Source organism: Delphinapterus leucas, chromosome 5 (assembly GCF_059928025.1).
Source record: "Delphinapterus leucas isolate spDelLeu-1000000601 "Yukka" chromosome 5, BTC_Dleu_Yukka2, whole genome shotgun sequence".
Taxonomy (NCBI): Eukaryota; Metazoa; Chordata; class Mammalia; order Artiodactyla; family Monodontidae; genus Delphinapterus; species Delphinapterus leucas.
Window position 1 is genome coordinate 40699831 of NC_143133.1, and position 72089 is coordinate 40771919.

The following is a 72089-nucleotide window of genomic DNA, read 5'->3' on the forward strand; positions in this document are numbered from 1 at the left end:
TTTTTGCTTCATGTGTTTTGGGCTCTATTGTTAGGTTTACTTTACATGCACCCAATATTCATAGCAGCATTATTTATAATAGCCAAGATATGGAAGCAACCTAAGCGCCCATAATAGATGAATGGATAAAGAAGATATGGGGTATATATACAATATTCCATTATATATAATGGAATATTACTCAGTCATAAAAATGGTGAAATTCTGCCATTTGCAACAATGTGATTGGACCTAGAGAGTATTACACTTGGTGAAATAAGTCACACAGAGAAAGACCCTATGTTATTACTTATATGTGGAATCTAAAAGATAAAACAAACAAATGTATATAAAAAAAAAATGGAAACAGACTCACAGATATAGAAAACAAATTAGTAGTTACCAGTGGGGAGAGGGAAGAGGGGAGGAGCAAGATAGAGGTATGAGATTAAGAGACAGAAACTACTATGTATAAAATAAATAAGCAACAAGGATATATTGTACAGCACAGGAAAAATATAGCAAATTATTTTGTAAAATTTTTAAATGGAGTATAATCTATGAAAATATTGAATCACTATGTTGCACACCTGAAACTAATATAATATTGTAAATCAACTATGCATCAATAAAAAATAAATAAATAATTATAAATTTAATTTAATTCTATGTTTATAATTGTTATATCTTCTTGAGAATTTGGCTTTTTTATCTACATATAATACCCTTATTTGTCTCTTGTAACAGTTTTTTTTTTACTTAAAGCCTATTTTATCTAATATTAGTATAGCCAATTTACTCTTTTTGGGTACTATTTGCATGGAGTCACTTTTTCAATCCTTTAACTTTAAACCTATTTGTGCCTTTCAATTTAAGTGTGTCTCTTGTAGACCACATATAGTTGGAGTTTTAAAATTTATTTATTATTTTTTAATATCCTGTCCATCTCTGCCTTTTAATTGGAGATTTTAATACACTTATATTTAATGTAATTCCTGATAAGATAGGATTTATGTCTGATATTTTGCTATTGTTTGCTGTATGCTTTATGTCTTCTTTATTTCTCTATCCTTACATCATTGCATTCTCTTGTGGTAAATAAGTATTTTTTAGCCTTGTATTTTAATTCCTTTGTTTCTTAATTTTTTTTCAATCATTTTCTTAGTGGTTGCCCTGGGAATTACAATATATTTTTAAGTTTAAAACAACTTAGCTCAGATTAATACCAACTTAATTTCAATAGTATACAAAACTTTGCTTCTATATAACACTATTCCTTCACTCCTCCTTTGTGTTTCTATTGCCATACAAATTATGTCTTCATAAAATGTTTGCACATCAACACAGATTTATACTTATTGCTTTATGCAATTGTCTTTTAAATCAGAGAAGAGAAAAAGTAGCTACAAACAAAATTTACATTTATACAGTTTTTATATTTACCTGTATGGTAACCTTTACTGATGTTCTGTATTTCTTATGCAGACTTGACTTACTCTCAGGTGTTTTTTATTTCAGCCTGAAAATTTTATTTAATATTTTTATAAGGCAGATCTGCTACTGAAAATTTTTCTCAGTGTTTATTAATCTGGGAATGTCTTAATTTAACCTTCATTTATGAAAGTTAGTTGTGTGGAATAAAGCAGTATTCTTTGATATTATATTCTTTCGGTACATTGAATGTGCCATCACACTGCCTTCTGGGCTTCATGGTGTCTGATGAGAAATCAGTGGATAATCTTATTGAGAGTCCCTTTTACATGACTGATCACTTCTCTCCTGGTGCTTTTAAGATCCTCTTTTTGTCTTTGACTAAAATATGTAAAAATGTGTATCTCTTCAAGTTTAGCCTATTTGGAGTTTATTAAGCTTCTTAGATGTGTAATTAAAGTTTTTTTTTATTATGTTGGGGAAGTTTTCAGTAATTACTTCTTCAAACATTATTTCTACTCCTCCTTTCTCCCCCACATTACACACTCTTTTCAGACTCCTATTATGTGTATGGTGGTATGCTTGATGATGTATCACAGGTCTCTCAGACTCTGTTCATTTTTCTACTTTTTTTTTTTAACATCTTTACTGGAGTATAATTGCTTTACAATGTTGTGTTAGTTTCTGCTGTATAACAAAGTGAATCAGCTATATGTATACATATATCCCTGCATCCCTTCCCTCTTGTGCCTCCCTCCCACCCTCCCTATCCCACCCCTCTAAATGGTCAAAAAGCACCAAGCTGATCTCCCTGTGCTATGCAGCTACTTCCCACTAGCTATCTATTTTACATTTAGTAGTGATATATGTCAATTCTACTCTCTCACTTCGTCTCAGCATACCATTCCCCCTCCCTGTGTCCTCAAGTCCATTCTCTACATCTGCATCTTTATTCCTGTCCTGCCACTACTAGGTTCATCACAATCTTTTTTTTTTTTTAGATTCCATATATATGTGTTAGCATACGGTACTTGTTTTTCTCTGCCTGACTTACTTCACTCTGTATGACAGACTCTAAGTCCATCCAACTCACTACAAACAACTCAATTTCATTTCCTTTTATGGTTGAGTAATATTCCATTGTATATATGTGCCACATCTTCTTTATCCATTTATCTGTTGATGGACACTTACATTGCTTCCATGTCCTGGCTATTGTAAATAATGCTGTAATGAACATTGTGGTACATGACTCCTTTTGAATTCTGGTTTGCTCAGGGTATATGCCAGGAGTGGTATTGCTCAGTCATAAGGTAGTTCTATTTTTGGTTTTTGAAGGAACCAGCATACTGTTCTCCATAGTGGCTGTATCAATTTATATTCCCACCAAAGTGCAAGAGGGTTCCCTTTTCTCCACACCCTCTCCAGCATTTATTGTTCATAGATTTTTTGATGACAGTCATTCTGACCAGTGTGAGGTGATATCTCAGTGTAGTTTTGATCTGCATTTGTCTAATGATTACTGATGTTGAGCATCCTTTCATGTGTTTGTCAGCAATCTGCATATGTACTTTGGAGAAATGTCTATTTAGGTCTTCTGCCCATTTTTGGATTGGGTGGTTTGTTTTTTTGTTGTTGTTGTTGTTATTGAGCTGCATGAGCTGCTTGTATATTTTGGAGATTAATCCTTTGTCAGTTGCTTCATTTGAAAATATATTCTTCCATTCTGAAGGTTGTTGTTTCTTCTTGGTTATGGTTTCCTTTGCTGTGCAAAGATTTTAAGTTTCATTAGGTCTCATTTGTTTATTTCTGTTTTTATTTCCATTACTCTAGGAGGTGGGTCAAAAGGGATCTTGCTGTGATTTATGTCCTAGAGTGTTCTGCCTATGTTTTCCTCTAAGAGGTTTATACTGTCTGGTCTTACATTTAGGTCTTTAATCCATTTTAAGTTTATTTTTGTGTATGGTGTTAGGGAGTGTTATAATTTCATTCTTTTACATGTAGCTTTTCCCAGCACCACTTATTAAAGAGACTGTCTTTTCTCCATTGTATATTCTTGCCTACTTTATCAAAGATAAGGTGACCATATGTGTGTGGGTTTATCTCCTGGCTTTCTGTCCTGTTCCATTGATCTATATGTCTCTTTTTGTGCCAGTACCATACTGTCTTGATTACTTTCGCTTGTAGTATAGTCTGAAATCAGGGAGCCTGATTCCTCCAGCTCCATTTTTCTTTCACAAGATTGATTTGGCTCTTCAAGGTCTTCTGTGTTTCCATACAAATTGTGAAGTTTTTTTGTTCTAGTTCTGTGAAAATGCCATTGGTTTTTTGCTAGAGATTACATTGAATCTATAGATTGCTTTGTGTAGTATAGTCATTTTCATAATGTTGATTCTTCCAATCCAAGAACATGGTATATCTCTCCAACTGTTTGTATTGTCTTTAATTTCTTTCATCAGTGTTTTACAGTTTTCTGCATACAGGTCTTTTGTCTCCTTAGGTAGGTTTATTCTTATGTATTTTACTCTTTTTATTGCAAAAGTAAATGGGAGTGTTTCCTCAATTTTGCTCTCAGATTATTCATCATTAGTGTATAGGAATGCAAGAGATTTCTGTGTGTTAATTTTGTATCCTGCAACTTTACCAGATTCATTGATCAGCTCTAGTAGTTTTCTGGTGGCATATTTAGGATTCTCTATATATAGTATCTTGTCATCTGTGAACCATGACAGTTTTACTTCCTCTTTACCAATTTGTATTCCTTTTATTTCTCTTTCTTCTCTGATTGCCTTGGCTAGGACTTCCAAAACTATGTTGAACAATAGTGGCAAGAGTGGACATCCTTGTCTTGTTCCTGATCTTAGAGGATACACTTTCAGTTTTTCACCATTGAGAATGATGTTTGCTGTGGGTTTGTTGTAAATGACCTTTATTATGTTGATGTAGGTTTCCTCTATCCCCACTTTCTGGAGAGTTTTTATCATAAATTAGTGTTGAATTTTGTCAAAAGGTTTTTCTGCATCTATTGAGATGATCATTTTTTTTTATTCTTCAGTTTGTTAATATGGTGTAAAACACTGATTGATTTAAGTATATTGAAGAATCCTTGTATCCCTGGAATAAATCCCAATTGATCGTTTTGTATGATCCTTTTAATGTGTTATTGGTTTCTGTTTACTAGTATTTTGTTGAGGATTTTTGTATCTATATTCATTAGTGATATTGATCTGTAATTTTCTTTTTTTGTAGTATGTTTGTCGGGTTTTAGTATCAGGGTGATGGTGGCCTCATAGCATGAGTTTGGGAGTGTTCCTTCCTCTGCAATTTCTTGGAAGAGTTTGAGAAGGATGGGTGTTAGCTCCTCTCTAAATGTTTGAGAGAACTCACCTGTGAAGCCATCTGATCCTGGACTTTTGTTTGTTGGAAGATTTTTAATAACAGTTTCAATTTCAATACTTGTGATTGGTCTGTTCATATTTTCTACTTCTTCCTGATTCTGTCTTGGAAGGTTATAGCTTTCTACGAATCTGTCCATTTCTTCCAGGTTGTCCATTTTATTGGCATAGAGTTGCTTGTAGTAGTCCCTTAGGATGCTTTGTATTTCTGATGTGTCTGTTGTAACTTCTCCTTTTTCATTTCTAATTTTATTGATTTGAGTCCTCTCCTTTTTCTCGATGAGTCTGCCTAATGGTTTATCAATTTTGTTTATCTTCTCAAAGAACGAGGTTTTAGTTTTATTGATCTTTAGTGATCTTTGTTTCTATTTCATTTATTTCTTTTCTGACATTTATGATTTCTTTCCTTCTGCTATCTTTGGGTTTTGTTTCTTCTTTCTCTAGTTCCTCTAGGTGTAAGATTAGATTGTTTATTTGAGATTTTTCTTGTTTCTTGAGGTAGGCTTGTATTGCTATAAACTTCCCTCTTAAAACTGCTTTTTCTGCATGCCTTAGGTTTTGGATCATTGTGTTTTCATTGTCATTTTGTCTCTATGTGTTTTCTGATTTCTTCTTTGATTTCTTCAGTGATCCCTGGGTTATTTACTGATGTACTGTTTAGCCTCCAGGTGTTTTTGTTTTTTACGTTTTTTTCCCCCTGTATTTGATTTCTCATCTCATAGGGTTGTGGTCAGAAAATAAGCTTGATATGATTTCAATTTTCTTAAATTTACTGAGGCTTAATTTGTTACTCAAGATGTGATCTATCCTGGAGAATGTTCAGTGTTCACTTGAGAAGAAAGTGTAATCTGCTATTTTTTTGATGGAATGTCCTATAAATATCAATTAAATCTACCTGTTGTATTATGTCATTTAAAGCTTGTTTTTCCTTACTAATTTTCTGTTTGGATGATCTGTCCATTGGTGTAAGTGAGGTGTTAAAGTCCCCAACTATTATTGTGTTACTGTCGATTTCCTCTTTTATAGCTATTAGCAGTTGCCTTATGTATTGAGGCGCTCCTATGTTGGGTGCATATATATTTATAATTGCTATATCTTCTTCTTGGATTGTTCCCTTGATCATTATGTAGTGTCCTTCCTTGTCACTTGTAACATTCTTTATTTTAAAGTCTATTTTATCTGTTATGAGTATTGTTACTCCAGCTTTCTTTCTTTTTTTTTTTAGGATTTTTATTTATTTTTTTTTTTTTTTCAGTACACAGGCCTCTCACTGTTGTGAAGCACAGGCTCCGGATGCTCAGGCTCAGCGGCCATGGCTCACAGGTCCAGCCGCTCCACGGCATGTGGGATCTTCCCGGACTGGGGCACGAACCCATGTCCCCTGCATTGGTAGGTGGACTCAACCATTGCTCCACCAGGGAAGCCCTCCGCTTTCTTTTGATTTCCATTTGCATGGAATATCCTTTTCTATCCCCTCACTTTCAGTCTGTATGTGTCCCTAGGTCTGAAGTGGGTCTCTTGTAGACAGCATATATATGGGTCTTGTTTTTGTATCTATTCAGCGAGCCTTGTCTTTTGGTTGGAGCATTTAATCCATTCACATTTAAGGTAATTATTGATATGTATACTCCTAGTACCATTTTCTTAATTGTTATGGGTTTGTTTTTGTAAGTCCTTTTCTTCTCTATGTTTCCCACTTACAGAAGTTCCTTTAACATATGTTGTAGAGCTGGTTTGGTGGTGCTGAATTCTCTTCGCTTTTGCTTGTCTGTAAAACTTTTGATTTCTGCATCGCATCTGAATTAGATCCTTGCCAGGTAGAGTAATCTTGGTTGTAGGTTCTTTCCTTACATCACTTTAAATATATGTTGCCCCTCCCTTCTGGCTTGTAGAGTTTCCTCTGAGAAATCAGCTGTTAACCTTATGGGAGTCCCCTTGTATGTTATTTGTCATTTTTCCCTTGTTGATTTCAATAATTTTTCCTGTTCTTTAATTTTTGTCAATTTGATTACTATGTGTCTTGGCATGTTTCTCGTTGGGTTTACCCTGCCTGGGACTCTCTGCACTTCCTGGACTTGGGTGGCTATTTCCTTTCCTATGTTAGGGAAGTTTTTTGACTATAATCACTTCAAATATTTTGTCAATTCCTTTCTCTCTGTCTTCTCCTTATGGGACTCCCATAATGCAAATTTTGTTGCATTTAATGTGGTCTCAGCAGTCTCTTTTGCTATCTTCATTTCTTTTCATTCTTTATTCTTTATTCTGTTCCACAGCAGTGAATTCCACCATTCTGTCTTCCAGGTCACTTATCCATTCTTCTGCCTCAGTTTTTCTGCTATTGATTCCTTCTAGTGTATTTTTCATTTCAGTTATTGTACTGTTCATCTCTTTTGTTTGTTCTTTAATTCTTCTAGGTGTTTGCTCTTTAATTATTCTAGTTCTTTGTTAAACATTTCTTACAACTTCTCGATCTTTGCCTCTATTCCTTTTCTGAGGTCATGGCTCATCTTCACTATCATTATTCTGAATTTTTTTTGGAAGGTTTCATATCTCCACTTCATTTAGTTGTTTTTCTTGCGTTTTATGTTGTTCCTTCATCTGGTACATAGTCCCCTTACTTTTCATCTTGTCTATCTTTCTGTGAATGTGTTTTTTGTTCCACAGGCTGCAGGATTATAGTTCTTCTTTCTTCTGCTGTCTGCCCTCTGGTGGATGAGGCTATCTAAGAGGCTTTTGCAAGTTTCTTGATAGGAGGGACTGGTGGTCGGTAGAGCTGGATGTTGTTCTGGTGGGAAGAGCTCAGTAAAACCTTATCCGCTCGTCTGCTGATGGGTGGGGCTGGGTCCCCTCCCTGTTGGTTGTTTGGCCTGAGGCAATGCAACACTAGAGACTACCCAGCTCTTTGATGGGGCTATTGCTGGATTTTGGGAGGGCTCATGCCAAGGAGTACTTCCCAGAATTTCTTCTACCAGTGTCCTTGTCCTCACAGTGAGCCACAGCCAACCCCTGCATCTGCAGAAAACCCTTCAACACTAACAGGTGGGTCTGGTTCTGTCTACTATGGGGTCACTGTTCCTTCCTCTGGGCTCTGATGTGCACGCTACTTTGTGTGTGCCCTCCAAGAGTGGAGTCTCTGTTTTCCCTAGTCCTGTCGAAGTCCTGCAATCAAATCCCACTAGCCTCCAAAGTCTGATTCTCTAGGACATCCTCCTCCTATTGCCAGACCCCAGGTTGGGAAGCCTGATGTGGGGCTCAGAACCTTCACTCCAGTGGGTGGACTTCTGTGGTATAAGTGTTCTCCAGTTTGTGAGTCACCCAGCCAGAAGTTATGGGATTTGACTTTATTGTGATTGTGCCCCTCCTACCATCTCATTGTAGCTTCTCCTTTGTCTTTGGATGTGGGGTATCCTTTTTGGTGGGTTCCAGTGTCCTCCTGTCAATCATTATTCAGCAATTAGTTGTGATTTCAGTGCTTTCACAAGAGGGAGTCCCTCCAAGAGAGTTCTTTAATAGGTTCTTCCAAGTCTAATGATCCCTTTTTGCACTGACTGATCTGAAGTGCTGAACAAGCCAGGAAAATGCCCTTGGCAGATGTCAGACTGGGGCCCAGGTTCAGCTCCAGAAGCCCACTTTGCTGCAAGTAAGCCTTTTTCCTCTTGGATGGCCTCTGGGGCAATTCACTTCTCCACTGTGCCTCTGAGCAGCGAGAGAAATGAGTCTTCCACCATGGGTGGGGTTTGCTCTGTTGGAAGATTTTTAGTCACGGTTTCAATTTCAGTGCTTGTGGTTGGTCTGTTCATATTTTCTATTTCTTCCTGGTTCAGTCTTGGAAGGTTGTGCTTTTCTAAGAATTTTTCAATTTCTTCCAGGTTGGCCATTTTATTGGCATATAGTTGCTTGTAGTAATCTCTCATGATCCTTTGTATTTCTGCAGTGTCAGTTGTTACTTCTCCTTTTTCATTTCTAATTCTGTTGATTTGAGCCTTCTCCTTATTTTTTTCTTGATGAGCCTGGCTAATGGTTTATCAATTTTGTTTATCTTCTCAAAGAACAACCTTTTAGTTTTATTGATCTTTGCTATTGTTTCCTTCATTTCTTTTTCATTTATTTCTGCTCCGATCTTTATGATTTCTTTCCTTCTGCTAGCTTTGTTTTTTTTGTTGTTGTTGTTGTTCTTCTTTCTCTAACTGCTTTAGGTGTAAGATTAGGTTGTTTATTTGAGATTATTGTTGTTTCTTCACTAGGATTGTATTGCTATAAGCTTCCCCCTTAGAACTTATTTTGCTGCATCCCATAGGTTTTGGGTCATTGTGTTTTCATTGTCATTTGTTTCTAGGTACTTTATGAATTCCTCTTTCATTTTTTCAATGATCTGTTCATTATTTAGTAGTATTTCGTTTAGCCTCCATGTGTTTGTATTTTTTACAGTTTTTTCCTGTAATTGATATCTAGTTTCATAGTGTTGTGTTCAGAAATTATGCTTGATACGATTTCAACTGTCACCCAAGATATGATGTATCCTGGAGAATGTTCCATAAGCACTTGAGAAGAAATTGTATTCTGTTGTTTTGGGATGGAATGTCCTACAAATATCAATTAAGTCAATCTTGTTTAATGTATCATTTAATGCTTGCATTTCCTTATTTATTTTCATTTTGGATGAACTGTCCATTGGTGGAAGTGTGGTGTTAAAGTCCCCTACTATGTTTACGTTACTATCAATTTCCCTTTTAATGGCTGTTAGCATTTGCCTTATGTATTGAGGTGCTCCTATGTTTGGGCATAAATATTTACAATTGTTATATCTTCTTCTTGGATTGATCCCTTGATCATTATGTAGTGTCCTTCTTTGTCTCTTGTAATAGTCTTTATTTTAAAGTCTATTTTGTCTGGTATGAGAATTGTTACTCCAGCTTCCTTTTGATTTCCATTTGCATGGAATATCTTTTTCCATCCCCTCACTTTCAGTCTGTATGTGTCCCTAGGTCTGAAATTGGTCTCTTTTAGACTGTATATATACAGGTATTGGTTTTGTATCCATTCAGCCAGTCTATGACTTTTGATTGAGCATTTAATCCATTTACTTTAGGTAGTTATCAATATGTGTGTTCCTATTACCATTTTCTTAATTGTTTTGGGTTTGTTATTGTTGGTCTTTTCCTTCTCTTGTGTTCCTTGCCTAGAGAAGTTCCTTTAGCATTTGTTGTAAAGCTGGTTTTGTGGTGCTGAATTCGCTTAGATTTGCTTGTCTGTAAAGGTTTTAATTTCTCTGTCAAATCTGAATGAGATCCTTGCTGGGTAGAGTAATCTTGGTTGTAAGTTTTTCCCTTTCATCACTTTAAATATGTCCTGCCACTCCCTTCTGGATTGTAGAGTTTCTGCTGAAAGATCAGCTGTTAACCTTATGGGGATTCCCTTTTATGTTATTTGTTGTGTTTCCCTTGTTCCTTTTAATATTTTTTCTTTGTATTTAATTTTTGATAGTCTGAATAATATGTGTCTTGGCGTGTTTCTCCTTGGATTTATCCTGTATGGGATTCTCTCCACTTTCTGGACTTGACTGAATATTTCCTTCCCCATGTTAGGGAAGTTTTCAACTATAATCTCTTCATATATTTTCTCAGACCCTTTCTTTTTCTCTTCTTCTTCAGGAACCCCTATTATTTGATTGTTGGTGTGTTTAATATTGTCACAGAGATCTCTGAGACTGTCCTCCATTATTTTCATTCTTTTTACTTTATTCTTCTCTGTGGCAGTTATTTCCACTATTTTATCTTCCATGTCACTTATCCGTCTTCTGTCTCAGTTATTGTGCTATTGATTCCTTCTAGAGAATTTTTAATTTCACTTATTGGGTTGTTCATCATTGTTTGTTTGCTCTTTAGTTCTTCTAGGTCCTTATTAAACTTTTCTTATATTTTCTCCATTCTATATCCAAGATTTTGCATCATCTTTACTATCATTACTCTGAATTCTTTTTCAGTTAGACTGCCTATTTCCTCTTCATTTATTTGTTCTGGTAAGTTTTTACCTTGCTCCTTCCTCTGCTCTGTAGTTCTCTGTTTTCTCATTTTGCTTAACTTACTGTGTTTAGGGTCTCCTTTTCACAGGCTGTAGGTTTGTAGTTCCCATTGCTTTTGGTGTCTGACCCCAGTGGGTGAGGTTGGTTTAGTGGCTTGTGTAGGCTTCCTGGTGAAGGGGACTGGTGTCTGTGTTCTAGTGGGTGGGACTGGATCTTGTCTTTCTGGTGAGCAGGGCTGCATCTTGTGGTGTGTTTTGGGGTGTCTGTGAACTTCATACGACTTTAGGTAGTCTCTCTGCTAATGGATGTGGTTGTATTACTGTCTTGCTTGTTGTTTGGCATGGGTTGTCCACAAGTGGAGCTTGCTGGCTGTTGGGTGGAGCTGGGTCTTAGTGTTGAGATGGAGATCCATAGGAGAGTTCTTGCCAATTGATATTACATGGGGCTGGGAGGTCTTTGGTGGTCCAATGTCCTGGACTCAGCTTTCCCATCTCAGAGGCTCAGGTCTGACACCTGGCCAGAACACCAAGACCCTGTCAGCCACATGGCTCAGAAGAAAAGGAAGAAAAAAAAGGAAGAAAAAAAGAAAAGAAAGAATAAAATATTATAAAATAATAAAATAAAATAATAAAAGAGAGCAGGAAAACACTTAAACAAATCTACCAGTGATAACAAACACTAAAAGCTAAACTAAGATAAACATAAAAATCAGAAACAAATCAGATGCAGACAGCAAACCCCAAGTCTACAGTTGCTCCCAAAATCCACCACCTCGGCTTTGGGAACATTTGTTGTCTATTCAAGTATTCCACAGATGCAGGGTTCATCACATTGACTGTGGAGATTTAATCCACTGCTCCTGAGGCTGCACAGAGAAACTTTCCTTTCTCTTCTTTGTTTGTACAGCTCCTGGGGTTCAGCTTTGGTTTTGGTCCCACCTCTGCATACAGGTGGCCCTCAGGCATCTGTTCCCTGCTCATATAGGAGGCGTTTAAAGCAGCAGCTGATTAAGGCTCTCTTGCTGTCTAAGGCTGGGGAGAGGAAGGGGTACGGTAGTCAAAATGGAATGCAGGGCAAGCCTGCGGTGGCAGAGGCTGGAGTGACATTAAAACAGCCTGAGGTGCACTGTGTGTTCTCTTGGGGAAGTTGTCCCTGGATCTCGGGACCCTGGCAGTGACATGATGCACAGGCTCTCAGGGGGGTTGTGGGTAGTGACCTGCGCTTGCACACAGGCTTCTTGGTGCCTGTAGCAGCAGCCTTAGCATTTGATGCCCATCTCTGGGGTCTGAGCTGATAGGTGTGGCTTGTGCCAGTCTCTGGAGCTCACTTAGGCGGTGCTCTGCCTTCTGTTGGCACACAGGGAAGGAATTCCCTCTCCTCGTGCAACCCAAAACAATGGTCTCTTGCCTCTTAGGCAGGCCCAGACATTTTCCTGGACACCCTCCTGGCTAGCTGTGGCTCACTATCCCCCTTTAGGCTGTCTTCACGTAGCCAACCCCAGTCCTCTCCCTGGGACCTGACCTCCAAAGCCCGAGCCTCAGCTCCCAGCCCCCATCCTCCCTGGTGGGTGAGCAGACAAGCATCTTAGGTTGGTGAACACTGGTTGTCACCAATCCTCTGTGCAGGAATCACTCTGCTTTGTTCTCTGTACCCTGTTGCTGAGCTCTCCTCTGTGGTTCTGAAGCTTTCCCCTGCTCACCCCATGCCCTGTCTCCATCAGTGAAGGGGTTTCCTAGTGTGTGGAAATGTTTCCTCCTTCACAGCTCGCTCCCAGAAGTGCAGGTCCCATCCCTATTCTTTTGTGTGTGCTTTTTTCTATTTTCTTTTGCTCTACCCAGGTACATGGGGGTTTTCTTGCCTTTTGGGAAGTCTGAGTTCTTCTGCCAATGTTCAGCAGATGTTCTGTAGGAGTTGTTCCACATGTAGATGTATTTTTGATGTATTTCTGGGGAGGAAGGTGAAATCCAAGTCTTACTTCTCTGCCATCTTGAAGGTTCCCCCTCATTTTTCTTCTTTATTTTCTTTCTGTTCCTCAATTTGGATAATTTCAATTACCTATCTTCAAGTTTGTTGACATTTTTCTCCTTGCCTGCCCAAATCTGATGTTGATACCCTATAGTGAATTCTTCATTTCATTTATTGTACTTTTCAGTGCCAGAATTTCTGTTTGGTTCCTTTTTATAATTTTTATCGCTTTACTGATATTAATTTGGTGAGACACCCTTCTCATGCTCTCTTTTAGTTCTTTAGACATGTTTTCCTCTAGCTCTTTGAATATATTTAAAATAGCTGATTTAAGTCTTTGTCTTTTAAGTCTAACATGTAGTCTTCCTTGGTTTCTAGTGTCTGCCTTTTTTTTTTTTTTCCTGTGTAAGGGCCATGCTTTCCTATTTCTTGGCATATTTCATAAATTTTTGTCAAAACTGAACATTTTAAATAATGTGGCAATTCTGAAAATCAGATTCTTCCCCCTCCCTCCACCCAGAGTTTTCTGTTGTTGCTGTTTCTTGCTGTTGCCATTGTTTGTTTAGTGACTTTACTGAACTAATTCTGTAAAGCCTGTGTTCTTTGGCATGTGTCAGTACTGAAGTCTCTGCTTTGTAAGCTTGGTTATCAGCTAATAATTAGATAGCAATTTTCTTAAATTCCTGGAACCAATAAGTCTCCCAGTCTTTGCCAAAAGATCCTGTGTGCCTGCTGTCCATACCCTCAACACTCAGCTGGGTAGTTAACACCTCCACCTTAACCTTTGGTTCCCCCTGAGAAGAGCTTCAAAATCAACCCTGATGAGATCTTAGAGCCTTCTCAGGTCTTTCCTGAACATTCACATGGGTCAAAAGCATGCACATGGGCTTCTAGATTCTCAGAAATGTAGCAATGCTCTTCAAAGCCCTCTATGGATATGTTATTCTCAAGTTTGTCCTTTAAGCTTTTTTGTTAGCCTTATTGTTATCTACTATCTCAGGCAGCCATGATATTAAGCAATTGTCCTTCATTGTTTTCAACAAGTGCCCCTAAGGAAAAGACTTCTCACACTAAGTGAGCTCTGAATCAATTAAACAAGGACAGCCTTGATAATGGTTTCTTCCAGGACCCCACCAGACAGATCAAATAATGACAATTCTCTGGAAATAGGGCTTTGAAAGAGGTCCAACCCTGTTTTGCTCCCTCTAGTGGATGGCAGGCTGCTAGTTTTTAGTGATATTAGAGGCTGTAGGATTTCAGGTTATGGGTTGCCATGGAGCTAGAAATAAGGGGATGGAAATAGGGGAAATTAAAACTCCACTGTTCATATAAGCTTTTCATACCTAGATTAAACTGTTTTTCTTGAATAAATGCTCCCCAGATTGCTTCAAGACTTTAGTTAATTTCCACAGTTTTGAAAGAGTTGATTCTGACAATTTTTGCCAGTGTTCTCATTGCTTTTATGGAGGAAAGGTTCTTCAGAAGTTCTTATTCCATAATTTTTACTGAAGTCCAACCCAGGTCATTTTATATCAAATTTCTTTGCTCTGATTGACCCATTTAAGTTTCTTGCCACTCTGTTTCTGCTCTTTTCCATCCAGTTTCCTCATTCCCCACTTTCAAGCAAAACATTTTTTTCTATGTCAAATCTTTCTAATATTCCATAACTTCCACTGTCATTGGCCTTACCTAAAGGTTTTATCATCCCTCACTCAGATTACTCCAACATTGTCCAAACTGTTCCCTTGCAGCATGTCTTATTCTCTTCCCATTTATTCACTACCAGTTAGATTGATCATTTTTTTAAAAAATCTGACTGTGTCTTCCTTTGTTTAAGCCCTTCCATAGATCCACATCACCTACAGAATAAAGTCCAGTCATTACCATGGCAGGAAATACAGTACTCTCTTGATTTGTCTCTGAATCTCCACTCTGACCTTGCAGCTCTTACCCTAGGCCATACATAAATATGCAATTCCATATAAATTTTGCACTCTCTCATTAACATTCTTTTCTCTTGTTCTCCTAGTGGCTTAATTAATTCATTCAGTACCTATTTTCTAAATACCTACTATGTGTCAGACCCTATGCAAGGCACAGGGAAAAAGGAAATCAGCAAGACAGGCAAAGTTCCCCTCCATGTGGATGTCACATTGGAGGAAGAAACTGACAATAATCAAGTAAATTAACAAATAAACTGGATAATTACAGAGTTCTTTAACTGCATTGAAGGATGATAGTAACAAGAGGAACATTCATTAGTTGGTTTGGGAAGAAAAGTTCTCTCTAAAAAGAAATATATGAGCTGAGACCTAAAGGATGACACAGAGTCAGTAAGTCATGAGAGGAAAGAGACTCTCAGTACAACAGCCCTGAGACCAAAATGAAACTCAGATAGAAATTAAAATACAGAAAAATTGTCCCAGAAACCTCCACAAATTCTAATGAACACAGACACGTGCACACACTTAGTTAAGTTCCTCAAGTGAGTAACTGCTGAACAGACCAGCTGACAGATGGGAAATCCTTGCATGGATCTACGACAAAGGGAAGTCTGTGGGAAAGGGTGCTTTTATTAAGCTGGCCCACCCCTGCTGAGTAAGTCCAAAGTTTCCCTTGGATTCATTCCCACCTGAACTTCCAGCCTTATGAGCTAAAAAGGCCTTTAACGTTCATGTTTTGTACAAAGAAAGAGATGAGGATTAAGTAGCAGCTGCTTAGGGTTAGGTGTAGAAAACACATATATTCTTGGTTGTAAATGATTATATTTTTGAAAGAAACTTAAAACCTCCCATCCATGCTTCTTAGAGCTGTGATCTAGTTAAGGAGTGTTGGGTAAGCAACACACTTTAAAGGAGATGGCAAGAGGAATGAGAAAGTGTTCCACAAAGAGTGGTGTTGACTGAAGAGGTGATAGACCTGCAACTAACTGAGTATCCAGCCCACAAACACAGAACCTGCTGACATTGAGGACTTCTTGTAGAAGTAGAACCATGGCCTGATGGTCCTAGAAAATTCTTCCTGATGCTGACACTCTCTGAATATATTCATTTTATAAATAACTATTGAGTACCTACAATGTGCCAACCCCTGCTCTAGGTAAAAAGATACATAAGTGAAGAAATAAAAATAGCTTGTAGAATTATATTCTAATGGGGAGAAAGATAGACAGTAAGTAAATAAATAGGTAACATATAGAATGTGTCAGATGTTAGTAAGTGCTATGGAGGAAAACTAAAGGAGGAAAGGGAATTAAGAAGTACTGAGAGGTTCTGCTTCCAGCCAAGATGGAGTAACAGGAGCCAGATTTAGTCTTCCACTTAAAACAACTAGAAAATCTGGGCAAAATATATAAAACAATGGTTTTCAAGTCATTGAATATCAGGTGATGAATGATGTATGAGAGACAAGAAACAAACAAAGTGAGATTACTGAGAGTTTCCAGGCTGCAGTGCAAGGAGTGGGAACACAGGAGGATCCCAGCATACTCCCTGATTGAGAAGATGGAACTGAGAGTCTGAGGAGACAAAGACAGCTAATGTTCTCAGGATCGAGTACTGGAGAGGACAGAGCCGTTCAAAGAGAAAACTCTGTACATCTTCAAACGGTCCACCTCAAGTACTTAGCAGAGTACTGATCAGCACATGCATGTGAGGAAACTACTCAGGGTTGGGAAGAGAACAAGGAACACGTGCCTGGAGTGTTCAAGGTACAGCAAGAACCCTAAAGTGGCTGTGGTGACCGAGGAGAGAATAGTAAGAGAAGAAACCAGAGTTTGGAGTACAGGAGGACAGCTCATGTAGAGATTTGTAAACCACTGGAAAGACTTTGGATTTTGCTCCAATGAGATGGGAGCCATGGGAGAGTCTTGAATAAAGCAGTGGCATAATTTGTCTTCTGTTTTAATTTAAAAGAATCACTCTGGAACTGAATGGAGAATAGATTTTAGGAGCAAGGGCAAAAGCAATGGAACACTTTGGAGGTTATTCTTATAATCCAAGCAAGAGTTCATGGTGGTCATGACCATGGTATATCAGTGGAGGTGGTGAGAAGATGTCAGATTCTGAATGTCTTTTGGAAAAAAAACAACAAGATTTTAATGGGTTTATTCCAGAAAGTAAGACTGTCTTAATATTAGGAAATCTTTCAAAAAGACTTGACTTCTATTTTATTCATTTCTGTCCATTCATCAGATGTCACAAGCAAACTTAGGGCTGTCTCAAAGCAAGACCAGCCACTCTCTCTCTTTGATATGTCTTCTTTTCATGGGTCCAGAGTGTAAAGATCTGAGACTTGGGTTGGGTTTGGGTTTAGTGAAATAGAAATAATAGTTCCTTTTGCATACTTTAGTCTGAACTATAATTAACTTAGGAAAAACTGGTATTGTATGTGGTCCAGCCTTGCCTTCCAGAGTTCTTTAAATTGGAATGTGATCCACTTTGTAATTATTCCTCGTGCATATTTCCCCTTTAGGAACTTGATTAAGAAGGTGACAAGAACTTGAGGTAGGATTCAGGTATTTGTGTTTCCTCTGACCAACGGCTGTAATGTTACTCTAGAGCCACACATTATTTCTAAAAGGATAGTATTAATATCATTCATCACATCATGAATTAATAGAATAAAATTATATATTAATTTTAACAAATTCTTAAATAATGTATACAAAATTCAAAATTTATTATTGTTTATTTTAAATTTTAATAAAAGCAAATAAATACTATTTCTTTAACATGACAAAATATATTGATCTAAAAATTAATTGACAGAATTATTCCTAACTGTAGTATATCAGATGAACTCCTATGAAAGTCAAGGAGAAGACAAGAACAACAGGTACCCCTTACTTTATTTACCAATCTTGTGTAACTAGTGGATACCATAAGATAAAATAGTGAAATGACATAAAAATGTCTATTATGCCTTATAAATGTCTTATAAATAAAAGCTTTATTTATTTGGGGAGTATATAGTTGTATACCTAGAAAACAACAAAAAAATTAAATGAAAAACTTTTGAACTAATAAGATAGTTCAATAACATGACTGCTAACAAATATGTATTTTAAAATAGTTTGTCCTATATGTCTAAAATAATAAGTTATAAGATGTAATAGAAGATCCCTTTTACAATAACAAAAATATTTTAAATTACTATAAGTAGACTTAAAAAGAAATTTGCTGAATTCATATTGAATACTTATATGTTATTTATAGAATTTACACTATTTTGACATAATACAACATGCAAATTTATACCTTAATCATGGGAGAAGCAAAAGGAAAGGAACAGAATTACAGGCTGGCAGGGCAGTTGAAAGGCCATTGGTGTATTCTAAGCCAGAGATGATAAGACTCTGAACTAGGAGAATGACAGTAGTTAGGAGGAGAAAATTTGGCTGATATTTAAGAGCTAGAATCTGACAGAGTTAGAATCATTACAGGAGGTGTTCAACAATGAATGGAGCTTCTAAATAAATTTGTATTGACTCATACTGTAAACAATGGTCTTGAAAGCTAAAGCTTGAGAATGCAGGATCAAAACTTGAAAGAGATAATTTTGTTTTTTTTCCAACAGTTTAACTTGGAATATCAAGAGCCAGGCTCAAAAGGATTCTGTACATAAAAATTAATACCATAAACTGGTGTTTTTCAAACTGCAGGTTGCACTCCATTAGTAGATTGTGAAATCAATGTGTAGGTTACAACATAATGTGTAGACTTGTTAAATGAGAGACTAGAATAAAATAAAATACCAGAGTTTATTACATTTACAAAGGTAATTCTTGTTTCTTGAATTTTTTTGTTTTGTATGCATGCGTGCACAGGTGTGAGTGTGTGTGTGTGTGTGTGTGTGTGTGTTGGGCTTCAATGTAAAATACATTTCTTACTGTGATTCATGTGAAAGACTTGAAAAACACTGCCATTAAATAATACATTTGCAAAGCACTGAGCCGATCTCCCTGTGCTATGCTGCTGCTTCCCACCAGCCAACTATTTTACATTCAGTAGTGTATATATGTTGTTGCTACTCTCACTTCGCCCCGGTGGGATAGAGAGGATGGGAGGGAGGCTCAAGAGGGAGGGGATACGGGGACATGTGTATGTATATGGCTGATTCGCTTTGTTGTACAACAGAAACTAACACAGTATTGTGAAGCAATTATACTCCAATAAAGATCTATTTAAAAATTTTTAATATATGAATTTAAATAAATAAATAAAATAATTAATTTGGGGAAACACTGGGGAAGAGTCTGATTGCCCAGCTTCTCAATAGACTAGATAAACAAGCTCCAACTAGGAAAGTGCATCAGCTCAGAGATGACAAGTCATGAAAGAATTAAAAGATGGTAAGAACTGCAGTGAAAATGCAGCCCAAGGCTGAGTCTTGCAGCCTGAGTTGGACATTCAGGAAAAGGGAGAGCATTCCCAGGGAGAAGAGCAGCAAATGCGAAGATTAGAAGGCGGGACAATGTCATATGCATTCAGAGGATAAAGAAGAGGTCTATCCAGCTGTAGCCAAGTTAGAGTGAGTGATGGAGAGCTGAGGAGATCAAATGAGAAGTTTATCTAGTAGGAAGGTTGTTTCTGATGGTCAATGGGGTGTCATGAAATATTTTTGCTCTGGTAAATGATATGAAGATAACAGGATAGCCTGGAGGAAAAAGGAACTGAGGGCATGAAGAATTCTTACAAGTCTAGGCCCAAGGGAATAGGCAAGATTTGTGTCACAGGCCATAAAAATAACAAATTGCATGTATTCTAGGGTGAAAGACTTAAAAGAATGGGTTATAAGGATAGAACAAGAGTTCTAAGTTAAAAGCCTCCAACTCTTGGGATTTGCAAATAAGTCTACTTGTTAGCATTTCTGGAATAATTAGTACTATTATTATCATAAACAAGTATTTTACACCTCCATTACACTTCTTTACCTCAAAGTGTTTTCACATCCATTAATCATTGTTTTTTTGTAATTACTTTAAGAGGCAATGAGGTGCTATATCACTATCTCTATTTTAAAGATGGGGAAACTGTATTCCAAAGAGCTTATCTGAATTTCCAAAGATCACACAGTTAGTGACAGGACTGAACTCAGCAGATCTTCTCATTGTTAACCAGGATTCTCTCACTAAACCACAGGCCCCACCTCAAGTACTTCCATTCTCTAGTAATGACCCATTAATTTGTTGATTAAAATTATTCCAAGAATTGAATGGGCTCAATATTTCAGGGAGAAAGCCCATTAGAAAGGTCACTGTGGCTTGGTGTAAGTTTATTTAATAAATATTTTTCTTATTTGGAGGTTTTAATTTTAAGTATGTGGTCTACTCTTTTTGTATGATTATTTGCTCAAAAAAATTTTTAGTCAGCAGCACACCTCATAAAAATTTAACATGTTTCAGAGCTCTCTTTACTGTTTAAAAAATCACAAATCAGGCATTCTTGCATTTTGAATGTGGCACTCCTATAACTGGGCTCTCTCTGAGTAAGGCACTTCCCAACTTGGTAATGAAATTTCTCTTTTTAAAAGAAAATTACAGTCAAATGGAGGGTAATCTCAGATGGTTCCTTCACTCACTAAGAGTGTGAACATCAACCACTCAGATGTATCATGGATTTCCTCATCACCTGCGCACTTTTTTCTTTAATCTTGAGAAGGCTCTGCTCTCTGATGTGTCTTTGGCTTTCAGGGCAGTAGAGCAGGATGCTGATGACTCAGCTGTCCAATAGCCCAGGATTTGAGTTGCAGTTCTGGCCCTCCTTGGACACATAGCCTTGAACAAGTTAACTCACCTCTCTGAGCATCATTTTCTCATCTGTCCCATAAAGTGGTTATCACACCTCAGAGTTATCACTTGGATGTAAGACAGCAAACTTGAGAACACTGAGACTGAAGTGATTCCTCATCGAATATTTGTTACCTAATAGCCTCTGAAAGACAAAGTTTGCCAAGAGAGTGATCACTGGGCTCATAGCTTCACTTACTTGGAGAATTAGTACCCAGATTTCTTGGCCATTCTCTTTTATCAGGCCCAGAGATTTGTACCCATGGGCCCTTATCCAGTCATATTCTATAATCAACTGTTTTGAGCAATAAGTTTGTAAAATTTATTCATAGTTAGAGAAAAATAATGCTGACTTCTTCAATTCCTTTGTCAACTGAAAATAATGGACAACCTAAAAGCTGAGAATTATGTTTTATTCGGCAGAATTTCTGAGGACTTAAGCTTGGAAGATAGCCTCTCATATACCTCTGAGGGACTGCTCCAAAGAGGTAAAGGAGGAACCAGTATACAGAGGAGTTTGCAACAAAAATCAGGTAGTTGGAACATAAGAAGATTAATGTTAATTAAAGAAAACTAGACATCTCAAGTTAATGAATTTAACTCTTTTCTATGTATGGGAAGATGCAAGAGTCTGAGCTCATTGAAATCATTCCTTTGATATGCACCTCAGCTATCTGGGTCCAGTGTCCTGTTCTTTCCCATCCTGGGTGCATAGTCGGGATGATTGCAGTGACTGATGGTCTGATGGCCACAACATCCTTTGCTTACTGATATGACAAGCAACATTCTTCATCCATAGCTTCAATCAAAAAATATTTATTAAGCATTTTCTATGTGCCAGCCATTGTTCTGGGCACTGAGGATAAAGAAAGAGCATGGACAAGATTCTTGTTTTACTGGAGCTTATCTTCTATTAAAGGATACAGACAGGGACATAGAGAACAGACTGGTGTTTGACAAGGGAGAGGGGTTTGCGGGAGGGATGGAGTGGGAGGTTGGGATTAGCAGATGTAAGCTTTTATATATGGAATGGGTAAATAATAAGGTCCTACTGAGTAGCACAGAGAACTATATTCAATATCCTATGATAAACCATAATGAGAAAGAATATTTTAAAAAGTATGTATATATATATATATATGTATAACTGAATCACTTTGCTGTACAGCAGTAATTAACACAACGTTGTAAATCAACTATACTTCAATAAAAAAAGGATACAGACAATAGGTAGGCAAACAAATAAACAAGAAACTATATTAGCGATAAAATAGATAACTAATAAGGACCTACTGTATAGCACAGGGAACCTAACTCAGCACTCTGTAATGACCTATAGGGGAAAATAATCTAAAAAACAGTGGATACATGTATATGTATAAAAGATTCACTTGGCTGTACACCTGAAACTAACACAACATTGTAAATCAACTATACTTCAATAAATTGTTTTTAGAAAAATAAACAATATTAGTGAGAGATTGGTACAATACAGAACACGAAAGTACAGGGTTGTGACAGAATGTGGGAGGTTACATTAGGCTGGTCAAAGAAGGTCTTTCTGAGGAAGTGACATTTAATCTGAGAGTCAACTGATTAGAAGGGCCTGCCATGTGAGAATTAAAAGAAAGAGCAAAGGCTCTAAAATGGAAATCAGCATGGGGTTCTCATGCAATAGAGAGCACCAGGATGGCTGGCACAAGAGCGTGACGGGAGTCTTGGGGTGAGGATGGGTTGCTTAGAGATAAGTGTGACGAAGGAAGAAACTAGGTCACACAGTGCTTCATAGACCAGGGGAAAGAGTCAGGATTTTCTTCTAAGAGGGATTGAGCTCATTAGAGGATACTAAACAAGTAAGTTTTTTCAAAGTTCACTCACTCTGCCCTTTGTAGGTCAAGGATGGGAGCAGGACATCTCTTTGAAGGTATTATGGAGACCCAGAGAAGAGAAAGGGATGATTAGACTAGGAAGTTCATGGTGGAGTTGGAGAGAACTGAACACATTCAGAATACATTTTGGAAGTTAAATTGACATAGTCTGGGGGCTGACTGCGGTAGAAAGAGAAACCAAGACTAACCCTAGGATGTCGGTTTGGTCAAGTGGGTGAATTGTGGTGCTGTTCATTGAGAAGAGGAAGATAGGGAAAGAATGGATGAAGGGACGGAGAGAGGAAGAAATGGCATTATTAAGAGACTGGAGCTCAGGACAGGAGTCAGGGCAAGATCTCTATATGCAGGAGCCTTCATCTTTCTACCCCTAAGTCTGAGCACCATACTATACACAGCCCTGGTACCTCAGTAACTTGAGTTCATGTGATGGGGAGAAAACAGCACCGCCTTAAAATTCCAGGTCTGTTGCTTTATTCATGAACCTCTTAATTTCTCTGAACTTCAATTTCCTGTCCTATAAAATTGGAATAAGAAGACTTATTTTTCCTATTCCATGGAATGTTATTTCAAAATTAGATACGTACACAAAAGTATGTTGAAACTGTAAGCCACTGGGCAAACATAAGTTTTATGGAAAGGATTAGGACCCCATGTTAGAAGGTAAACTTTATGATGATAAGGACTCAGTCTCTATTCATTATCTGCAGCACCTAAACTGGAGGTTCTCAATAAATATATGCTAAATGAATGAAAGAATAATAACAGCTTCTTATAGAATGGAGAACTAGAGGTTGTGAACACTAAATGTCCCCATAATATTATGATATAACTACTTTGATACACATCCACCTGCTCCATAGCCCAAGAACTTGTTTTACTCATCTTTGTAAGCCCAATAAAGTCCAGCACACAGTAGATGTGCAATGAAAGTCTAGTGAATCAAATTCTCTGCAAACCAGACTGCAGCTAACTCACAAAAGCTGTGCCTCACCAGATGACCACATCAGTCAACACCTTTGCACATCTCCGGCTTCCTGGGACCTGCAACCTTACCATTTCCTCTCCTCAAACTCAGGTGCAAGTGTGCCAAAGAGAAAAGGAGACACAAAAAGCCCTGGGATCAACATGGCACCTCCTACAGAGAGCTAACTTCACTAGGAAAGTGGAGTGGGGAACATGAGGATAAAAATAGCCCACCTCTTAGGTCTGACTTGTTCATTAACCTGTATCCAGTGCTTGGGCATAGCTTATTCTCAAAAGAGAGTTGTTGCATGATTGAACAAATGCATTCGTGACTACATAGTAAGACACACTAGGAGAGATGATAAAGCAGAATTCATATTTTTAAAAAGATAAATGGGGTTCTTAAGAATTTCAAGTTTGAAGTAGACCATATCCAGCCACTGGCTCTGGATTCCACTGGGTCCAGAGGACCTACATATTCTCAGCACTTTGAATGGAGTATATGAAAGGAGATGAAAAATGTAAAGCCCCAAATACAGGTGCTACCTGGAGGCTGCAGTCAGCTCTTGGTCTCTCCAAACATCATCTCTAGCCCTTCTTACCTTGGCAGTTAGATGGGGAATTTACCCTCCAACATTTAAGCTCTTTAACTCAGCATTTAGTATGGTGAGAAAAAAGTGGGTCATCCTCCAGGACCCCAAGGATAGTCTGCTTGTCTGGAGCTTGATAAATTCTGAATATGGTTCCTATCTTAATATAGGAAACTTTCTCTTATGGGTCACAATGGTATTATAATAATACTGGAAAATTCCTTATGTCATAGAGGTGCATACTGGAACACTTAGGGGTGAAATGCCATGATGTCTATACCTTAAAATAATTAAGCAGAAAAAAAAGAAAAGAAAAGTATAAAATTGACGACTGCTAATCTAGATGAGGGAAGTATTGAAATGTATCATATTTTTTCTAGTTTTCTACCTATTTGAAAATTTTCCTGATAAAAGTAGGAATAAACCACAGCACCATAAACGAGGAATATCTAACTGGGAAGATTATTTGAGATACTTAAAACAGACACATAATAGATGTTCAGGAACCATTAACCCCTCTAACTCATGAGTTCACACATAGGCACACACTCTTAGCATCTTCTCCTTTTAAAACATATTGAAACATTCACCTTGGGGCAACCTGATAAATCCTATAACTTAATCCTGTTTCACAGCCTTATATGGGAGTTTTGTATCCAAGATCTCTTGGGCACAAAGACTATGACATTTGCAATGATGGGCCACCTGAGAGTTTTCTATTGACCGTTTCTTTCTAAAAATAAGGATGAGGCAGAGATAAAAGCTGCACCTTTGAAGTTAGAGAGATGTGGGTGCATCTCCAGTCCCACGTGTAATAAAAGCTTGAACTTGGCAGCTGATTGACTTGGTGGAGCCTCAGTTTTCGAGGCTGCATTACAGGATCATTGTGCTGCCCACGGCAATGTTCTGAAGGTGAAATAAGAGCTCGTGCACAAAGGGACTAAGACGTCCAGCACAAGGTAGGTGGAGTGATGGTAACTGCTTCCCGCCCACCCGACCTCAAAAAGACACAAAGACTAAGCAAAGGTCCTAATTGGGGTTTGGATTTAGGCAGTGGGTGATTATTGTACACACTGTTTTTTATTGGTTTTCTTTTCATTGACATGCTTTAAGGAGAAATGACAAAAAAAAGCTTATTCCAACAAACAAGCCACATTTAGAACATGTCCTGGAAGCAAGACTCATTCAAGCCAAAAGTGACATCTAGCCCAGGTGGCAAGATAGGCCTTGGGGTCCTCCTTTTACAATCAAGGAAACTGAGTCATCAACTGGCCAGAAAGTGGGAGAGTCAAGGCCAAGTCCTGGGCAGTGAGGGTGGATCTGAACATGGTGGCTGTTCTTGTCTGAACCAAATGTGCTCGTGGCAGAGATGGGAAAAGCAGACAGGACAAAAGAAGAGTGTATCTCCTTTTTACTCCTCCAGCCTGAGCCTGGAAGTTGCAAAACCACGGCAAGGAGAACATTCCAACAGTGCCCATGTGAGCAGGACGATGTGTCAAATGCACAGAGCATCTGGGACAGGGGTTCACTGGGACAGGGGTTCAAGTATCAACAGTCCTCCAAAGTCCCAGAGCAGAGTGGCAAAGCCTCCCTGGTATTTGTGAACGCTCTGAAGCAGACCAACAATAAATAAGACCCAGGGCGAAGGGGCTAGAGCGCTGAGATGCTGCCTCCCAGAGAGGATGGCAGAGCGGACTTTCTATTGTTGGCCTGTGGGTAGGAGATGCCCATATATGGCCCCAAGGACAGGGGCATGGGGATGATGTCCTCCTGGGACACTCAATTCATATTACAGGTCTGCTTCCTGTAGAGGAAGGACGCTTCCAACCGGTATGGGTTCCTGCAGGCCTGCTGCATGTGTGGAGAGCAGGGAGGGGCCAGGCCCCAGAGGCGGGGCTTCCGCTAGAACTGTCAAGAAGTATCTACACGGACCCAGAGAGACGTTCTTGTCCCAGAACCTAGAGGTGAGCCCAGGTAAGTGAGCACCTAACCTCTAGCCCACACATCTGACCCTCCCAGAGGAACGCACTCATCATTCACTCACTCATCCTCACCACAAACATCCACGGAGCATCACTCCGCTCCAGATTCTAGGCTACGCCCCAGGTGACTTGAACATTGCAGCTGATCTCCAAGCAATCTTTCATTCGTTCACTCATTCATTCATTCATTGGACATTCCTGAGCATTGCTCTACATAGTAAGCTCTGGAATTACAGCAGTGAGCAAGACAGACCTCCTCCCTGACCTTGCTGGGAGTCTAATGGTTAGAGAGCATTTGGGGAGTCAGGTGACCTCAGCTTAAAGCTCCCGGACAGGTGGGTATGTTGAGCATCAGTTTCTTCACCCATAAAATGGGCATTATCCTACTTTTCCCCCAGGGTTGGTATGAGGTTCAGAAGTAAAAGATGGGAAAACTCCACCCAGTCCTCATAGGTTGGTGAATATTCTTGGGGAGAGAGGAGGTTTTGTCAATTCCCCCTGAGCTATTTACCAACAGAGAAGGCACCAAAAAGCTGTATCAAGTTACTTACTCATAAATGGGGGAGTGGGGAATTTCATAAAGAGACCACTGTGAATGCAGTGACTTATTGAGTGTAGAAGCTTGTTGGGGCAGGGCAGAAATCATTTCCACTTACATTTGAAGAGCATTTTGTGGTTTACAAAGGTGCCTTTGTAATACATAGAGCACCTCAGCAAGAGTTAGCCTGGCTCAGGTGGGATTCAGGCAGGGGGCACAAGCTGCTCACCTGGTTTGTTCACTCTGCAGGCAAGAAATTGAATTCCAATATTTGGTTAAGATCTTTATACCTGATATAGTTCAAGAATATATTGAGAATAACTGAATCCAAACCACAAGGAAAAGAACTATATGCAGATCCTTGCATACGTGATGTACACCGATGCACACACTACAAACCTTGTCTGTGAGTTCTCGAACTTTCTCAGAGAAACAAAATGCATGCCCATCAGTAATCTCTCTTTTGCCTGTAGTAATTCTCAGCTGGTTGAGATAAGGGGAAAAGGGGGTAGTGAGGGGATGTCACGAGGGAAAGTTCATTGAAATCTTCCAGAGAAGCAGAAGTTATTTAACAAAATCTTCTTGATGTTTTCCCCCACTTCCCCAAGGTGAGAATCACCTCAGGACAGAGGACAGTTGACAGTAGCCCTGCTCTCTGATTGGATCCTGTTCAGTGGCTGTACCGTATGTGCCGTTCTGATACCACATCAGTCTCCAGTCCTCCCATTGTCCCACGAGAATCTGAGTTTAACCCAACCCACATTGGAACAGACATTTCTTCACTCTGGGACTGAATTTTCTAATTGATAAGAATTCTCAGTCTCTTTGTCTGCAGTTGCTTTGTTTTTTGGAGCTGAGTTTTCATGGTCCTCACTGTTGCTTTCCTGATAGCCATGTTGAAACCTGGGGACACCTGTTACCTTCCTCTAGACACCTTGCAAAGGTGCCTGCTGCAGACGTCTGTAACTGAGAGTGACTTCTGTCTGCTCATCTCTGTGGTGTAGCGGTGGGAAGCTAATACAGGTCACCTGATTATCAGTACTAGCAAGAAAGTCTTCCCCATTCTGGGTATGTCAACAACTCTGTGTTATTTCCTGTATTCCAAAAACCAAACCAAAAAAAAAAGCATGCTCTTTATCTGAGGGAGCCTGTGGCTTCCTTGGTGACGGTTTTCCACTCACTCATGTGTGGACCAACCCTCCACAGCCAATACTGCATTTGAGCCTCAAGATAACACTGGGTTATGGCCAGAACACATAGAGCCATATCAGTTTAATTTTTTTTTCAAAGGAGCAGGATAGGGTTGTCTTGTCCTTTGTCTCATCTAGCTCCAAGCTGACTGAGAGCCTCCAGTCAATCACTTGGCCTCTCTGACCCTCAGTCTCTTTGTCTATAACCTGGATGTTTGCTGTCTCTTCATCCACATAGGCTGTTTCTTCTTCAGCTTTGGCTACAACTCCATGTAGAAATCAGCTCTGTGCCAGATTTTACAAGAAATCCAGTCACCGCAAGAAGTTCATGACTTTTTAGTGATGGTATCTGAAGATGGGTGGGGTCATGGGGAAAAGGTTGGCTCATGCAATGCACAGCAGCAGTCTACTAAGGAGCCCATGTTCTCCAATGTTCCATCAAGGGTTCTCTCTCTCATGGTTTCCCTTCCCCTATGCAACCCCACTGGCCTCTCCCCACGCTCAAGCCCCTTCTTCAACACCTTCCCCCAATAGGAGATGGAGATCTTCTTCTCCTTTCTTCCTGAAAGCATCTCTGGTCCAGACATCTTTCCCAGGCTTCATTAAAAGTTTCTCCAGAAGAAGACAGTCCCTTCCAGAAGGAAGAGTTGAGGATACAAGCCTCTTCTCTACAAGAAAAATGTAAAGGGTAATATAATAACACTTCCCTCCTCCACCCCAGGTTCTGATGAGGACCTAATGAAGGTGAGTGGGTACAAACATTCTTTGTAAAATGTAAAGTATTAATCAAATGTAAGGGGTGATGGTGGTGGTAGTAGCAGTCACGTGACATTAGAGATGAGAGGACTAACTTGTCCAGTGTTTTTCACACATTTTCAGCAATAATAAACAATAAGAAATACACATATTTGACATCTAGACCCAGCACATACACACACAACTCCACATACATGCCCACAACTGAAACAAAGATTTCACAAAGCAATATCTACATTACTGTGTGTCATCTAAGTGTTTACTCTCTTCCCTTCTGTTGCATTTTAAAATGCTAGTTGTGGCCCACAAAATTTCTTCCAAAACCCTCCAATAAGTCACCAGCCTGACTTAGAAGAATCCTGATATAGCCTCAATCTCATTCTTTAAAGATGAAGAAAACAAGGACCACTGATTTTTTTTAAACAAATGTCTACTGCCCACTTAACTGCTCACACAGTGTGCTGAACTTGGGGAATGACAAGTCTATGTTCTCCTTGAGGATGTCACAGACCAGCAAAGGCCAGGTGAAGAGGCAAGTCTGGGCGATGACGCGTCCAAGTTCACATCATTCCAGGACAAGGACTGGAATTAATACTACCCATAGTTTTCTTTTTTTCTTCTTTTTAATTGCTTGCCTCATTTAGTTTTGAAAAATAGCAACACTTATTTTAATTGTATTTTTAAATATTTCCATTTGCAACCTCAGTTAATGAAAAATAAAACTTTCCTATAAGTGTTCATGACTTTTGCTGTGTGTATATAAATCTGCTAGAGGCTGAGGTCAAAGCAAAGCAGCATCAGAGGGAATAGTAGGCCTTTAGGAGCCAAATAATACAGATTCCTAGGTTTTTGTAGCATTTTATTGCTTAAAATACCCTTCCATATAACATTGTGTGTTTTATTTGAATATTCACAATAATCCCATTGTTTTATGATTCACATTTTATGGATAGAAAGCTAAAGCACAAACAGTGACTCATCCAAAGTCACTCAGTCAGCAAGTAGCAAGAATAATAAATCTCCAATGGGTTGTAAGGGAAATAAGAAGGCAGATTAAGTGACATCCAGATTGGAGGAAGCCTGGGTTTCTCTTAAGGCAACAGTTATGAAATGCCACTATCCCTCAAAAATTCAATAAACTTCGAGTCATTTTAAAAATCATCGATATATTTCAATATATCATAAGTGCTCTGCGTAAACTTTGCTTTATCATCTCTTTCCTGGCATGGACTTCCATTCCAGGGGTAGATGTCAGAAAACAGAGCTCCAAGGCCACTCCCAGCTTTAAGTCTCAGTAAAAAAAAGAGCCCCAAGACATAAGCCAAAAGTTCATTGTCTCCACCCCTCCTCCCAACGTGGCACTGACTCACATTCTCCACTCCCAGAGTGGGTTTCCTTCTCCAAACTGTTTATTTATTTCTAGAAATTCTCACAAGGCTAATGACAAAAAACTGACATTTGTCTAAAAGAGCTTAGACTGCAAGAAAATGCAAAACCCCTGAAGGGACGGTTGTGTGAACTTGAGCAAGGAGATTTTAAACCCCACTTGCAAATCAGAGCCAGAAGTCATTGTGAGAATGAGACAGGAGACAAGTTCAAGTGCAGTTGATCTTTGCAAGGCCTAGATCCTTGCAGAAAAAATAAATAAATAAATAGAACATGTACTTCCATTTGTTGGGCTTACAGAAGAATTCTCTCTTTTTTAAATTTCCTTTGTCTGTCATTAACACACACACACACACACACACACACACACATTCACACAGAAGCAGCAGTACAAACAGAATTTGAGATGCACTTCATCAAGAATAGTTAACAAGTTTATAAAGTAAGTTATAAAGGTCATCTCAAGCCCATTAACCTGTAAATTGTTTTCCATGTAGAGGTAGGTCCAAAAGTTACTATTAAATGCAAGCTTTTATTTATTTTTTTAAATGTCAAATTTTCAGCATAGAATGGAAGAAATGGCTGAAAAGCCAGGCAAAAGCCAAATCAAAAACTATTTTATGTGGCACACTAAGGAAATTATCCTGTAGGAACTAAGTAGACATTGAAGAATTGCAAGCAATGGTAGGCTGCTCTCTGTTCTGGACCAGCTTTTCAAGGACTTTTGCATGTCCAACAGCCTTGGAAGTGATAGTGTCTCCCTCCAGAACAAAGGGAAGGTTTGCTTACAACCAGAGGAAGAGCAGATAGTGTGCCCCCACTCCTCCCAGAGCAAAGAGCAGGTGTGCTTACTGCCCATTATAAAGGATGTGGGTTCCCCCAGCTCAGTGTTCCTCTCCTGCCATGTATCACTGTGTGTGCAGGAGTCTTTTGGCACTCACTATGTTATCCTGGGGGGACTGGGGTTCAGGGAAAGGGCACAATATTTCTCATACTCTGGCTACTGCTATTCCTATGAGCAATACATTGTCCTTTGTCTCTGACCAATGAGACTTATGTCTTCTATCAGCATCAATTAAACCATGGTGGGCTTAAATGTTCACTTACAGTTAGGGAAAAACGTCAGGTCCCTCACAGTTTTTGACACTGGGATATACTCGTTACAGCAGAAATGGAGAGAAGGGAATGGATGTGAAATAAATTTAATTGGTTTTGGCAATAAGAGAAGAAAAGTATTAAATTTGAAATAAATTTATTCTCCCTCTTCAATACCCTCTCTTCTTTCCAAGGATATGTCTGTGAATCTACCCAACTCTTAGTCTTTTGTGGTGCTGAAAGAGGTATGAATTAGGAGAAAAATCTGAGAGGTACTGACAATTATGGGATTTATTTATATCGGAAAATATCCAGAGTAGATCATGAAACAAAAAAAAGAGAAGGGAGGAAAGAAAGAGTCTTGGGTTTGGAAGTAGCAGGGTTTGAAGAGTTTTAGAGCTTTTTAGAAAAAAAACAAGAAAGGAGTTGCTCAGGGATAGATGACAGATGATAGATAGATAATAGATAGATAGATAGATAGATGATAGATAGATAAATAGATAGATAGATGATAGGGTGAGCTATAGCTCAGAGAGAAAGAAAGAGACAAAAATGCAGAAAGCAGATTTCAGCGTTTGCTGTGTAATATGAATGGGACCTCTCTTTAGTTTTAGTTTTGTACAGAATTCAGTAAAGGTTAGAATTATTTTAAACTTTCATTTTTGGTTGCCAAACTGCTGAATTTTTTTTCCTATGAATCCAATCCAAGGTTAACTTCAAGGCAAGAGCCAACAGATCAAGATATATGTAGGTTACAGGTGTAAGACTTATGAAACAACGATGTATTAGATGTGCCAGTTAAAAAAAAAAACAAAAACCCAGAGGAATCTGTGATAGCACTCAGGTTTCTGGTTTAAATATCTGGTTTTATGGAGTGTCATTTAGCACACTAGGTAATACAGGTGGAGGAGCAGGTTTGGGTGAAAGTTATAGGGTTTGATCTTGAATGTCTTGAGTTGGGAGCACCAAATGGGCATGCAAGTTGGGGGCGACTGGGCTGACGTCTGTGGCAATGACAAGGCACCTGTGACAACGGAACTGAATGAGAAACTGTTGCCAAGGGTGAATCCTTGGAGCACTGCACAAAGAGAGTGGGATGAGCCTGGGAGGTAAGAGAAGGGGTGTCACGAAAGCCACAGGAAAATCACATGTCAAGAAAGCAGATCATGTGCTGATATCCAGGAAGAAAAAGACGGGGATTGTTCCATCACTTTCCAGTCAAAGTAAAAAACAACAAATAAAAAGAGCAATGAGATATAATATAAAAGATTTTTTTTAAGCATAATCCTATTTCAAAACAAGGTCTATAACACTGCAGGCCACACAGGGAAGAGAAACACAGCAATAAGTGGGAAGGGAAGCAAGACACGCAGGCTCTGGGCCAAAAGCCAGTAGAGGCAGCCAGAGGTTCACAACTGAGATGGCAAGAGGCCCGTGTCACGTGATGGGAGCCAGTGTTGGGCTCACTGCGCGAAAGCTGGAGCCGAGCGAGAATCTTCCACCCATGATAGGAAGCTGAGAAAGCTGTGATGATTGTCCAGGGCTGTAGCAGATATCAGACTGTCACGAGGCCAGCTGGGTCCATGCACATCAGCAGAACCCTCTGTGCAGCTCTCCCTTCTGCAACACAAACTCTGCCCACCTTGACCTCCCAGTTCTCCCAGCTCTGTCATCTTGACTCAGGAAGACTGCCAGACTCTGCCTGGCTCCCCCATCCCTGTGCTGCATCCTGGAAACTCTCCAGGCAGTAACCTGGGAAATCTTAGCCCGCTTCATATGTTTGCCCACTCTTAGACCGCTTCCCTACACTGCCAAATGTTTCATGTATGAAAACTCATTTCTGATATTCCATCCAGTGTTTTTTGTTCTATAGAATGTGAGGGTAAACCTGGTTCCTGTTACTCCATCTTGGCCAGAAGTGGAAATTGTTCCTATGACTCTAAATGCCCTCTGTCTATGAGCTGTTGACCCCCAAGTTCATACTTCCAGCCCTTGCCTTTTCCCACACTCCAGCTGCCTGTCTGACATCTTCACTCAGATGTCTAACAGGTACTTAGACATACAATACCTACAAGTGTCTTTACAGATTTATTGCCCCAAACATGCACCTGTTCCTCCCCTCCCTTGCCTCGATTCTCCTTCCCTCAATCTGCAGTATCCACATCTTCTCACCTATGCAAAGAAATCCCTGATCCTTCCCATTCCCTCACCAATCACTCCCCACTCATACACACAGACACCCTCACATCCAAATAATCAACAGCTTCCATCCATCGTTCACCAAAATACTAATTGTATTTGTTCTCCTCAGTCTCCAGTGTCTACCCCCAGGTCCAGATGATCAGCATCTCTTGCCTCTAATGCTGCAATGGCTTCCACACTGGTCTTCTCTGTCCAATCTGTACATAGCAGACAAAATAACAATGTAAAATATTAGCCATATCAGTCCTCTGCGTAACGTCAATGTCTTTTCGTTACACTTTGAGCAAAATTTGAGGTCCTCCCACTGTGCAGTCTGGCCCATGCTCCCATCTCCCACCTTTCCCAGTACACACAATGTACTGGTTTCCATTCTATTTGAACATTCCAAGCCCACTCCTGCCCCAGGGTCTTCACACGTGCACTTCCCTCCACATGGAATTCATTTGCCAACCCCGCAGCTCAACATTCCTGTCTCTCTAATTGTAACCTCTTCAAGGAGGCCTTCATTATCCAGTCCATGGATTGAACATCTAATGCAGGCCTTGCCCTTGCCCATTTGACATCTCAGACCTTGTTTGTTTCTTTTAAGTGCTCAGAGTTTATCAATTCTTTCTATTTCTACTGGTTCACACTGTCTTATCTCTCTTTCTCATCCAAATGTCAGCAGCAGGAGGACAGGAACACTGGCTGTCTTGCTTATCATTCTAATCACAACACCTAGCACAGTGCCTGGCTCTTTGCATGTTGAAGCAATCAACAATCAATCAATCAAAAACTCAACCACATGACGAATGAACAAGAAAGTGTAACTTCATCCAGAAGGTAGTGAGCAACCATTTAAAAATTTTAAGCAAAAAAGTAACAATCAGATTCATAGTTTGGAATCACTGTTCTGGCTATGGTGTGGACAGTGATGGGAGGAGGCAAGTCTGGCAGCAGTGGGGCCAGGATGAGGAGGAGGCTAGGGAGGCACCTAGTGCAAAACATTTAAGGAGGCACTCACTCTCATGGCCATGAAGCTTGGAGTCAATTCCTAAGAGTGAGTGCCTCCTTAAATGTTAAGTCCTAAGTGCCCCTCTCTCCTCCCCCTGGTACCATGCCTGGGCATCAGGGAAGCTCTTTGGAAGATTATTGAGACAGTATAGACAAGAGTTGACAGCAGTCATGGTAATGGACAGAGTGGGTCAATCTGAGAAACATCGAGGAGACCTAGACCCAGTGGTGCCCACTCTCCAGCTCACTCTGTAGAAACCTCCTCATTCAATCTGCCTGAAAGCGTACTGAGGTGCCTTCTCTTTTTCTTAACCTGTTTATTTATAATGTTTTTCAAGCCTCCAGAGTTAGTTATCTTATCCATCTGTCACCTTATCAGCCACAAGTGGCATTTCTGGTGAACAGGAAGCTCCAAAAGGACATTAGGAAAGGTCTCAGGTTCACAGACTCAGAATTTGAGGGCATTATAACAGAAGAGAAATAGGAAACCATTAATTTAGTCTAGCTATTCTTGAACCATGCACCCACAGAGTGCTGGTGTCTTGGGGCTGCACAAGGTTTTTTGTTTTCAGTAAAAAAAAAAAAAAAAATCCAGAAATCATAAAATCTTCCTATTGTGTAGGTAGTATGACTTGGTGAAGGAAAATTAAATAAATATATAGAAAATCATTTAAGTTTTTCTAAAAAAAATGTTTTCTTATCTATTTAGTACACTTGCTTCTTGTATTTATCTCATTGTAGATGGTATGAGACTTAACAGAGCATAATAAAAAGTTATTTTTTTTGTAACACATCAGTATTTCCTGGCTCCTGCTAGGAGAACCGTGATGTCCACCAGCTCTGTCTCCTGAACATGACTGAGATATATGCTTCTACCACCCTTGTATTCCAATATAATAAATTGAGATACCCAAGTTTACCATGTACGTTGACAGCAGAATCCAAATTTGGAGACTCCTCCTCCAGTCAGTACTATTCCTATTACAATTGGCTCTTTTCCTTGTTAATGCTTTTGCCATCAGGTTTGCTCCCCTTATCAGTCAGGATGGGCTCAGTTATGCTGCAGTAACAAACAACCTCCAAATCACAGAGGTTTTAAACACACAAACACAAATATTTTACCCTTGTACATCTCCAGTGCGGGTACATATGGCAGGACAGGCTTGGGGAGGGCTCTGATATCCTAGTCACTCAGCAGTCCAGAATGATGAACACTTCAACTGGATACATGTTTCCAGAAGTGAGGAGGCAAGTGTGGATAATCGTGCACAGATTTTTTAGTGTTTGCCCAGAAGGGACATGTGTTACTTCTGTTCATTAGTCAAAGCCAGTCACATGGCCATCACTGATTTCAAAAAGGGCAGGGAAGCACAAATTTACCATGTGTAGAAGGATTTGGTGAACAGCCCTAATGACTGTCACAATTTCTTATATAGTTTACAAGAAGAGGGGCGGGGCAGGAGGAGAAGGAGAAGAAAAACCACAAGAAGAGGAGGAAGAAAGATTAAAAACTGCTTGTGCAAAGGGTTTAGAAGGCTTAAATTTTTTTAACAAGATGTGTGATCTTGGGTAATTTACTAAATCCTATGAAGTCTCCATTTCCTTGCCTATAAAATAGGACTAATGGTATCTGCCTCATATAGTGGTTGTGGAGATTCAACTAAATAATCTCTGTAAATTCTTCCCCCATGCCTGGCATTAAGTTGAATGCTCAGTAAATAGCAATTGTCTGTCTCATATATTACAGTTCTCAAAGCACTTGCAGGTCCATCAGCAGGTCTGATCCTCCTGACAAGCCTGTAAGGTCAGTAAGAGGGATGATTATTATTCACATTTTACAGATGTGGAAACGGAGGTTGAAGATTCTTTGAAACAGAGCTGCCCACTGCTATGTGGATGGGGCCAGGTGGGGAGGGGATGGGGCGTGGCAGGGAGCCTGGTCCATGGGACTTCAGACTCTATGCCAGGGCCCTTTCCTGCACGTCCTCCTCTCCTTCTCCCTCTCTTGTCTGGGGTATTTTTTTTTTAACTCACTTATTGTGGGTGAATATGTAGGCATATATCAAAGTGAATGACTGAAAAATAAGAATGTAAACTTGTGAAATTTGGCCCAGGGCATAAGACATAACACCTGTGTTAGCAGAAGCCGGTGGAAAGCCTCTGGACATATTTCTGGAACATTTTTCACACATGTGAATGAAACACTCACTCGGGCTGCACACAAAAGACAGACATGCCCAAGGACTTCAGCAGTCCCCGGGTGAGATCATACCCTCCAAGAAAGGAGGCCCAGGAGACAGGGAAACATGCCGTTGTGGTTTCCATTCAGGGCTGCATGCAATGTTGCATTTGATAAACATTAAACTATCGGTTGTGTAAAAAGATGAGCTATGCTCAAAGGCAGCTGGAAACAGATGCAACACAAATGCCTTTGCCCCTCTGTCTGAGTCTGATTTCTGGTCCTGAAAGTAAATTTAGAGCAAGATCTTTCTTCTAACAAAGCGAACAGTTCAAGAGAGAACCCAGACTCTCCAGAAAGACAAATGAAAGCTTTGTTGCCACGTCCCACCAGCCCTAGCCAACTGCTTAGGTCTTTTGGTCAGGGCCAATGAAGAATTATGGCCCTTACCCACCAGTCAGGATCTAGCAGATGCAGAGAGAGAAGTGGATGGGTTGGTTGCTATCCCAGCAACCTGCACATAGTGAGAAGCAAATTCCACCTCCTTTCCCAGAGCTTTGGAACTTTCCAGAAACCCATCTCTAGACCCCTTGCTTCCAGCACTCCTGCCCTAATAGCTCCCACACACCCTCATCTTTCCCTTCTGCCTCACAGTAACCTCACAACTGATCATTGATGTATCTCTGATTGTTTTGGGTGTAACAGAATGTAGAAAAATGCGTGCCTCTCAATTTCAGGAGATCTGGGGAAGGCTAGGCGGCAGTTGAGGCTGGGCCTCAAAGGAAGGGACCTTGAATTTTGTGTGTGGGAGCCTGCGCAGTGGGGTATAGACATGTCCGGGGTGGAGGATTTGGAAGACAGCAAAACCGACGGTGGGAAGCCTTCCAGGTGGGGAGAAACTGGGTGCTGGGAAATAGAACTCTCGTCCTTTACTCCCAAACCTTTATTAATGTTACTAAAATCACAACATTTACACATAGGTGTAGATTTTTTTGGATAAATAAAATGGCCAAAGGGCCACAGTCTGTTCCCCAAGTGGCCCAGAGCCAATCCAAGATGGTACACAGAGTTGCAGTAGTGGAAAGAGAGGAGGCCATGAGGAAGGAGAGCAAGAATTTGTGGAAACGGCAAGGACAACTCTGGATTCTCACCACCAAAACACTGGGGATTCAAATTAAGTCTACCTGAAGTCTTAAGGGACAGCTGAGTGACTCTCATGTCTTTCTGTTAGTTCAGTCTTCCCAACTGGAGTATAGTGGAAATCAAATCTTTGCTGTCATGGTGTCGCTACCACCCAAATGTCTTTGCACACAGCTGGTGCTTAATGACTGCTGATGCATTACACTGTTTTCACATTCCCCTCTACACCCAGCACAGTGCACATGAAGACTAGATCACAGACTGAAGGGCGTGGAATAGCAACCAGGGTCTGAACTAGGAGTCTAGAGGGTGTGGGTCTTAATCGTTGCCTGGCTGTTTGCCAGATGTGCCACCAGGACAAGGCACTTAGCCCATCTATGCCTCAGATTCCACATAAGTAAAATGGGCGTTAAAATCTAACTGAAGGACCATAACGTTAGCTACTCGACTGAGTGAAATGATGGTGAAAATAACTATAGAAGAGACTCATAAATTATAAATTGTTATACAAATGACTTTTTAAAACTTCTTTTAGTCTTACTGACACTTTGGGAATGTAACTATGAAAGAAATGAGTTTCAGGACAGGCCATGCATGTCTGAGTAAGCACCACCACTTGGACATGATAAACATAGTCCTCTGATGTGCCTGCCGGGAACATTCCCTGCTCACCGCCCTTCCACCTTCTGCCTCTCTTGCTGGCCACCATCTCTGCCTGGGTCTCTTGGAGTCTCTGTATCACCTCTGTGTCTCTGCACCTCTGTCTTTAATTCTTCCATCCAGTACTCTCAGTTGCTGTATCTCTCTCTGTGCCTGTATCTCTCTCTCTCTATTCCTATCTTTTGCCCAGCATCTCTTGTCACTCTGCCTCTTTTTGGTCTCTCTCTCTCTCTCTCTCTCTGTCTCTCTCTCTCTCCCCCCTCGTATTTCCTTCCTCTGTTAATCTCTGTCTCTCATTGTCTTTCTTGTCTCTCCATCTTTCTGTCTCATCCTCTCCTTGTTTCTCTCCTTTGTCTGTTCTGCTCTGTATCCTTGCCTTGTCTCTATGTCTTCCATGTCCCTGACTCTGTCTCTCTCTGTTTGTCTGCCCATCTCTCTGTTGGGGTCCATCTCTCTCCTCTTCCATGCTTTATCCCGTGATGCTCATGGAGACTGAGATTCTGCCCACAGTGTGACCTCTCATGTCAGCCTCTCCCTCAGCTCCCCACACTCACAATAACCATTTCTCATCAGAGTCCCCAGGTCAGTATAAATCGCCCTTGCTTCCTTTAGGCAGGAGCTGGGGGGTGTAGTCCAGATCCCAGGGGGAGGAAAGGCGCATGCCTGGACTCACCCTGCCCTTGGGGAGGTGCTCCGGCTCCCCTTCCCTATGGGGAAATCTGTTCAGGGTAGGTCCCCAAAACAAGGCCACTCACTGGCTCCATGAGATGGAGCAATTGTCTGTGGTCATGGAGTGCCCACCTGCTATGGGCTAAACATGTGTGTCCCTCCAAAATTCATATGTTGAAACCTCAGTCCCCTATACAATAGTGTTTGGAGGTGAGGATTTTGGAAGGTAATTAAGTTTTGATGAGATAATGAGAGTGGGTCCCTCAAGATGGGATTAGTGCTCCATGAGAAGAGGAAGAGACTAGGGTTCTCTCTCTCTCTATCTCTATCTCTCTCTCTCTCTCTCTCTCTCTCTCTCTCTCTCCCTTTCTCTCTCTCTCCTATGTGAGGATAAAGCAAGAAGGCACCTATCTGAAAGAGGGTTCTCATCAGAACCCACCCATGTCAGCACTCTGATCATAGACTTCCAGCCTCCACAACTGTGAGAAATAAATGTCTGGTGTTTAAACCCCCACTTGAAGATATTCTGTTATAGCAGCTGGAACTGACTAGGATGCCAAGTAAGTGATTTTGAGATGGTATTATCTCATGATTGCCAAACCAACCCTTGCAAGATGGACTTTAAAAGCTTCCGGCAGAGGAAATACAATTGAAATAGTATTACAAGTGCAAGCAAACAGTAGGAAAACAACAGTGTGGTCACATCTCTTACTCTCAGTACAAAATCTTCCTGAGCCACATTATAGAGGAAAAATCAATTACAATTCAAGGAGATCTGACAAGGAGTGAGCCAAAACTTTTTGAAGATACCAAGAGGACTATTATGTGTTGAATTGTGTCCCCCCCAAAACCGTATGTTGAAGTCTTAACCCCCCAGTACCTCAGACTGTGACTGTATTTGAATATAGAGTCTTTTCAGAGGTAATCAAGGTAAAATGAGGTCATCAGGATGGGCCCTAAACCAATGTGACTGATATCCATATAAAACAAGGAAATTTGAATACACACTGAGGGACGACCACATGTGCCAACACCACCAACACCTTGATCTTGGATGTCTAGCTTCCAGAACTGTGAGAAAACAAATTTCTGTGGTTTAAGACACCCAGTCTGTGGCATTTTGAATAGCAGTCTTAGCAAAGTAATACATGTAGCTTATCAATTTGAATATATATAATTATATGTTAAATTACGTATATATATATATATGTATAGGCTCAAATATTTTTCTGAATAGAGCTGTTCAATCAGAACATCTTGCTTGTTTGGCTAAATTTCTATTCCCATGAAAGTCTGTCCTCTGTACGTTTCTCAGAATAAATCTCACATCACCAGAGTAGTCTGAATGGGTCTCTGTCCCCTGCAACTATTAAAACCTGGTTAAGACTCTCATTCATCCCAGGTCCTTTATCCCAGAGAGACACGGTGGTCAAGTCCAGGACTTAAGCTGTACTTCTCCATCCTCCAAAGGGTGATTCAGTTTAGTGTCTTTTTTAAGAACAAGCACATCGAGGATGAGGGGGAGATGGTGGAAGAGTAAGATGCGGAGATCACCTTCCTCCCCACAAATACACCAGAAATACATCTACACGTGGAACAACTCCTACAGAACACGTACTGAATGCTGGCAGAAGTCCTCAAACCTCCCAAAAGGCAAGAAACTCCCCACGTACCTGGGTAAGGCAAAAGAAAAAAGAATAAACAGAGACAAAAGGATAGGGACGGGACCTGCACCAGTGGGAGGGAGCTGTGAAGGAGGAAAGGTTTCCACACACTAGGAAACCCCTTCGCGGGTGGAGACTGCGGGTGGCGGAGGGGGAAAGCTTCAGAGCCATGGAGGAGAGCACAGCAACAGGGGTGCGGAGGGCAAAGCGGAGAGATTCCCTCACAGAGGATCGGTGCTGACCAGCACTCACCACCCCGAGAGGCTTGTCTGGTCACCCGCCGAGGCGGGTGGGGCTGGGAGCTGAGGCTCGGGCTTCGGCCGGAGCGCTGGGAGAGGACTGGGGTTGGCGGCGTGATCACAGCCTGCAGGGCGTTAGTGCTCCACGGCTAGCCGGGAGGGAGTCCGAGGAAAAGCCTGGACCTGCCGAAGAGGCAAGACACTTTTTCTTGCCTCTTTGTTTCCTGGTGCGCAAGGAGAGGGGATTAAGAGCGCTGCTTAAAGGAGCTCCAGAGACGGGTGTGAGCCACGGCTAAAAGCGCAGACCCCAGAGACAGGCATGAGACGCTAAGGCTGCTGCTGCTGTTACCAAGAAACCTGTGTGCGAGCACAGGTCACTATCCACACCCCACTTCTGGGGAGCCTGTGCAGCCCGCCACTGCCAGGGTCCCGGTATCCAGGGACAACTTCCCCGGGAGAACGTACAGCGCGCCTCAGGATGGTGCAAGTCACGCCGGCCTCTGTCACCGCAGGCTCGCCCAGCACTCCATAACCCTCCCTCCCCGCAGCCTGAATGAGCCAGAGCCCCCGAATCAGCTGCTCCTTTAGCCCCGTCCTGTCTGAGGGAAGAACAGGCCCCCTCCAGGGACCTACACGCAGAGGCGGGGCCCAATCCAAAGCTGAGCCCCGGGAGCTGTGAGAACAAAAAAGAGACAGGGAAATCTCTCCCAGCAGCCTCAGAAGAAGCAGATTAAATCTCCACAATCAACTTTTTGTACCCTGCATCTGTGGAATACCTGAATAGACAACGAATCATCCCAAACTGAGGAGGTGGACTTTGAGAGCAAGATTTATGATTTTTTCCCCTTTTCCTTTTTGTGAGTGTGTATGTGTATGCTTCTGTGTGAGATTTTGTCTGTATAGCTTTGCTTCCACCATTTGTCCTAGGGTTCTATCCATCCGTTTTTTTGTTTTTGTTGTTGTTTGTTTGCTTGCTTTTTCTTTCTTTTTTTTTAAATTCTTAATAATTATTTTTTATTTTAATTATTTTATTTTATCTTACTTTATTTTATTTTACCTTCTTTCTTTCTTTCTTTCTTTCTTTATTTATTTCTACTTTTTTCCCTTTTATTCTGAGCTGTGTGGATGAAAGGCTCTTGGTGCTGCAGCTGGGAGTCAGTGCTGTGCTGCTGAGGTGGGAGAGCCAACATCAGGGGACTGCTCCACAAGAGACCTCCCAGCTCCACATAATATCAAATGGTGAAAGTCGCCCAGAGATCTCCATCTCAACACCAGCACCCAGCTTCACTCAACGACCAGGAAGCTACAGTGCTGGACACCCTATGTCAAACAACTAGCAAGACAGGAGCACAACCCCACCCGTTAGCAGAGAGGCTGCCTAAAATCATAATAAGTCCACAGACACCCCAAAACACACCACCAGACGTAGACCTGCCCACCAGAAAGACAGGATACAGCCTCATCCACCAGAACACAGGCACTAGTCCCCTCCACCAAGAAGCCAACACAACCCACTGAACCAACTTTAGCCACTGGGGGCAGACACCAAAAACAACGGGAACTACAAACCTGCAGCCTGCAAAAAGGAGACCCCAAACACAGTAAGATAAGAAAAATGAGAAGACAGAAAAACACACAGCAGATGAAGGAACAAGATAAAAAACCACCAGACCTAACAAATGAAGAGGAAATAGGCAGTCTACCTGAAAAAGATTTCAGAATAATGATAGTAAAGATATCCAAAATCTTGGAAATAGAATAGACAAAATGCAAGAAACATTTAACAAGGACCTAGAAGAACTAAAGATGAAACAAGGAATGATGAACTACACAATAAATGAAATTAAAAATACTCTAGATGGGATCAATAGCAGAATAACTGAGGCAGAAGGATGGATAAGTGACCTGGAAGATAAAATAGTGGAAATAATTACTGCAGAGCAGAATAAAGTAAAAATAATGAAAAGAACTGAGGACAGTCTAAGAGACTTCTGAGACAACATTACATGCACCAACATTGGAATTATAGGGGTTCCGGAAGAAGAAGAGAAACAGAAAGGGACTGAGAAAATATTTGAAAAGATTATAGTTGAAAACTTCCCTAATATGGGAAAAGAAATAGTTAATCAAGTCCAGGAAGCACAGAGAGTCCCATACACGATAAATCCAAGGAGAAATACACCAAGACACATACTAATCAAACTGTCAAAAATTAAATACAAAGAAAACATATTAAAAGCAGCAAGGGAAAAACAACAAATAACACACAAGGGAATCCCCATAAGGTTAACAGCTGATCTTTCAGCAGAGACTCTACAATCCAGAAGGGAGTGGCAGGACATATTTAAAGTGATGAAGGAGAAAAACCTGCAACCAAGATTACTCTACCCAGCAAGGATCTCATTCAGACTTGATGGAGAAATTAAAACCTTTACAGACAAGCAAAAGCTGAGAGAGTTCAGCACCACCAAACCAGCTTTACAACAAATGCTAAAGGAACTTCTCTAGGCAAGAAACACAAGAGAAGGAAAAGACCTACAATAACAAACCCAAAACAATTAAGAAAATGGAAAGAGGAACATACATATTGATAATTACCTTAAATGAAAATGGACTAAATGCTCCCACCAAAAGACACAGATTGGCTGAATGGATACAAAAACAAGACCCATATATATGCTGTCTACAAGAGACCCACTTCAGACCTAGAGACACATACAGACTGAAAGTAAGGGGATGGAAAAAGATATTCCAGGCAAATGGAAACCAAAAGAAAGCTGGAGTAGCAATTCTCATATCAGACAAAATATACTTTAAAATAAAGACTATTCAAAGAAGGACACTACATAATGATCAAGGGATCGATCCAAGAAGAAGATATAACAATTGTAAATATTTATGCACCCAACATAGGAGCACCTCAATACATAAGGCAAATACTAACAGCCATAAAAGGGGAAATCGACAGTAACGCATTCAGAGTAGGGGACTTTAACACCCCACTTTCACCAATGGACAGATCATCCAAAATGAAAATAAATAAGGAAGCACAAGTTTTAAATGATACATTGAACAAGATGGACTTAATTGATATTTATAGGACATTCCATCCAAAAACAACAGAATGCACATTTTTCTCAAGTGCTTATGGAACATTCTCCAGAATAGATCATATCTTGGGTCACAAATCAAGTCTTGGTAAATTTAAGAAAATTGAAATTGTATCAAGAATCTTTTCCGACCACAATGCTATGAGACTAGATATCAATCACAGGAAAAGATCTGTAAAACTACAAACACATGGAGGCTAAACAATACACTACTTAATAATGAAGTGATCACTGAAGAAATCAAAGAGGAAATAAAAAAATACCTAGAAACAAATGACAATGGAGACATGACAACCCAAAACCTATGGGATGCAGCAAAAGCATTTCTCAGAGGGAAGTTTATAGCAATACAATCCTACCTTAAGAAACAGGAAACATCTCGAATAAACAACCTAACCTTGCACCTAAAGCAATTAGAGAAAGAAGAACAAAAAAAAAAATCCCAAACAGAGCAGAAGGAATGAAATCATAAAAATCAGATCAGAAATAAATGAAAAGGAAATGAAGGAAATGATAGCAAAGATCAATAAAACTAAATGCTGGTTCTTTGAGAAGATAAACAAAATTGACAAACCATTAGCCAGACTCATTAAGAAAAAAAGGGAGAAGACTCAAATCAATAGAATTAGAAATGAAAAAGGAGAAGTAACAACTGACACTACAGAAATACAAAAGACCATGAGAGATTACTACAAACAACTCTATGCCAAAAAAATGGACAACCTGGAAGAAATGGACAAATTCTTAGAAATGCACAACCTGCCAAGACTGAATCAGTAAGAAATAGAAAATATGCACAGACCAATCACAAGCACTGAAATTGAAACTGTGACTAAAAATCTTCCAACAAACAAAAGCCAAGGACCAGATGGCTTCACAGGCGAATTCTGTGAAACATTTAGAGAAGAGCTAACATCTATCCTTCTCAAACTCCTCCAAAATATAGCAGAGGGAGGAACACTCCCAAACTCATTCTACAAGGCCACCATCACCCTGATACCAAAACCAGACAAGGGTGTCTCAAAGAAAGAAAACTACAGGCCAATATCACTGATGAACATAGATGCAAAAATCCTCAAAAAAATACTAGCAAACAGAATCCAACAGCACATTTAAAGGATCATACACCATGATCAAGTGGGGTTTATTCCAGGAATGCAAGGATTCTTCAATATATGCAAATCTATCAATGTGATAAACCATATTAACAAATTGAAGGAGAAAAACCATATGATCACCTCAATAGATGCAGAGAAAGCTTTTGACAAAATTCAACACCGATTTATGATAAAAACCCTGCAGAAAGTAGGCGCAGAGGGAACTCTCCTCAACATAATAAAGGCCATATATGACAAACCCACAGCCAACATTGTCCTCAATGGTGAAAAACTGAAAGCGTTTCCACTAAGATCAGGAACATGACAAGGTTGCCCACTCTCACCACTCTTATTCAACAGAGTTTTGAAAGTTTTAGCCAGAGCAATCAGAGAAGAAAAAGAAATAAAAGGAATCCAAATCGGAGAAGAAGTAAAGCTGTCACTGTTTGCAGATGACATGATACTATACATAGAGAATCCTAAAGATGCTACCAGAAAACTACTAGAGCTAATCCATGAATTTGGTAAAGTAGCAGGATACAAAATTAATGCACAGAAATCTTTGGCATTCTTATACACTAATGATGAAAACTCTGAAAGTGAAATTAAGAAAACACTCCCATTTACCATTACAACAAAAAGAATAAAATATCTAGGAATAAACCTACCCAAGGAGACAAAAGACCTGTATGCAGAAAATTATAAGACACTGATGAAAGAAACTAAAGATGATGCAAATAGATGGAGAGATATACCATGTTCTTGGACTGGAAGAATCAACATTGTGAAAATGATTCTACTACCCAAAGCAATCTACAGATTCAATGCAATCCCTATCAAACTACCACTGGCATTTTTCACAGAACTACAACAAAAAATTTCACAATTTGTGTGGAAACACAAAAGACCCCGAATAGCCAAAGCAATCTTGAGAATGAAAAATGGAGCTGGAGGAATCAGGCTCCCTGTCTTCAGACTATGCTACAAAGCTACAGTAATCAAGACAGTATGGTACTGGCACAAAAACAGAAAGATAGATCAATGGAACAGGATAGAAAGCCCAGAGATAAACCCACACACATATGCTCACCTTATCTTTGATAAGGGAGGCAGGAATGTACAGTGGAGAAAGGACAGCCTCTTCAATAAATGGTGCTGCGAAAACTGGACAGGTACATTTAAAAGTATGAGATTAGATCACTCCCTAACACCATACACAAAAATAAGCTCAAAATGGATTAAAGACCTAAATGTAAGTCCAGAAACTATCAAACTCTTAGAGGAAAACATAGACAGAACACTCTATGACATACATCACAGTAAGATCCTTTTTGACCCACCTCCTAGAGAAATGGACATAAAAACAAAAATAAACAAATGGGACCTAATGAAACTTCAAAGCTTTTGCACAGCATAGGAAACCATAAACAAGACCAAAAGACAACCCTCAGAAAGGGAGAAAATATTTACAAATGAAGCAACTGACAAAGGACTAATCTCCAAAAGTTATAAGCAGCTCATGCAGCTCAATAACAAAAAAAAACAAACAACCCAATCCAAAAATGGGCAGAAGGTCTAGATAGACATTTCTCCAAAGAAGATATACAGATTGCCAACAAACACATAAAAGAATGCTCAGCATCATTAATCATTAGAGAAATGCAAATAAAAACTACAATAAGATATCGTCTCACACCAGTCAGAATGGCCATCATCAAAAAATCTAGAAACAATAAATGCTGGAGAGGGTGTGGAGAAAAGGGAACACTCTTGCACTGCTGGTGGGAATGTGAATTGGTACAGCCACTATGGAGAACAGTATGGAGGTTCCTTAAAAAACTATAAATGGAACTACCATATGACCCAGCGATCCCAGTACTGGGCATATACCCTGAGAAAACCATAATTCAAAAAGAGTCATGTACCAAACTGTTCATTGCAGCTCTACTTACAATAGCCCGGAGATGGAAACAACCTAAGTGCCCATCAGTGGATGAATGGATATAAAAGATGTGGCATATATATACAATGGAATATTACTCAGCCATAAAAAGAAACAAAATTGAGCTATTTGTAATGAGGTGGATGGACCTAGAGTCTGTCATACAGAGTGAAGTAAGTCAGAAAGAGAAAGACAAATACCATATGTTAACACATATATATGGAATTTAAGAAAAAAAATGTCATGCAGAACCTAGAGGTAAGACAGGAATAAAGGCACAGACCTACTAGAGAATGGACTTGAGGATATGGGGAGGGGAAAGGGTAAGTTGTGACAAAGCGAAAGAATGGCATGGACATATATACACTACCAAATGTAAAATAGATAGCTTGTGGGAAGCAGCCTCATAGCACAGGGAGATCAGCTCGGTGCTTTGTGACCACCTAGAGGGGTGGAATAGGGAGGGTGGGAGGGAGGGAGATGCAAGAGGGAAGAGATATGGAAACATATGTATATGTATAACTGATTCACTTTGTTATAAAGCAGAAACTAACACACCATTGTGAAACAATTATACTCCAATAAAGATGTAAAAAAAAGAAAAAAAGAACAAGCACATCTCATTCAATACATAAACTAATGTTCCCACCTCAGCTGGTCTATTTGACAGGAACTGGCCAATGTGTGGGAATGATCCATCTGACTTTCAATTTTAAATTAAACAAATGATGTGTTTCACCAGTTGTCCAGTTTTGTTTTCCCCTTTTTCCTCTATAATGCATGGCTTTCATCATATTCTGTAAAATTTTTAAAAGGCCTTGTAATATCAACCTAGTCTAGTGTGAAGGTATTGATAAATTTCAGATGATGATTCTTCCAAATGAATTAGTGAAAATGGGGAAAATAATTTTTAACAGATATGATAAATTATTGTTTTTATTACGGTAGCTACTACGCATTAAGTCCTTCCTGTCTGTCGGGCACTGTGTTGAATGTTTTACTTTAACACAATTTCAGATATTCCTGATTCCAACCCTATAAAGCAAGTAATGCTATCAACCCCAATTTTCCGGTGAGGAAACTGAGGTCCAAGGTCACATGACTGCTACATGGAAGAGGCATAGTTGTAACAAGGCCCTAAGTCTAAAGCTGTGCTCTTAAATGCTTTGCCATATATTGATATTTTGACAGCTCTTACAATACAGCCACAAAATCCATGTTGACAAGTAAGTTTTACACACTTCACACAAGACCTCAGGGTCAAATTCAGTGGTTCTCAAACTTGTTCAGGTGTTGTTGGAGCACCTAAAAGTCAGGCAAGAGACCAAGAAGTGGTTATACAGTTAATTACACTTTTAGAATAGGAGAAGTTTTAGGAGCAGAAAAATATATGTGTTTATGACATTAAATTTCATGGAGAACAAGGACCTGTGGAGGGAGCAGCTGTCACAATGTACCTGGAAGAAAGGACTTGCATCCTTTATTAATTCATCCTTCCTACTTCTCACTGGTTTTGTTACCTGTAAGGACTTGCAAGCAGACATTCAGGGAAGCTGAGAGAGTTTTAGGGATTATTATAGGAGAAAGACTTCACACTGAGAAATGTTCATCCAGCAAAATCCCGGGACTAGAATGAGACATCCTGGACTCCAGTCCTTATTTTACTACTTCATCCCTTACCCCATAGCTCAGTTTCCTCATCTGTGAAATGGGAACAATATCCGTAAGTACCTCCTATGGTTGTTGTAAGGATTATATTACACATGTAATGCCCTATAACAGATAAAGAGTAGCTACCATCCCCATCATTATAAAGTTGCTTTTCCCACAAAATTGGAAAGGCCTGCCATTTTTCAGTTTGCATCTGAACATCCGTTTTCTGCAGGAAAGTACCTAGGAATATTGTTCCAGTTTAATGTGGATTAGCTACCACCAAGGTTTGCACTGATTTGACACTGATGATCTCAGGACTGTGGGACTATGGGAAGGGGTCAGAAATCTTTCTTTCAAAACCCCTATACTTTGGTGAATTGAAACCGCATCTATCACAGTTATAAATTTTTCAATCTAAAAAAGTAAAAATCGAGCTACCAAGACTTCAAACGTCAAAAAGTACAATCTTAATTTCTTTTTCCACTATATCCCATATTCAATAAATTCAGGGTTTGGATCCATGGAGATGGGAGAGATAATAATCACAAGAATGATGGTGAAAGCCCAGGGCACCGTGCAAAAAAGCATAATAGAAATGAGCTCATTTAGAGTTCAGAGACAGATTAAACATTTCAGGATATAGAAACTGCATTGCTATTTTTGCAAAAATAGTCAAAAAAATAAGACATTCCAGCCTTTCCAACACAGGGCTCTTGTTCCTGCATTTTCCTTCTGATCGGCAGGCTGTGCCTTCCAGCATCCCCCGCCCCCCTCCCCTTTTGACACCATCCTCCTTCCCTTACAAACAAGCCGGTGAGGGAGGGAAGGAGCACACAGCACATGGGAGGCGGAGGACAGAGTTCACCCTGTGAAAAATCATTAATCATCTGGAGGTCACCAGCCCTGAACACGCTTCCTTCTCAAGCCTGTCCTGTGAGCGATCTGTCTCCTAACAGGTTTTGTAATGCTGAGTTGTAAAGCGTTCCTGATGAATTATTGTTGGCACTCAGTCCAAAGGCTTGAAGGCTTGAGTCCACGAGAAGAAAAAGCAGACCCTTTCTCTTGTGCCTGTTGTGGAGCCAGCACAGGTCTTGCATCGTGTGTGCAGGCGGATGGCCTGGGGTCCCCTCGTCCCTGCAGCCCCGACTCCAGGAAAGGTGTGAGACAGACTGAGGTTTATCACTGCTCTTGGAAGCAGGGGTGTTTGAGGGCCAGTCGCACCCTAAGCCTCACCCCTGTTGTAGCTCAGCTTTGGGTAAGGGCAGGATTTATGCTCTCTTTAGACAGATAAGGAAACTGAGGCCAGGGCTATGATGATGTGGCATGTCCAAGGTAACACAGCTACCTTGTGGCAGAACCAGGATTAGAACTTGGGTAACCAAACTGCCACCTCTTTCCTTTCCTCCACCCTGCTCGCACTGGTCTGTGTGATCCTGCCCCATGGGACATCATCCCACCCCACCTCTGCTTCATCTAAATCCTCTGTCCAACCCTCCATCTACCTGGAGTTTTCTGCTCCAAGGTCCCCCTGCCCACTTTCTTCTGGTCATCCAGGGACAGTGTAAGGTCACCTGCTCAGAGAGACTGCCATGGCACCCAGTCTAAAACAGCCCCCGTCACTCTTGATGGTAACACCGTACTTTACCTCTTCATAGCACTTATCACCTTCCAATGTTGTCTTGTTTATTCATTTGTTTATTTGTTCTCTGTGCATCTCTCTGTTTTCCTTCCAGCTCCAGCTCATCCAGAGTGTAAGCTGCAGAAAGGCAGCCACCAAGGAAGTCGGGTTCTCCACAGTGTACTGAGAACGGTAACTGGTCCCTGGCAGATGCTCAGTAAACACTTAGTGACTTGATTAATCAAGACACACTGATCATTAATAATGCCTTACCTTCATATAAAGCCTTTCCAAATATAAATGTGTGTATGGATATATATAAGGATATGTAGATAGACATTCATAAGCTTTCCAAAGCATTTATACAAGTAATATTTTACTGTCACTTGTCCCATGTGAGGTAGGAAGAACAGGCTTTCCTATAAACATTTTATAGACAGGGAAACTGAGAGATTGAGTGACTTTTCCTCCTGACCCTAAAATTAGGAGGCCAGGGTTCCCCTGCAAGTCACTTGCTATATAACGTTAGGAAAGTCATTTTTCCCTCTTTGAGCTTCAGTCTCCCTGCAATGGAAAGTGGTAAAGTCAAAGATCTCTCAGGCTTCTTCCAGGAATAATATTCTAGGATGGTTGTCCCCAAAATGCATGTTTGGAACCCTAGTATCTGAGGAGGTGTTCTGTGGAACCGTTTGGGAAACACAGTTCTAGTGTTGGCTTTAAGTTTACTTCAAGGCAGGCACTATATCCCAGCACAGGTAAGATGCAGCAAGGCCTGGTGCAGAGCAAGAAGTGGAAAGGAATGAAATCCATCAGCCCCAGCCAGGCATGCACTGAGCTCTTCCCGTGCATCACCTCATTTGATCTTCAAAACCCCTAGGAAGTAGATATTCTTCTTATTTCCACTTTACTGCTTGGAAATTAAAAATACTTGGAAAGATGATGTATGTGGCAGAGGATGGTTGCTAAATCAAATGACCTCAAAGAGTTTGTTCATAAAACTTAAAAGACTGTAGAAAGCTTAGTTGTTATTTGATTTGCTATCAACAATGGGGATTTGTTGCTTCACTTTCACATTCCAAACATCAAGCAATGGCATCTACTAGGTGAACCTAAATGGGATCTAGAACTCTAGCTGCAATGGAGTCTGGGAAATGTAGTTCCCTTAGCTTTATGATGTCCTCTGTAGTATAGGGCCGCACACAGAAGGAGAGTGGCAATGATGCTGAGGGCCAACGACCACGTTCATCATCTACCTTATGGTGAACTCAGTTATCAAGGTCTCTTCTTGGACTCTGGGGGGTCTGAGATGTGAGCTGGGGATTAGGGAGGGGAGAGGGAATTAATGCAGGGATGGATTGGGGGTGGGGGGGGGTTGGCAATCAGGGTCCAGGATAAAGACACAAAGCTCCTGGGGAGTTCCCTGGTGGCCTAGTGGTTAGGATTCTGGGCTTTCACTGCTGTGGCCCAGGTTCAGTCCCTGGTTGGGGAACTGAGATCCCACAAGCCATACAGCACGGCCAGAAAGAAAAAAAGAAAAAAAAAAAAAAAAAAGACACAAATCTCCCGCCTGGAATTGCAGCAAAAGCAAAAGAAATGGAAAGAAAGAAAAGGAATGCAGCTGCAATGAGTGAAGGGTTCATTTTCTCAGCTTGAAGCCGCCTTGAGGGGTTGTACTCTTGGCTTCTCCCATCCTCACCATGCAGTCTTAGACACATCCTCTCCCTCTGAAAAACACTTCTCATCAGTTTTCTTTTCCCTCTAGTTTGAGAAGCAAGTGGGTCCTCAAACCCTCATATGATGAACATGGGGTGCAGACATGAGAGAGACCGTGATCACCTCCCAACCAGCAAATCCAAGTGGCTTCACCTACTTGCCTTTTCAGCTATGCTCATTCAACCTGAAAAGTTCTGTAAGTGGCAGAGTCAACTTTCAATAAAATTTCAATTCAGCGGAGCAGGATTTCATATGATTTTTATTTTATAGTGATTTCATTTCCAAGAATGAGTATGTATTACTTTTACAATCAAGAAAAAATAAGTTAAAAATACCACGTCTTGGGAGGGGCAAGTGGGAGGGATGAAGAGGCAGAGCACAGAGGATTTTTAAGGCAGTGAAAATATTCTGTACGATTCCATAATGGTGGATACATATCATTATACATTTGTCCAAACCCATTCAACGTATCTCACTAAGAGTGAACTATAATGTAATCTATGGATTTGTGGTGGACTTTTCAAACATGGGTCAAGTTCATCAATTTCAACAATTGTATCATTCTGGTGGGGGATGTTGATAATGGAAAGGACTCTGCATGTGTAGGGGTGGGGGGTAAATGGGAAAACTCTTCCCTTCAATTTTGCTGTGAACCCTAAACTGTCATAATTTCTTAAAAATATTTACAATGTCTTGATCAAAATAAAATAAAATGCCAAATTGTAAAATTTCTTATATATACACAGACATATTTTTTGTAGTCAACAACTGTGACTTAGAATTTACAGTTCTATCTGTGTCATCATAGAATGTTTGAGCCCAACAGGACCTGAGAAATCATCTAGTCAAGTGGTATCAAGCCATGTTCTGAGGACCCTCAGTATCCACAGAGATATCTCAAGGGCTCCAAGAACAGAGGAGATGGTAGTGACTAAGGCCTCTCCTCCTGCCTGAAGCCAAAGGGCTTGTCTTTCATCTATGTTATACTTTGGATTTACCAGCAAGATTCCATTTTAATACTCTGTAATGGCCTCTATGGGAAGAGAATCTAAAAAAGAGTGGATATATGTATATGTATAATTGATTCACTTTGCTGTACACCTGAAACTAACACAACACTGTAAATCAACTATACTCCAATAAAAAATTTTTTAAAAAAAGAAATTTTACTGCAACACACACACATATGAAAACCAGGGGATGAGCTCAAAGCTACGTCATTTCTGCCATTTTTCAGATGGGGAAGCTGAGGCCAAGAGAGCTGAAAAGCCCATCTATAGTCCCACAGAAGCAGAAACACAGGATTTGAAACTGGAAATCTGATACCTAATCTGTTTTCCCTCCACACCCCACCACAAGACTCCCAGGCTGAGTGGTCCAGATAGACGTGGCTCAGATCCAAGGGTCAGATCATTGTTGGTGCTGTTTGTTTGCACAACGTACAACATTGTTTAAGACCTGAAGCTCAGAGACACCCCCTGGCAAGACTCTCTGAGTTGGAGCCCAGAGGGGAGCGTTTCAAGAGCTTGTGGTCTGGGACCAAGCAAGCCACGGAGAAGGCCATGTGGCTCTTCCAGGGGGAGGTGTGCTCTGCTGTTCCACGTCACATCCATTCGTGGTATTGTAAACACAAGTCCACTGTATGTTTTTAAAATGTGAGAAGAAGCAGGATCCTGCCTGCGTGTTTTGACATAAACTGCAGGGAGGGAGAATGGGACAAGCAGATCTCGCCTGTGCAGAATGTAATTGTTTCCCACACCTGATGGTCAATCTCATACCAGCCAGGCTGTTGGGCAGTCCCTATGCCCAGCTGCCCACATCCACCCGCAGCACAGAGCAAAAACCTGGGACTCACACTCAGCTTTGTCTCTTCTGTGCTCTGGGCCTTTCGTCGTTGGTTTCCTCACCTGAAAAAATGAGATGTTTGGCCTAGATCATGGTTTTCAAGCTGTGGAAGAGACTCGGTTTGGATCCATTTTACAAAATGGGTGTCCTGCTAAGATTTAGGTTGATGTTTCTGCTACTAAAAGGAAGTTGGAAATCCACTGGACTCGATGTTCTTAATACCTTCTTCAGCGCTGAGATATTGCAATTCTCAATTTTACTTCTTTTAAAAGCACTGGAAGAAGTTTCACTTCCACCCAGGAAAGATCAAGAAAGGCATCCTGTTCAGTCCTTGGAAAGAATCTCAGGGTTTGGGGAGCTCAACCTTGTCACCATGCTCTCATCCCCTCTCATCCCCACAGAGTGATTTGCTCCCTACTCTGCCCCATATCAGCACTTCATGTCTTGTACTAACCACACTGCCACACAATTACTGCACTGCTTCTGTCGGCCTCTCCTACCCCTTCTTCCCCCTCCCTTCCATCCCCTCTGAGCTACCTGAGGCCCATAACTGTGTCTTATTCCTGGCTGAAATCCCAGTACCTGGCACAATACCTGGTATATTGTAGATGCTCTATAAATGAACATTGATAAAAACAGAGTTACCCTATGGTTCTGCAACCCCACTCCTGGGCATATATCCAGACAAAACCACAATTAAAAAAGATACATGCACCCCTATATTTGCAGCAGCACTATTCACAATAGCCAAGACATGGAAACAATCTAAATGTCCATCGGCAGATGAATGGATAAAGAAGATGTGGTATATACATATATATACCACACACACAATGGAATATTAGTCAGCCATAAAAAAGAATGAAATAATGCCATTTGAGCAACATGGATGGACCTAGAGATTATCCTACTAAGTGAAGTAAGTCAGACGAGAAAGTCAAATACCATATGCTATCACTTATAAGTGGAATCTAAACTATGACAGAAATGAACTTATCTATGAAACAGAAACAGACTCACAGACATAGAGAACAGACTTGTGGTTGCCAAGGGAGAGTGGAGTAGAAGAGGGATGGATTGAGAGTTTGGGAGTAGCAGATGCAAACTGTATATAGAAAGGATAAACAACAAGGTCCTACCATATGGCACAGGGAACTATATTCAATATTCTGTGATAAACCATAAAGGAAGAATATGCAAAAGAATGAGTGTAGGCAATTTCAAGAAAAATATCCTGGCTTGGTGTAGAGACAGTATCTATTCAATCAGTGAGCTAATGCTGAGCATCAGCTATAAGCCAAGCACAACTCTAGGGCCTGCAGATACAATGGAGAAGAAAACCAACTCCATTTCTCTGGAAAGGTACTAGAATTGCATGATAGAGCTGAACATAGAGTGAGGGCTGGGAGGTCCTCTGTTCTCAGAGAATGACTCTGTACTGTCCTGAGTCACGTGTGAAACCTGGGGCTTAAAATGTGAAGTGGGAAGAGGAAGTCATCGGTGTCAGTTTCTTTCCTGAGACAAGAGCCTTGCAGAAAGGAGCACCAAAATACCAAATGGAGCACGGGCACACAGAGAAGACACAAAATGAGAGGGAAAGGCTGTGTGCATTCCTTCCCACATTTCCTGACCCAAAGACTGTAGTGTGTGAAAAAAGTCCAGGATGAGACTGGACTTTGCAGTGCTGGGTTTGAATATGGTCACTGTTCCTTGCTTGTTATGTGATGAGAGGCAGGTTGCCCTAACCTTTCTGAGACTGTCTTGGGAGAAAGACCATGACTTTGGAAGGTGATGTGTTGAGCTGGAAGTGGCTTTGTGATTGCCAGTGGAGGGATCCATGAGGTACATCGACAACCAGGTCTGGAGTTCTGGGGAGGGGTTTGTGCAAGAGAGAGGAATTTTGGAGTTAATTTGTATGTGTGTGTTCTTTGAAGCCCCTGATTTATATGACAACTCCCAGGGAGAAGACGCAGAAGAATGGAGGGGTGGTGAGAAAGGAACCACCGGGAATGCTCAGATTAGAGTGACCCAGAAGCTAACACCTCTGGGAGATGGGTTTTCTTCTCCGTGCTCTTCTAGGACCTTGCTTAGGCAGCCATTTTAGCTCCCAACAAACTGCCTAAGGAATCTTTGCTGTTTCCCACCCAATATTGTGAACTATTTGAGGACAGGGCCAACATTTAAATCATCTTTACATCCCTCCCATCTGGTCCAGTGTTTACTGAATGAGTAAATGAACAAATGAAGTCCAGAAACCATGTCCTTTGAGAAACAATGGAAGAATCTGTCACTGTTGTCTCGGAACCCAAAGCAGGGTGACCTATGGAAAAAGGCAGAGTACCATCGTGTCAGTGTAGGAGGAAAATTATTTCAGTTGAACACTAGAGCTGTCCAGTGATGGAGTGGGCCATCTTTTGAAGTGGTGAGGTCTACTTGTAAGGAGAATTGGAGGACAATCTCCCAGGACTAGGGCAGTGGGTGGGAGCCTAATCACAGCCTCTAAGGCAAGCAGCTCTGAGAATCTGTGATCCCAACACGGTGCCCCTCACCTGTGCTGATTAACTTCAGAAGGACGAATGGAGCCCATTTTGAGCAAAGACAAAATCTCTGCAGGTGTGGGCCTCACTCTATGGAATTTCTGGAAGGCTGGTTGACCCAAACTTTCCGTCATCACCTGGAGCCTCCGTATCTGGTCCTTGCAGCCATATCTACTCCTCATCAGTTCCACTACCAGCCCTGACCTCCCTTTGATGGGAAACCCTTTGAAGGTAGGGTCTAGGCCTCATTTATTCATGAGGCAGCTGTATTGCAGTGGTTAAGAGCATGAGTACCATAGTCAGACCACCTTCATTCCCTAGTCTGTAAATTTGAGACACTCATAAGGGTATTTTGAGGATTAAAGGGTTAATATACCTAGAACAGTTTTAGCATGGAGTAGGTTCTCAAAAGAATTTAGCTACTTTTATCACATTAGTTTCTCCTCTACCCAGCATGGTACTTGTCAGTAAATGTTTGTTGATTTAAAACAACAACAAATAAATTAACAATAAATATTGATGTTGCAATCACCAACTAATCAACAAACATTCATTAATTTCAAATAAACACCCAATACTGTGCTGGGTACTGAAAAAGACAGAAGTGGAAAAAATACATGGTTCTTCTTTCCAAGGATTTTGCAATCTGATGATAAAAACAAATATCATTATTTATTAAGTTAATCAGTTTAAAACAAAATCAATAGCTTTATAAGGTAACACATAGGTCAAGCCCTCCTAGTTTTCATAGGTTATCTTATTTGATCAAATTCTAAATCGTGAGGGCCCTCCAGTGAATGATTTAGAAGAGAAAGGGAAAATCAGGTGGGCTACCTCAATGGGAATTTTATTGGAGTATAGTTGATTTACAATGTTGTGTTAGTTTCAGGTATACAGCAAAGTGATTCAGTTACACATATACATATATTCTTTTTTTTTTTAGAATCTTTTCTCATATAGGTTATCCATGGGAAAGATTTTGACTTTCTTAAAAAGCGCCCTTAATTTTCTTAATATCCTACAAGTTGCCTTGAAATATTCAAATAAGGAGAGATGGGGAGGTGAGGGAAGGAGAAATAAGCCCTCGATGTGAAGCCCACTGAGTTTCTACCCTTCATCAATGTTAGTTCATTTAATACCAACCTTAAAGCTATTAGGCAGGTGTGGGTTTTCCCTGGGCCAATCCTGGAGTCGGTCTTCTCTCTCCTCTCCAGTAAGTGGATCCACAGAGTTGCTTCCCTGGCATAGGAAGGAACTCTTAGGCGTCCTGCTGTCTGACCTACCAAGGACCAAGGAGCAAAGTGGACTTTGGACAGTCACACAGAATGGTCATGAGACTGTGCACAAATTCACAATCAATGTCCTCCCAAAAGAAAATATAAGCACCATTGATTACCTCTTAATAACTATTTTATTGGACGTTTTATATTTATGAAAGGGCACTGCGAGACGCTTGTTATTATTGCTCTAACGCAAAGCAGATGGGCTTGACAGAGGTAAATAGGACTTTCTGGGTGTGGCCCCGAAAGTTTGTGTTTTCCCAGAAGGTTTTGAGCCGGGGCCAAACCAGACCCAGAAGTTCCCATCCACCCCTGTCTCAACACATGACTTTCATTAACAAAATTGCATTGCTCTTTTCTGCAGAAAGTGGTACCATTACTCTAATAAAAACATGTCCATTATGGATCAGTTGCCACCTACGCGGTGGTGAGGAGGACTCAGAAGTAAGAGGGCAGGAACTGGTGAGAACAAAGAAAGGCTGGTCTTGCAGAGGGAGGCCCCAGCCACTAGGCCTCCTTCCCAGGCTTGAGGCTGGGTAGGAATCAAACTTGTATCTCTAGCATGATCACCCTGGGCTAATCCCCTATAGACAGGATTTGGCTCTCAGAGAGCTTCTGTTCCAGTCAAACCAGCCCAGCCCGCTGCACATGCCTTGTCAATGGAGGTCATTACCACCTTTCCTCCTTCCAGGCCCACTCTCTGGGCTCATCGTAGGCCTTCTCACTTTGCTCCTGACTTTGTGTCTTGCCTCCATACCAATAACTGCTCCTCCAATTTCCAGCCCCATGTTTACTTTTTAAATTAAACTTGGATTTCTTGACTTGGCCATGGTCATGTACATTCTACCCACTGGCTCCACCCACTCCTGGTACACTCATGTTGACCCCTGCCTCACCAATGTCCACCAATAGCCTCTCAGATTCTGAGATACCTTACATTTTTGATACCCTAAGGTGTGTCCATCTTGGTGTTGGGGTTTTTCCCTATACCTATGATGCTAAATCTTTTAGGTACATAAGAATTAGTTGAGGAGAGGTAGAAAAATGAATTTCTGAGTCTTATCTTCAGAATTTCTGATTCTATAAGTCTATAATGGGTCAAGAACCTGCATTTCTTATGGTGGATGATTCAAATGGAGGGAGAATCTGGGATGTACTTTGAAAAGCACAGCCTGAAACTGCCGTCAAGTGCCTTTGCTGGAAAGTGACCATTTGAAAAAGTAACAACATTTTGCATCCATATGATGCACAGAACTTTTCAAGCAATTTCCTGGCCATTTGTCCTTTCTATTCTCTCTGATTCTCTCTCCATGAATAAATTAAAGAACAACCCAGGCCTTGAGCAGCATCTTCTCTCCCTCCCCCTGTCTCTCTGCCACTTTAACAAGGGCAGTAGCCTTTCCACTGCCCCCTACGTCAAAGCAGATGCTCAGAAAGGGATCCGCTCTGAGCACTTGACTGTGGGCCCTCTGGGGACAGAGACCATGGGTCAGAGACCTCTGCATCCTCCCCTGCAAAAGAGATGAAAACCAGTGCTCATTACATGCCTGATAACTCTATGTTGAAGTGTTGAGTGGGATTTGGGGAGAGTTATTTGAACTAAAATCTGGTTTCTTGCCCTAAATGAAAACCTACTCTCTGTTGGAAGAATTTCTAGTGGCAGAGAGCAGGTGGGAGCTGGCCCTATGGTTATGTGAAAGGCAGTGCTTGTTGGGCCTCACAATGACCTCACAAACATAAGGAGTAGTGTGGCCCCAAGAAAACAGGCTTTGGAGCCAGACAGGGTGTATATCCTGGTTCTACCCACTTGCCCTCTGGTCACATTTACAGGCAACTTCTAAACCTCAGTTTTCTTGTCTGTAAACAAGAATAAACCACCCCTTCCTCACAGGTTAGTTGTGAGCATTAGGAAGTAAATTTTTGTTTGGACCTTGCACCTACAAGGAACTTAATTAATGTTAGTTTTATCAAATGCTTGTCTCTGAATTTTAAAATAAAATCTCATTAGAAAGAGAAGACTCACACACAAGAAAAATATGAGTCAGGGCTTGAGACTAAACAATGTGGTACGCACCAGAAGAGCTGCAGGGGTTTGGAGAAGAGTAACAATCTGGAAGAGCTCTTAGAGGATGTGGCACCTCCCTGAGCCTCAAAGGATGAGAATTTGGAAAGCCAAAAAATGGGAGGGGCACTGGCCGGAGCTGCAGCAGGACAGCATATTGATTCAGAGGACCATTTGGGGAAGTGAGCTCTTTTTAAAAAATTATGCCTGCTTCAATATAGAAAGGATGTGAAAAAAGTCAGGACCAAGAAGATTATAATTTTTTCAACTAGATGTCAAGACCAAGAACGGGAAATGGAATCAAAATATTTAGGTCATGAAGGGCTACATCTCAGCTATCTGGGGACCATAGATTTTCACCCCAAGTATCCTGGCAACCAAAGGGGAAAGGCAACCAGAGACAGTTCTGTAATTCCTTCTGTCAGAGAGAAGGAAAAGATAACATATTGTTCTTCAGAAGATGGAAGACTTTTTCCTGTTGTTAGACTGTGAAGAAATTTCTCATTGGAGTTATTTCAAACAATGCTTTATAACCTTAAGCCAGATTCATTTTATATAATGAGGCCTACAAGGCTATCTCTCAGAGAGTGCCACTATAAAAGATGAAAGTATCACTCAAAATCCAGGAGGATGGAAAGGACAGGATGACACAGCCTCTGTACAACTTACTGATGCTTGGGTTTGAGTCAGCCTGGAGCAGGGCTGCCTGGACCTTCTCCTCATCCCTGAGCACTCACTGTCCACTGGTGCTGAGCTTTTCAGTGGCTTCCCACTACTTTTCCAAGAAAGCCCAACCTTCTCACCAGAGCCTGCAGAGACCAGCACCATCTGGCTCCTGTCTACACCCCAGACCCCTCCCTCCCACCCACTCTGCATGATGACACTCTAGCCACACTGGCCTTCGGGAAAGGTGCCAATCTTTCTCCCACTTCCAACCCTTTGTGCTTGCTCACTCTGCCCAGATGACTCGACCAGCAGCTTCTCACGTGGTAGCTGCTCCCTTACATTTCAGGTCTCAACCTACAGTTTCTTCCTCCTGTGGGTCTGCCCTGTCTGCCCCTGTAAACCAGGCCTCTCCTGTAATTCTCCACTTCATCCCTGGTGTCTCTCCTCCACGGCACTGATCACAAGCTATACATGATTTATTCTTGACTTTATTGGGGTATTAATGTCTCCCTACTAGAATGAAAGAACAATATGTATCTTTTCCTCCATGGCATCCCTAGGGCCCAAGATAGCATCTGACAAGTGGTTGGTGCTCAACACGTATCTGTTGAACAAATGAAAAAAAAAAAAGAAATGTTCTTTGGTGAGAGCCTGGTGGGTAGGCTTTTCTGCACTAAATCCTGGCTTAAAAGATCCAACCATTCAAGAAGATATCCTTCCACAGAAATCAAGGAACCCCAAACAACATTCACTCCAAGAAGAGATAGTCAACTTCAGTGCTCAGATAGCGCACACCTCTTCAGACAAGGTCAGATTTCTCTTAGGAACTTGTTTTGGGGAAACCAGGTTTGTTCTTTGCTGCAGTCTTTAACAAAAGTGAGGTGGGAGCAGAAGGATAATGGGATTCTTTTCTTCTATCCCTCTCAATCCAATCTCCAAAGAAAAGTTTCCCCAGTGGGATGAGAACAGACCTCCAATCTAAAGGTACAAAAGAGTACTACATGGTGTAACAAAATAAAAAAGAGACACTGTCTGGTCATGAATGAAAAAAAATCTCTTACTTGGCCCTTTGCTCATACCAGGGTCCACTGGCATTAGTGTGCAGCTAAGGGCAGCAGCCTCTCTTGAAGTGAAGCTTCCACACCACCCCCCACAGAGAGGAGCAGTAATCAGGGCAAGGCCACACACCGCCGTTGTCCACAGGCCAGACAGAACTGAAGGCTTATTATCACACTCCAGCCCTCTCTGTTCCCTTTGGTTTCCTCCTTCTTTCCCACACTCTTCTATGGCTCCAAACAGGCTACCTGGTGCCCACACCCAAATTCCTACTCTCCAGTCTGTCCTTCTCTACCACTACATGGAGTTAAAGATGCAATTTCTCTAGCTGGAGTCCAAGGTGGTCAGAGAGTTCATTCCTGCTCAGCCACTCTCAAGCTGTGGGACCTTGAGCAAAACTCTTCCTTGCCTTGGTTTAATAATCTGTAAAGTAAGCAAACTGTTCGCCTTCATGCACTACCTTCATGATCTTTACCATGTCTTCATCTTAGCTATTCTATTATTTGAAATATGATTATCTCATGTTTGCCTTTATACTTGCTCACTTGTTAAACAATGATGTCATGAGCAGTCCATGTATATTTTTCTAATGTACATTCAAAATATATAACTATTAAAAAATTCATCCAACTACCACTAAAAGCCATCAGTCCAAAATAAGCACACTTTTAGAAATATTGGATTAATTAACTGATCTCTGAGATAAGTTCCTACAATGTATGATTCTAAGAATAATTCTAGAACATAGAACTACTTTTGATTCCTGAGAGTACAAACATTCAAACATTGTGGCTTGCATTTCATCACATCCATGGTGATGAATCCTCTGCTTGGTATTCATGGAATCTCAAATCCACTGTTGTTGGCAATAAGCCCCAAGAGTGAAGGTCGTACTCTTAGCATAACTAGATTTTTCAAGCGTTTAAGCCCCTATTATGTGTCATGCCTGATGCTAGATACTTGTAGAACAAAAACAATAGAAGACATAGACATAGATCTGTCTTCATTAGGTCTAGCAGGAGACAGCCATGTAAACTAAAATTTCCATTGCAGTGTGGTAAGAAGACCAGGCTGCAAACTCCTTGAGAGAGAAGACTGAATATTATTGTCCTGTGAGTACTGGCACCTGGCACTGTACCCAGCACACGGTGGAGACTTTATTGGCTTACATGTTGATGTTCTAGAATGGAGGTATTTACAAAGTACTCCAGGGGAATAGTGAAGACAGAGATTTATTCTACATTGGGAGGATCCCTAAAGGCTCTGCTAAGCAGGCTTTTGAAAGAGGAGGTATTCTCTGCTGAGGAAATCCCTCCGGGCAGACAAAATAGCCTCAACAAAGACCCGGAGGAGAAACACAGAAGGAAGTGTAGCAACCTATGAGTCATTAAAACTAGCAGGACAGTGGTTCTATGCAGGGGAGTGATAAGGGCTGAAGATATCCAGGTAAGCTGGCCACATGGGAGGCAAGTAAGTGAGCTAAGGGGATTGAAGTTCAACTGTGAGCTGGTAATTAGGAATATTAAGATGGAGAGAAGAAGGCAGATTGACTAGAGACCTCAGGCCCCAAAGGACAACATGGCAGTGAAGTCCCTGGGTTTTCAGGTATTCCAGACAGTGCAGAGAAGGCAGGAAGCCCAAACTCCAAGAAGTGCAGACAAAAAACTAACCAAAGGACCAAATGAGAGGCAGCCTAACAAGACAGGAAACTTTTAGATGCTAACTGTGCTACTCCAGCCAAACAGAAAAACCTGCATGCCTCTCCTACCACCACCACCAAGGCCAAGTGGGGAGCCTACATTTCCACCCTCACAAGACATCCACCTCCTCCCCCAGGATGGTATCAGAGAAGGCAAATTAAAGAAAAGGGATGTTCATCTCTCCTGGGTAGTAATGAGCTCTAGGAGCCTGAAGTTCCACCCCTACCTGGCAGTAGAGAGGCGACCCACCCCAGCCCTGCTGCTCAGAGCCAGATGAGACCTAGTAGAGAACCAGGACTTTCACAATTGCCCAGCAATAACAATACCACTCTGCAGTGTCGGTGGAGGCCCCCTGATGAGCAGAAAACCTCAAACACCCCTGCATCTCTCAGCCAGGATGGTATCAGCTGAGGCTGAATGGAGGATCTAGACTTCCACCTCCACCTGGGAGCCATAGGGCAGTGCTCTCCTCTCCCACCAGAGTAGTGTCAGAGGAGGCTGATGGAACAGAAGACTGAAATAAGATCCAGATGCTCATAACATAATTCCCAAGTAGTCTAGGTTTCAATCAAAAAAAAAATCTCTCTTTCTCCCAGGAGAAAGGAACCTGGAAAATCTCAACTTAAATGAGAAAGACAGTCAACAGATGCCCACACCAGGATGATACAGATGATAGAATTATGTGCCCAAGATTTTAACGCAGCCATTGCAAGAATGCTTCAATAAGCAATTACAAATAGTCTTGAAACAAATGAAAAAATAGTCTCAGCAAAGAAATAAGAATCAAATGGATATTTTAGAACTGAAAAATATAATAGCAAAAACAAAAAAGAAGGAAGATTCAAAATCAGTGATCTAATCCAAGGGTCAGCAAACTACTATGGCCAAAAAGCCAAATCCAGTCTGCTGTCTATTTTTGTTAATGGTTTTATTGGAATGCAGCCATACTTATTTGATTACATATGTCCTATGACAGCTTTGTGCTACAATGGCAGTGTTGAGTAATTGCAACAAAGAGTGTATGGCCTCCAAAACCTAAAATATTTACTATCTAGCCCTTGACAGAAAATGTTTTCCAACTCGTGATCTAAACTACCACCTCTAGAAACTAAAGAAAAGAAGAATGAAGCCCAACTAAAATAGAAAAAATAATAAAGGGTGATGATGGAAATTTCAAGACTAAGGGAGATATTCTGTATCTTGACTTGGGTGATGGTCTCACGGATTTCACATTTTTCAAAACTTACCAAATGATACTCTTCAGATCTGTGCATTTTACTGTATGTAAAATAGGCCTCCAAAAATGACATGGGTCAGATTATGTCACTCTTTAGCTCACAATCTTCCAATGGCTCTTCTTTTCACACAGAGTAAAAGTCAAAAAGACCTTTCAGTGGCCTCGAAATCCCTGCACAACCCACCCCCCACACTCTGCACACCCCTTCTATTATTTCTCCGACTTCATCTTTGACTCTCCCTATTGCCACTTCTCTCCAAATACATTGGCCTTTTTGATGTTGCTTGAAGACTCTAGACACTCTCCTGCATCAGAGCCTTCACACTGGCTGTTCCCTCTGCCTGGAATGCTGTTCCCCCAGATACTCCAGCCATCACCTCTCTCACCTCTTTTAAGTCTTTACTCAACTGTCATCTTCTCAATAAGTCCTAACCTGATGACTATATTTTAAATTGTAACCCAATCCACCTGGAGGAACCCTGAAACCCTAAACCTGCACTACTTTTTTCTTTTTCCAAAGTATCACCTTTAACACACTATATAAGTTATTTTTTGTGTGTATTGTTTGTCTTTTCATGTTAAGGTGCCAACACACCCTAACATGAAAGCACAAAGGAGGCAAGGATCTTTTTGCTCCACTCACTGATATGACACAACTACTTAGAATAGTTGTGTCACATAGTGGATATTCAAGAAATATTTGTTGAATAAGTAAGTGAACAATAGATAAAGCTTGTGAAGACAATTTAAGTGAAGAAAAGTATGTATAACCTTTATGTGAATCTAGCAAAGCAAAAAATGCTGTTGCTTCACTTTTGGTATTTACTCCCTCTTCCTTGTCTCTTCCCATCTTGGCCTTACACTGATAGAGCCCACATCCTGAAAACCTACATTCTCTGATTAAAAAAAAAAAAAAGCCCTAACTCTGTGAGTGGCAAATGTAGCACTTTTACCACCTGGTGTCTTATAGGATTTAGAGCATTTTTGAAATGGCAGAGTGACTGTCTCCCTCCTAAAACATGTGGGGTCATGGTGTATTTTAACAATGGACTGGCCTCCACTCTCACCAAACTTGGATTTGCAGAGCTCTATTTGTATTTACTACTATTACTGTATCATTAATTTTCAGCACCTTTTAACAAGATAGTCAAGAATGTGAGGAGAAGGGACTTCCCTAGTGGTGCAGTGGTTAAGAATCTGCCTGCCAATGCAGGGGACACGGGTTCAATCCCTGGTCCAGGAAGATCCCACGTGCTGTGGAGCAACTAAGCACGTGAGCCACAATTACTGAGCCTGTGCTCTAGAGCCCACAAGCCACAACTACTGCGCCCACATGCCACAACTTCTGAAGCCTGCATGCCTAGAGCCCATGCTCTGCAACAAAAGAAGCCACAGCAATGAGAAGCCCACTTGCCACAACTAAAGAAAGCCTGCACACAGCAACAAAGACCCAATGCAGTCAAAAATAAATAAATAAATACAATTTTTTAAAAAAGAAAAGGTAATTTCTTAAAAAGTATATTAAAAAGAAAAAAGAATGTGAGGAGTGATTATCAACATGTGGAATTCATTTCTACACTTCTTCAATTATGTTGAAAAATCATCTCAGGTCTTATTGCACTATACCCTTAAGTGCCCTGAACCTTTCCCTGTAACTTACAGAATAAAAGGAGCAGTCTTGAGATAACCTTCAAGATGGCAGAGGAGGAAGACGTGAAGATCACCTTCCTCCCCACAAATACATCAAAAATACACCTACACCTGGAACAACTCCTACAGAACATCTACTGAATGCTGGCAGAAGACCTCAGGCTTCCCAAGAGGCAAGAAAATCCCCACGTAGCTGGGTAGGGCAAAAGAAAACAGAAAAAACAGAGACAAAAGAATAGGGATGGGACCTGCACCTCTGGGAGGGAGCTGTGAAGGAGGAAATGTTTCCATGCACTAGGAAGCCCCTTAACTGGTGGGGACAGAGGGTGGGTGTTGGGGGAAGCTTTGGAGCCATGGAGGAGAGCACAGCAACAGGGGTGCAGAGGGCAAAGTGGAGAGATTCCCACACAGAGGATCAGTGCCAACCAGCATTCACCAACCTGAGACGCTTGTCTGCTCACCCACCAGAGCAGGTGGGGGCTGGGAGCTGAGGCTCAGGCTTTGGAGGTCAGACCTCAGGTAGAAGACTGGGGTTGGCTACGTGAAGACGGCCTGAAGGGGGCTAGTGCACCACAGCTAGCAGGGAAGGAGTCCAGGAAAAAGTCTGGACCTGCTGAAGAGGCAAGAAACCATCGTTTCTGGGTGCGTGAGGAGAGTGGATTACTGCTCCATGTGCCCACAGAAGGCAGAGTACTGCCTAAGTGAGCTCAGAGACAGGCATGAGCTTCAGCTATCAGCTTGAACCCCAGAGATGGGCATGAAATGCTAATGCTGCTGCCACTGCCACCAAGACTCCTGTGTGCAAGCACAGGTCACTACCCACACCCCTCCAGGAGCCTGTGCAGCTCGTCACTGCCAGGGTCCCAAGATCCAGGGACAACTTCCCTGGGAGAACACACGGTGTGCCTCAGGCTGTTTAAATGTCACACTGACCTCTGCTGCCACAGGCTTGACCCACATTCCAATTATGACTACTGTACCTCTCCCTCTCCCTGGCCTGAGAGAGCAAGAGAGCCCTAATGAGCTGCTGCCTTAACTCCCTCTTTTCTGGGCAGGGAACAGATGCCTGAGTGCAGCCTACATGCAGAGGCAGGGCCGAAACCAAAGCTGAAGTCCTGGAGCTATGAAAACAAAGAAGAGACAGGGAAATTTCTCCATGCAGCTTCAGGAGCAGCAGATTAAGTCCTCACAGTCAACTTGATGAACCCTGCATCTGTGGAATACCTGAATAGACAACGAATGTTCCCAAAATTGAGGTGGTGAACTTTGGGAGCAACTGTAGACTTGGGGGGTTGCTTTCTGTGCCTGATTTGTTTCTGGTTTTTATGTTTATCTTAGTTTAGTTTTTAGTGCTTGTTATCATTGGTGGATTTGTTTATTGGTTTGGTTGCTCCCTTCTTTTTTATTTTTTTTATTATTTTCTTTTATATATTTTTAAATTTTCTTTCCCTTTTTTCTCTTTTTGTGAGTGTGTATGTGTATGTTTCTTTGTGTGATTTTGTCTGTTGAGTGTTGCTTTTACCATTTGTGGTAGGGTTCTGACTGTGCACTTTTTTTTTTCCTTTTTTTCTTCCTTTTCTTCTGAGCCATGTGGCTGGCAGTGTGTTGGTGCTCTGGCCGAGTGTCAGGCATGAGTTTCCGATGTGGAAGAGCTGAGTCCAGGACACTGTACCACCAGAGACCTCCCAGCCCCATGTAATATCAATTGGGAAGAGTTCTCCCAGAGATCTCTATCTCAACACTAAGACCCAGCTCCACCCAAAGGCCAGCAAGATCCAGTGCTGGAGGCCCCAGGCCAAACAACTAGGAAGACAGAAACACAACCACACCCATTAGCAGAGAGGCTGCCTAAAGTCATACTAAGTTCACAGACACCCCAAAACACTCCATCAGACATGGCTCCGCCAACCAAAAGGACAAGATCCAGCCCCACCCACCAGAACACAAGCACCAGTCTCCTCCACCAGGAAGCCTACACAAGCCACTGAACCAACCTCACCCACTGGGGGCAGACACCAAAAACAATGGGTATTAAGAACCTGAAGCCTGCCAAAAGGTGACACCAAACACAGTAAGTTAAACAACATGAGAAGACAGAGAAATATGCAGCAGATGAAGGATCAAGGTAAAAACCCACCAGACCAAACAAATGAAGAGGAAATAGGCAGTCTACCTGAAAAGAGTAGAATTCAGAGCAATGATAGTAAAGACGATGCAAAATCTTGGAAATAGAATGGAGAAAATACAAGAAACGTTTCACAAGGACGTAGAAAAACTAAAGAGCAAACAAACAATGATGAACAACACAATAAATGAAATTACAAGTTCTCTAGAAGGAATCAATAGCAGAATAACAGAAGCAGAAGAACGGATAAGTGATGTGGAAGATAAAATAGTCAAAGTAACTGTGACAGAGAAGAATAAAGGAAAAAGAATGATGAGAATTAAGGACAGTCTCAGAGACCTCTGGGACAACATTAAATGTACCAACATTCAAATAATAGGGGGTGCAGAAGAAGAAGAGAAAAAGAAAGGGACTGAGAAAATATTTGAAGAGATTATAGCTGAAAACTTCCCTAACATGGGAAAGGAAATAGTCAATCAAGCCCAGAAAGTGGAGAGAGTCCCATACAGGATAAATTCAAGGCGAAACACGCCAAGACACATATTAATCAAACTATCAAAAATTAAATACAAAGAAAAAATATTAAAAGCAGCAAAGGTAAAGCAACAAATAACGTATAAAGGAATCCCCATAATGTTAACAGCTTATCTTTCAGCAGAAATTCTGCAAGCAAGAAGGGAGTGGCAGGACATATTTAAAGTGATGAAAGGGGAATACCTACAACCGAGATTACTCTACCCAGGAAGAATCTCATTCAGATTTGACAAAGAAGTTAAAACCTTTACAGACAAACAAAAGCTCAAAGAATTCAGCACCACCAAACCAGGTTTACAACAAATGCTAAGGAACTTCTCTAGGCAGGAAACACAAGAGAAGGAAAAGACCAAAAAAAAAAGCAAAACAATTAAGAAAAAATGGTAATAGGAACACACATATCAATAATTACCTTAAATGTAAATGGATTAAATGCCCCAACCAAAAGACATAGACTGGCTGAATGGATACAAAAACAAGACCCATATATATGCTGTCTACAAGAGACCCACTTCAGACCTAGGGACACATAAAGACTGAAAGTGAGGGGATGGAAAAAGATATTCCATGCAAATGGAAATCAAAAGAAACCTGGAGTAACAATTCTCATACCAGACAAAATCGACTTTAAAATAAAGACTATTACAAGAGACAAAGAAGGATACTACATAATGATCAAGGGATCAATCCAAGAAGAAGATATAACAATTGTAAATATTTATGCACCCAACATAGGAGCACCTCAATACATAAGGCAAATGGTAACACCCATAAAGGGGAAATTGACCATAACACAATAATAGTAGGGGACTTATCACCCCACTTTCACCAATGGGTAGATCATCTGAAGTGAAAATAAATAAGGAAACACAAGCTTTAAATGACACATTAGACCAGAGGGACTTAATTGATATTTATAGGACATTCCATCCGAAAACAACAGAATACACTTTCTTCTCAAGTGCTCATGGAACATTCTCCAGGATACATCATATCTTGGGTCACAAATCAAGCCTCAGTAAATTTAAGAAAATTGAAATCATATCAAGTATCTTTTCTGACCACAACACTATGAGACTAGATATCAATTACAGAAAAAACAACTGTAAAAGATACAAACACATGGAGGCTAAACAATACACTACTAAATATCCAAGAGATCACTGAAGAAATCAAAGAGGAAATCAAAAAATACCTAGAAACAAATGACAATGAAAACACGACCACCCAAAACCTATGGGATGCAGCAAAAGCAGTGCTAAGAGGGAAGTTTATAGCAATACAATCCTCCCTCAAGAAACAAGAAATATCTCAACTAAACAACCTAAACTTACACCTAAAGCAATTAGAGAAAGAAGAACAAAAAATCCCATAGTTAGCAGAAAGAAAGAAATCATAAAGATCGGATCAGAAATAAATGAAAAAGAAATGAAGGGAACAATAGCAAAGATAAATAAAACTAAATGCTGTTTTTGAGAAGATAAAAAAAAAAAACAACTGATAAATCATTAGCCAGGCTCAACAAGAAAAAAAAGGGAGAAGACTCAAATCAACAGAATTAGAAATGAAAAAGGAGAAGTAACAACTGACACTGCTGAAATACAAAGGATAATGAGAGATTACTACAAGCAACTATATGCCAATAAAATGGACAAGCTGGAAGAAATGGACAAATTCATAGAAAAGCACAACCTTCCAAGACTGAACCAGGAAGAAATAGAAAATATGAACAGACCCTCACAAGCACTGAAATTGAAACTGTTATTAAAAATCTTCCAACACACAAAAGCCCAGGACCAGATGGCTTCACAGGTGAATTCTATCAAACATTTAGAGAAGAGCTAACACCTATCCTTCTCAAACTCTTCCAAAATATAGCAGAGGGAGGAACATTCCCAAACTCATTCTACGAGGCCACCATCAGCCTGATACCAAAACCAGACAAAGATGTCACAGAAACAGAAAACTACAGGCCAATATCACTGATGAACAGAGATGCAAAAATCCTCAACCAAATACTAGCAAACAGACTCCAGCAGCACACTAAAAGGATCATACACCATGATAAATTGGGGTTAATACCAGGAAAGCAAGGCTTCTTCAACATATGCAAATCAATCAATGTGCTACACTGTATTAACAAACTGAAGGATAAAAACCATTTGACCATCTTAATAGATGCAGAAAAACCTTTCAACAAAATTCAACACCCATTTATGATAAAAACTCTCCAGAAAGTAGGCATAGAGGGAACTTACCTCAACATAATAAACGGCATATATGACAAACCCACAGCAAACATCATTCTCAGTGGTGAAAAACTGAGACCATTTCCTTTAAGATCAGGAACAGGACAAGGTTGCCCACCGTCACTACTATTATTCGACATCATTTTGGAAGTTTCAGAGAAGGAAAAGAAATAAAAGGAATCCAAATCACAAAAGAAGAACTAAAGCTGTCACTGTTTGCAGATGACATGATACTGTACATAAAGAATCCCAAAGATGTTACCAGAAAACTACTAGAGCTAATCAATGAACTTGATAAAGTAGCAGGATACAAATTAATGCACAGAAATCTCTTGCATTCCTATAGATTAATGATGAAAAATCTGATGAGAAATTAAGAAAACACTCCCATTTACCACTGCAACAAAAAGAATAAAATACCTAGGAATAAGCCTAACTAAGGAGACAAAAGACCTGTATGCCGAAAACTATAAGACACTGATGAAAGAAATTAAAGATGATACAAACAGATGGAGAGATATACCATGTTCTTGGATTGGAAGAATCAATATTGTGAAAATGACTATACCACCCAAAGCCATCTACAGATTCAATGAAATCCCTATCAAACTACCAATGGCATTTTTCACAGAACTACAACAAAATATTGCAAAATTTGTGTGGAAACACAATAGACCCCAAAAAGCCAAAGCAATCTTGAGAAAGAAAAATGGAGCTGGAGGAATCAGGCTCCCTGACTTCAGGCTAAACTACAAAGCTACAGTAATCAGGACAGTATGGTACTGGCAAAAAAACCCAGAAATATAGATCAATGCAACAGGATAGAAATCCCAGAAATAAACCCACACACATATGGTCTCCTTATTTTTGATAAAGGAGGCAAGAATATACAGTGGAGAAAAGATAACCTCTTCAATAAGTGCTGCTGGGAAAACTGGACAGGTACATGTAAAAGAATGAAATTAGAAAACTTCCTAACACCATACACAAAAATAAACTCAGAATGGATTAAAACCTAAATTGTAAGGCCAGACACTATAAAACTCTTAGAGGAGAACATAGGCAGAACACTCTATGACATACATCACAGCAAGATCCTTTTTGACCCACCTCCTAGAGAAATGGAAATAAAAACAAAAATAAACAAATGGGACCTAATGAAACTTAAAAGCTTTGGTACAGCAAAGGAAACCATAAACAAGACGAAAAGACAACCCTCAGAAAGGGAGAAAATATTTGCAAATGAAGCAACTGACAAAGGATTAACCTGCAAAATATACAAGCAGCTCATGCAGCTCA